The 72,089-nt window shown below is 29.3% G+C and overlaps 1 protein-coding gene across 2 annotated transcripts; it reads left to right on the top strand.

Moving 5' to 3' along the window:
- The first annotated feature begins 15,863 nt into the window (after nucleotides 1-15,863).
- On the top strand, nucleotides 15,864-69,734 carry LOC121128208 (5'-AMP-activated protein kinase subunit beta-2). Of its 2 annotated transcripts, XM_040723785.2 has the most exons (8): nucleotides 15,864-16,076; nucleotides 32,838-33,095; nucleotides 40,414-40,525; nucleotides 59,185-59,380; nucleotides 66,573-66,944; nucleotides 67,005-67,263; nucleotides 69,103-69,156; nucleotides 69,211-69,734. In XM_040723785.2, exons 2-8 carry the CDS (start codon nucleotides 32,882-32,884, stop codon nucleotides 69,333-69,335), a joined length of 1,332 nt encoding a protein of 443 aa, XP_040579719.1. In that variant the 5' UTR covers nucleotides 15,864-16,076; nucleotides 32,838-32,881; the 3' UTR covers nucleotides 69,336-69,734. The 2 variants fall into 2 exon arrangements, with proteins under 2 accessions (XP_040579719.1, XP_040579724.1); XM_040723790.2 differs by lacking the exons at nucleotides 15,864-16,076; nucleotides 32,838-33,095; nucleotides 40,414-40,525 and adding an exon at nucleotides 51,336-51,660.
- Nucleotides 69,735-72,089: the final 2,355 nt, after the last annotated feature.

Here is a 72,089-nt window from a genome sequence, read left to right as displayed (position 1 = left end):
TTTCATAGTTCATAGGGGGACTGTGGACTCGATTAAATTTCAGTTCCTAGAATAAAAGATGATTAACTAAATATTATTTTAGTGGATTCAGGAGAAAATAGGGATTAGATGAGTGGAAGAAAAAATTGCAATATAACAGGTTAAATACAACAAAAGGTGTTTTTTTGTTTCAAAGAAAAAAAAATGTACTTGCGTGCTATTGTTTTTGTTTTAAAAAGTTAAAATTGGGTAATTCACTTTCAGTGGCCTAAACGGATCATTAACAAAGAATACAACTTGTTTTTAGTTACAAAGAAATTCAATTGCGTAAATTAAAACGGACTATTCAGAGCTAAACTGATAGGAACCTAAATAAACTTTTATGAATAATAAAAAACAAAATGAAGGACTAGGTTCTCACTCTAATTTTAGACCAGTTCGAATCTTAAAAAAATATAGCAAACCCGTGAGTCTGAGACCACAGCCCTGGTTTTTTGTCCCTTTTTTATACTCCATAAACGCACTAACATCCATACACATACACAAAATGATAGGTACAAGCTTCATATTTTATACAACTCTAATTGTACCTTCTTTTCAATCAACAAGCAGTATATTTTTTTAATTTGGCTGGATAGGCCCAGTTTAGTTGTAAAAACTAAATTTGTATTTTTTGTTTTGTTCTTAGAAACTTGTATTTCATTTAAAATATATATATTGTTAAACCTTCTGTTACTGAACTGGGGTATTTTTCGTTATGCAAGATTTATAAAAATTATTCTTATTACTTTGGTTTTCGATTTTATCATTAATGCATTTCAGGATGGCCCTGAGGATGTTAAATCAGATTATATGCAATTTTATTTTACTTTGACAATGCCTTGTTTAAGATTTATTCGTAACAGTAGCAATTTATAATCAAGGTTTAGTAAATTTAATTAACTGTTTTGCTTAAAAGTTGTTCCCTTGTCTTTCCTTTTCATTTCTTGGATTCTTCTTGCGTTCAATTTAATATTTTAAAACATTATAGGAGTAACAAATTATATGGAGTAAAAACCCCAAAAGCATTGGTAGATTATTTTAAAATAAGGATTGATTTTTTCTGGATGTTTTGTATTGATTCAAATATTTTTAGTATTTTAATCGATATTTATGAGTACAAAATGGATCAAATAGCTACAAAAAAGGTGCAAATTTAAATGACGTAATTATAATAATTGTTAAATTTTTTATCATCCAATAATAATATACGTTTTAATTTGGCGTTTCTTTTTTACCAGTTTTCTAACCGAGTTATAAAAAGGTTATGTACTAACGAAGGGTTTAAAGATAATGAATTCGGATTTAAATTTTTGTTTGTTATAAAAAAAATTGACAAAAATAAACATTTTTATGGTTCTAAAATAAAATAACACGGAGTTGTAACCACTTTCAAAAAGAAACTTCTAGTTTCTTACACATATTTTCAAAACTAGTTATGAGGATGCAACAAAGCACTCTGTAATATTTTGAAAATTACATATATACTAAGGTACATTATCGTAAAAAAATATGTTTGGGAATCCGACCAACTGGGAAGTTAATATTGATTAAATAAACATTGTTCTTATAGAATAAAAAGTCAATATTTTATTTATTTATTGAGAGAATGTGACATATATATTTGGTATAAACGTCACAAAAGCTTTATATTAAGACAAAATAGAAGATGTATTCAATTTTTCTAAATTTAGGCAACCATATTTCAGGATTTCATGAAACAAATAATTAGAAGATTTTACAACTCTTAGATATATATATTTACAATCTACATGGTTTTAAAAAAAGACTAATTTTGAGATATCTGAATATCAGATGTAATTGTTCCTGGTATGATCAGAACCAAGGTTTTATTTAACCTTGTATTAGATAGTGGTTAGATATTTAAACTTTTTCTTGCCCCATAATATTTTTTTCTTAAATGTTAGAACTTGAAAAGAAATATACAAATCTGCAGTGCAATGTTTAGCAATAGTTTCTTCTTCATTATCTTTGAGACTGCTAATTATATTGTCTAATTAATTTTGCACTATTTATAACAAAAATGTCAATTAACATATTTATGGCATTTACCATGGCAATTTTATCTTTTATAATACCCATAAATATTATATAAGCACAAAACTTTGAAAAATTAAAATATACTATACTGAAAGACTTCATTTTGTTGTCTTAAAAGTACTATGATGTCATGATGCCAAATCAGAAGGAATCCAAGTTTGTATTAGAGATGCAAGATACATTCTTTTCCAATACGCCCCAAATTGAAAAGTCCAGGGGGCTGAGATCAGGGCTGAATGAGGTCTAGACTAAAGCTTACCAGAAGTCACCCATATTGTTACTGCGGAAGTTATGGTTCTTTCTTGACTATATTGGGCTCTAATGGACTCTTTGATATTTTAAACATCAAAGATGGAGATAACAACGGTTTCTACAGCCTTTCAGCACTGAAACTGGCCCGTACGAGATCGCACACAGGTTTCTTCTGCTCCGAGATTTCTCCACTTAGAGACATAGAAAAAACAAAACCTATTTATTTTTGTTTCAACTCTCGCTTGAGTACGTAATGAAACCTTCCAATTCAAAATAATTTGGATAAAAAAACTGTTTTTAAGTCCTACTGCAAGTTTTGAGTCCCCACAATATATATTTCAAAGGAGAAAAAGTTGAAATCAAAAATATGAAAAAGTACATTCTTATAATTTACCTTAACAAATAGAATAGATATACATATTTAATATTTCATGTTCATGCCTTTCCCGTATTTGTATTTTTATTTTTATTTATTTCATTTCTAAAGCTACATAGGTATATTTACGTAATTTAGCTTTCATATTACATAACAATGTACACATGCTCAGGATATACAAAATGTTAAAATTGTATGAACATTAACGCATTTATGAGAACCATTTACTAATCCACAAAATCAGTATACTTTGTGTTACAAGAATTCATCAATTATCATAGGTTTTCTAAGAATTTCTAGGCATCGTTTTAATAAATAATATTATAGTTATTATCAATAATTTGTTTCATTTTTGTACATTTCATAAATTTAAGAATACAAAGATCTTCATCATCTTCTTGCATGGCTTGGTATATCTCATATGAGAGCGATATACATCTGTTAATAAGGTGGTCTCCACTTTGAAATTCTTCCATGCAAATATTGCACATTGCTCTTATATTTTTCCATCAGTACTGATGGGCCAAAAATGGCTCATGACCTGTGTAGGCTTGAACAGGTAAGTTCATAATTTGAAGCGAAAGTTTTACACTCTTTTGTTTTGGTTTCTTTATCATGGAATTTGTATGTTTCATTATTTGATCTTCCCTGTATCTGTTGCACCAAACTTCGAACAAGAAATCACCCACCACTTTCTTTATGTAGCTTGGAGGTGCTCCAACGCACAAACGATTTTGACTTTCAGTACCACTCCTTGCAAGAGAGTCTGCAAATTCGTTTCCTGAAATATCTGAATGGTGTTTGCACCAATCGAAATACATGTTTCTTTGACATTTTAATATTTTTTTGTACTTCTTAAATATATCACTTTTGTAAACAATTTTAGAATAGCACCAATGCCGATTGAGAATCCCATCGAATTATTACGTTTTTTGATAGCTTGTCTTAGTTAAGAATTTTTTTTTATCTAATTCCACCTCTGAGTCGAGTTTACCGAGTGTAGGGCTACTTATTTTGTACTTTTTTAAATTGAATTGAATTTAGATTTGCATTTAAACAAAATATTTCAAAATTCTATTTTAAATTACTTTTAAATATATCAGGTATATTAATTTAATACATATATCATTGAATTGATGCAACCAGGCTCTAGACAGATGAAAGATTACAACAAGACTTCGTTTTTTCTTCTTTTCGTTATCCAAATGCAAAAAAAAAAAAAAAAATCTTGGATGAATACATTTTGTCTAGTCATAGCTAACAAAATGAAGATTGACTATTACCTACCTATTTGAGGCTGGTCAAAAAAGTTTCTTCCCTCAAGGTGTCCCCGTATATAAAAGCTAGTCACATATATCTAGCATCTGTTACTCAAAAAAGTTTTAGTTATTTTGTATGTGAAGGTCGTTTGAGTGAGTTGATGTGAGGGTTACTGTGAAAATGGACAAATCGAGCTATCATAAAATACTGGTTTTTGGAAGGCAATACCCTTACGGAAATCGAAGATGAGTTGGATTCAGCTCCCAAAATTTCACTGTGGTAAAAGATTCCAACTCATGTTTGATTTCCATAGGCGTATTGTTTTTCAAAAACAAATATTTAGTAACTCACTCAAACGACTGTTACATTATAATTGTGCACCCAAAATGGCTGAAAATTTGGAGAGTAACTGTCAACAGATGCTAGAGACATGTGACTAGCTTTTAATTAAGTGTGCTCACTTTGAGGTCCGATACTTTTCAGACTGAATGAGATAATAACAGGAAATAATTCAGAGATACAATATGTATCCCTGAATACACAAATATTATGAAAGTTAACACTTGAAAAGTACTCTTAGTTGTACAAACATATTTAGTTGTTCAAATATGCTTCTGAACTAATCAATCATTGCATGCTCCAAGTCACTAATACACCCTTTTTGCGTGTGTGTTTCCTAAGAGTTCAAGGTCGAACTCTTATTCATCAAGAATATGCAGAAAGTAACCTTAGAGACATACGTAATATCATATGATAACATTGCACATAAATTTCCAATTTCTCACCATAGCTCCATGCATCTCAATGAAAATTTTTATTCTTAATTAATAACATTTTATCATGTCATGTAGTTAGTATATTTGTACATATTTTAAACAATTAATTGAATAAGAATAATATGGCTAATTAATTAATTTTGTATTATATTTCTTAGCTTAATTTCCTTAAAACATAATATGTATCAAGTGAAGTCATACTAAGAAACAAGATAGGCTTAAAATGAATTTAAATAAAATTAGTGATGTCTCACGAGCAAAGCTCGTCAATTGGGAATCCAGTTTTATGAATTAAAGAAAAAAAGTGGCCAGGGGTTTTGCATGTTTCTGGAATTATACGTCAGACTCTGTGGAAAGAACCCTAGTTCTCCTCTTACTCGTTAAAGTATCCCAATTTTTCAAGCCATTATGTGAAAATGAGAAAGATTTGAATGAAAATGAATAAACACATCAAATATCTATATTATTCTCTTAACTTTTTTTTCAATCACCGGCAATTTGATGATTGTATCTCTAAAATTGAAACATTTATAAGTTTGTATTAAGGTGTTTACGTTTATTCATTATTGACAGTTATAAAAGTATTTTTCGTACAAAGATATCATTAAATAAAGATGTGAGTTTCTTCATAAAATACGTAGAGCAACAATGAAATTTTCTTTGCTTTATAAAGCAGATTTATATTATAATTTTTCTGTTTGTTGACGAGGTGTCTAGGGTATGCTGGCAACTAAACGAGTAATAACTAAAATTACTAAAGATATTCATTACACCATTAATTAGAGTCAATTCCCTTTTCAATTTCTTAACTATTTTACAAATAGCAAAAAGAAAAATCACCCGTAGTTGGTCCAAAAACAGGAAAGGAAAAAAGGTGTACATGTTCCATGTATTGTATGTGTCCTCAATAAATGAAAATCACTTAATATTGGAGGCATATTGATTAAAAAAATGGAAAATCTAAAAAAAACTTTCATTTAAATTAAACCATTAGGTGGTCTGGTAGATATTTAAAAGGGATATATTTTTGGTTTATGTATAAAAAAGGTATTATATATAAATATATATAGCTTATCAACACAAAAGTAAGCTAGAATGATTGTTCTCAAGTTTGAGTGTGGATTACATTTGTATTTTTCCATGAATTATAGTCAATTTATATCAACAAAATATTCTAATTTAACTTTAAGGTGTTTCGCAAATTGCACTTAAAGTACCCTGAAATTGATCGTTACAATAAAAGAATGGGAAGTTGATAAATTATGTTTGAAAGGTCATAGTTTTTTAAAACAAATGAAGGTATGAAACTTTGACTAAAATTCGAGGGCATCTCATCCCACAAACATGAATAAAAAACATAAATAGTACTCAAATATATGAATGAAATATTGGGATGTGTACATATATAACATATATACTTGTATATGAAAAAGAAGAGTAAATTGGGATTTTCTCATTTGTCTGATTTTCGCTCAAAATTATTTTCCATACCTTACTCATATTCGCCATATGTATATTCCGTTTTCAAAAATTAATAGGGTTTTTATTCATAAAACTCTTCTCTTTTTTTTTGTTGGTAGATTATGTCTCTTATAGCGTTAGCCAATTTACAGAATGATTACGTCACGTGAAAAAACTTTACTTTTAAATCAATGGGAATTAATACAACCTCAATGTATCTATTTGATATAGAAGAAGAATAATGATCATCGAAAAATCAATATTGTCCTCTATTCTTCGTCATGTTTTTGTTTACTCAAATATTAATTTTAGTTTTCACAATAAGAAGACAATGTAGACAGAATAATAATTTCATGACAAAAAAAAAATTAATTTACTTCATTTGATATATAACTTTGATGACGTTTCTCTTCAACATGACGAATTTTCCTTAGAAGTGGGTGACGTAAAGATGTGTGTCTCTTGAGATTGATAAAAAATTAATGAATTACGCACAAACTTACTATTGAGGGGTTCAATCACTTTCAGATTACCTTTTCAAATATTATTATTTGTAACTTTAAAAAACTACTTTATTACATCTCATGGATTTTTTTAGCATGACTGGGTTTGGGCCCTTTTTTTTAATTAAAAATATTTTCCTTTTTTTAGCAGGCCCTCTCTTTCCTTTTTTAAATGACCTTTTTTGGGAAGAAAAATAATATTTTTGAGTAGTTTTTTGGTTAAATTTATTAATTATATTAACCAAATGACTTTCTTTAAAAATCATTATTTTATTTTTCATAAACTCTTGACCATTTAAAAAAAAATATGGCCAAATTTCATTTAATGACGATTTTTTTCTATTTTAAAATGACCTTTTCTTTTTTAAAGTTGAATTATTTTTCTATTATTATAGTCTTTTATGAAACATTTCTTCTTAGTGTATATACATGTAAGGTTTTTTTCAAAGAGGCTCTATCTTGAGAAGTTTTTTTATCGAGCTTCTATTTAGCTATGACTTTTCTGCGACGTTTTAATAATTGATATTATAATGGTGATGGCACGGAACATTTCCAATTGATTAATGATGATTGATGACGTCATTTCATCACAACTTCAAAATTATATTATTATTACATCTACGTCATATTTTATATTTTTGTTGTCGATTGTATTAATCTTTGTCATCAAATCCATATTTTAGAAAATAAGGAATTAATATGTCTGATAATATAGTCCCCCAGAGTAAATTCTCACTTTTTCATCCAAGAGCTCCAAAAACTTATCAATATTGTTTATCTATTTCAAATAATTGAAATCCTGAGTTCCTCTTTTGGTTTTCTGATTCTCCATGTGGTGTTCCAAAAAAGATTACATAATTGTAGAAATCAACTGATCGGCGAAAGAGCTTGAAAATGTAACTATTGTATTAGGAGTACAATCATACACTGAATGGTATATTTGTTAGGGATTGATTACCATATAAAAGATGTATATGCTACTAAGAAGATAATAAAATATATATACAAGATGACACTATTCTAATAGGTGCATTGATTGCTAAAACTAATCCTATGTCATATACATAAAAATAAATAAAAACAGTTTATTATGAATGAGGAAGACCAAACATTTACATCAAAAATGTTCTCAAGAATATTGCACAAAATAATTTAAAAATTTATTTTCATATTTTTTTAATAATTATTATTAATTTTGTTGTTCTATATACATATGTATATTTACAAAATAAAACTATAAATATATACTTATATGATTCTGGAACCATTTGTTGCGAGGACGCAACACACAAAATGATAGATATGCCGATGGTTGCGTTCCTGTCACATTTGTTTTTGCTATACATAACTTGCAATTATGGAAATTATAATTTATTTTTACCATTTTAGCATTCATTATGACACATTTATTGTTATTCCCGAATTTCATACCAAAATTCGAAAAAAAAAAAATATTGTGCATGTCATTACATGCATTCTAGAAATTAATTTATTTAAATATTGTTAAATACATTTTACGCCATGGCATACTTTACAAATAGCCCCATCCTTGCCCCATCATAATGTTATAGGTTACTTACACTCCGCCAGTTCAAAAGATGTAATTACAAATTAATTAAAAATATAACGGTAAAGTTCAAAATGATTACATAAAATAATCTTTACAAAAACAAAACAAAAACACCGAAAAGAACCCTAACCTCGGAGTAATTCTTTCAAATGCCCATGTTTATTTCCTTCTTCCCCTTCCCTCTCGTCAGAGCAGATTGTAGCTGATCTAATGAGACGTCATAACAGCTAAGCTGCTCTCCTCTAAAATATTTTCAAAATTGTCAGAGTTACTATCTTAATTTCCGTTTTTTTTAATTAACATGACCAAAATACACACTACCTATTTATATATTGTTACTTTTGACACATTTATATCTAGCGCCTTAGGGCCCCGATGGGAGGCGAGGCATGTCTCCCCAGTGCCTCCTCCTAAAAACGACCGACATTACAGTTTTTGTCTTTTGCCCTTCCTTAACTCATATTTTGATTATTAGTATGTGACACGTATTATTATCTTAGCAGATAATCAATAAACTATTCAGTTCCACATTATCAATGAATAGATAGACAATATGCATTATGAGTATTTTTCTTATTATGAATAAAACAGTTAACTTGTTATAACTTGGATTAAAAATATAATCCAAGTTATTTATTTGATATACATGAAAATTTTAAATTACTATAAATATTAAGTTACTAGATACAGACAAGTCAAACGAATTACAAGACGGAAATAAGAACTTTATATTGTTTGAATATACTTTTCTTATAATCCCCTTTCAAATATTTGAGTTACTCATAAAAATTAGCTCATTATATTAGTAATGAGCTATGCTAGTTTAATTAGTAGTAGATTGCATTTTAATACAAAATTGATAAAATATGAAATTTAAATTAAACAATTAACTATTGTATCATTAAATATGATCAACCTCGGTATAAATAAATGGAATTCTTCGAATTATGTTATTCTTATGAAATACATATCCTGGTTCATGGTGGTTTCAGTAGTGTTTAAGATAGTCACATTATATTATTTTTAATGAGGGAAGACATTTTGATAAAAAAAAACAGTAACTCATAAATTCCTAAAGTCAACAACGTTCAATAATCCTTCAAAACAAAATACAAATCCCAAAAACCCTGGTCAAATTCTCGTGGAAAAGCGTCTTTATATCCAAACTTTTATGTAAAAACTCCGGACAAAAAAAGGTTTCAATTCTATAATGGAGAGTCCGTATGAATGATGACTTCCTATAGTTTAGGGGCGTCTCCAGGAAATGGGCTGGAGGGGCTGTAGTCCCAAAATTAAGGATTTTTTGTTTTTTACTAGACAATTTTTTTTAAATTTTTGAAAAGCTGTGGTTTTAATAAATTTTTGGCTTTAATTTCAACAAAAAAAAAAAATTAACATCCCCCCCTCGAAAAAAAGCATATGTATAATCCTGTGAACGCCCCTGTAGTAGCACCATCTTTGGTTCTTTATAGTTATTAGTATAAGTACAATTGTATTCATGTTCCTCATAGAACAATACAGAAATTTATTTACTTATGTGCGGACAATTTACCAAATGACCACCTTCTCAAATAAAATAAACTATTCATTCTGTCAAAAAAAAGTACCAGGAATTGTTAAATAAAACACAAATTTCACAATTAATCATTAAAATTTATTTTGTCGCCTTCAAAGGAATCTTCATTGGATGCAATACCCATATGTAAACGTTTTTCCAGTCCTCAAAACATCTTTATAGGCACTTTTTGGTATGGCTTTTAGCTCCTTCCACGAATTTTGTTTTATGGATTCAATAGAATTAAAACAGGTTCCTAGGACTGGCAATTTAAGTTGTGGGAACCAAAAAAAAAAAGAAGTCAGACGTATCTATATCAGGTGAATATGGGGATTGATTGTATTTATTGTGTGTTTGAATTTGCTCACAGTCGTGACTCTGTGCGGTAGCAGGTTATGGTAGTGTAAAATCCACGAGTTATTCTTCCATAATTACCCCCGTTTTCGACAAATTTTCTCATGCAAACGCCTTAGTAAACCCAAATAGTACCCCTCATTGACCGTTTCTCCTTTCGGAACGAATTCATGATGCACCAGACCTCAGATATCCAAGGAAAAAGGAGAATCATCTTGACTTTTCAGCGACTTCTCACAGACCTCCTTGAACTTTTTGTACCACTCATATGCACGGATTTTTGATTCACTAAAAGCCTTTTCTAACATTTTCAACGCGTCACCCCATGAAATTTTGTTCACAAGAAAAAATTTAAGGCAAACTCATAGTTCAATAATTTCTTTCTTTGTAAAAATCGTCTTGCACTAGTGAGGTAGACTGACTTATCCAGCTGTTGCAAGCAAACTGGTCTAAACATCGCAATCATAATGAACCACAGTGCTGCTACCTAGAAATAAAAATGTTTTTAAATCCCTTCAGTGCAGGCAATTTAAATGAATAATTCCATGTACTTTTTTTTGACAAAAAGTAAATTGGATGATAATTCTATGTAACTATGATGCTCATTCATTTTAAAGGATAAAATATTTTAATAATTTCCAAGAATTGCAATCATTAAGTGTGCATTAATTAATAATTGATTCAGTTCATTATGGAGATGCTTCAGCGGGTAACTCAACGGCTTTTAGAACTGATGTAACCAAAATAATGACAAATATCCGATAAACATTATAAATTAAAAAGAGAAAAAATGTTTAAATAAGAGAGCCAGTCGGAAATAAATCAATCATTAATTAATGAACCCATAATGATTGCAATTCAAGGCAGAAATGTCACATTTTATCTTTTAAATTGAAGTAACATGAATGGAGATCATAATTCACTAGTACTGCGGCATGAGTCATCATCAAATATATTTGTTAGTTTATTCGGCAAAGTGTCGGTTGGCAAAACGGGATTCGGTACTGTGTCATACAACATTATTTAATTTGTAGATCATGATTATTACAATTGATCTCCAGCAGTGACAATGCATAATACACTTTTGCTTAAACATAAAAAAATTCCCTTTTTTTATTAAAAAAAAAAACAGAAACACGAATAAACAATTTTAAAGGTCATTGATATAATTTTGTCAAGAAAATGTTAGTGTGTAGCTTTTAATATTCTGGGGCCCGATTCATAAATTAATTTTTTGATTTGGTCGTTTTATAAATAAACAAATAATGATCTTTACGAATATTGATATTGCTTGCAGCTATTAGGCGTCGAACAACACCCAAACTTTGCTATAATCTGTACATATATATATATATGTAATTTGTGTCTGTGTTCAACCCCTTGGTTTGCAAATTGAAAACCCACTACAAAATTGAAAAAATAATGATATTGTTTACATGTAGCATAGCATCCATAAGAAATAAGAGTTAAATTGTGTAAAAGCAAAAAAAATAAAATACTATTTTCGATTTGAAAAACGAGGGTTTGCAATATTTTTTGGTACTATATAGGTTCCTTGGATATATTGGATACATTGGCTTTGATTTTTAGCAATCCCACAATACCCTCAGGGCCAATCTGAGGGCGGAGGGTATTCAACCACATTTTAGGAGTCCCTCCTTACCAATCCTCTCTATCCATTTCCTAGAAGATTGGATTGAATTTAAAAAATTGCAAGGAAATTGAATTTGCATTAATATTACTCAACCCTGAAGATACTCCCTTGGGGTATGGAACAAACAAATATGTTAAGATGTTTGTCATAAATGATAATAAGCGAATTTATAATGTGTTATTATTCATCATGAAGCCTGATCAAAATAAGGTCAATTTTCCTGTAACAATAATAATTTGTATTTAGAGTATTTTTTGAATAACTTTTCAATTATGTTGACAATTTTCACTGCTCTTCCTGGCTCGAGCAACACCGGGTAACCCTTTGCTAGTGATATATTCTTGCTTTTTGTCAATCACTTTAAAATCAGATTTTATTCAAGTTGAATGAGTTTTACACTCATTCAAAAATGAACCTGTGATATGAGGTTGTAAAAACATATTAACTGAAGAATAAGTATGTAGGTTTAAAATTATAGCAATTTATAATGTCCAACGAAGCACCAAAACATTTCAACTTAACTATAACGACAATCTTATAATCACATATATATAAGTGCATCATATAATGTACGCTTGATACTTGGAAATAGGAAATAAAGACTAGCTATCAACTCAAAAAACTCAAATATAATGTGTTTGGCAGGTAAATGATTTATAAACTGTACCATATTGGCACAACATAGAATTATTTGAAATATAATATGTGTTTTTATAGCAAAAATATGAAGTGGGACATTTCATATTTCTCTTATCTTATCTTTCATTCATCTCTGAGTATTTAAGTATTTTTTGTTGGGAAATTAATGCGAGGCCAGCGGGTTTAAAAAAAAACCTGTGCACAAATAATAATAATGAAACAATGAAAATGATTATAGTCCAAAGTATCTTTGTTACAGAGTCGCAGCTTTTACAGACTATATCTTCAGGGATTTTATCCCATAATGTACCAGAAGCTGCCATCTGCGCGCCCTTGGTGGATCTGGAGATAAAGTTGTTCTCCCTCTCAATTTGCCCTAACATGAAGAAGTCAAATTAGCTTAGGAGGGAATTGTATTCCTGTCCTTTTTTGAAACGGAGCGTACCTAAGTATTATATAACTTATTACTTCGTTCATTTGTCAAAAATAATAAATTATAAGATAACCATAGCCTATCCAGTCTGAGGAAAGGATCGACAGTGGAAAACAAAATAGATAGGGTATTCTTGTGTTAACGAGGTAAGACTGTATTAGAGGTGAGCATTTTGGAGAGTGTGAGGAGAAAACATTAGCAATAATACTACAGAATTAAAATCAGCTGTCTGTTAATTTGTTTTTGTTTTCTCCGATCTTCATTCGCATCGAGACATTGTAAATTGTCTTCCTCGAGACCTCAATCTTCATCCCGTTGCCCTTCTGGGATACTTCTGCCCAGAGGAGTGCTGCTTTCTAACATCTTGTTCCCGTACTATGTTTTCCTAGTGGCGACTAGGAGAATGTTTTTCTGAGCAATCCATCACTAATTATGTGTTCTACAGCATTGCACATGAGAAAATGGTAAAACAGTGACTCTAACCTTTCAAAATTTGCCTAATAGAGATGAGAAAATAATAACGGGTGGACCGGTTTATGTAAATAAGACGAGGGATAAACAATAGATTCTAATCACGTCTTTTTGCAAACAGAGCATAAGTGTTGTATAACTTATTACTTCGTGTATTTTTCAAAAAGAAGAAACTATGAAATAGTCAGAGGAGGAACTCGACATCTGACGACAAAAAACAAAGGGATTTTCTTTGTTAGCGAGGTAATGCTATGAGATATGTACTGTCCCCTTCTTTCCTTTTATAACATGCCGCGCTGAGCTATAACTACTAATAAACTTTTATTTACAGTTATAGAAAATATGTAGGTATATTTTAGAATACAAATACATACATTTTATGACTCAACTCGGACAAGTGCGTTTTTTCGTTTTTATTTCTTTAGAAATATGGTATACCAGTAAGTGATTATAAAAGTTTACGAAAAATTTGGTATGCACTAAACATCCCAAATTTCTTTACAAAAAACAGGTAACCGAGTTCCCTATACACAAAACCTCGTATGTATTAGAACGTATGATTGTATGTGTATATGTATGTAGATTGTTATATACAAGCTGTAACCTTTAGAAACAAATTCTATGTATAATTTAGGAAAGATCAATAAAATATATGAAGAATTTACATTAATTTAGATGTAAATTTTGGTTATTTTGTTAAAAATACCTAATTACAAAGTTAAATTAAGTTATATAAGTTCTAAATACATAATAACTAAAGAATTTTAATTTATTTAGTCTATGGACATAAATTTGGTAATAACTCAATATTTTAACATTGGTGTGGGCCCGGTAAATGTAAATTAAAATTTATAAAAAAAAAATATTTTGCTATACCATCATAACGGAATAAAAATGTTTTTAAAATCATGGAGGGTTTGATGCACCATAATACAAAAATGATTGTGAAGCGTTCTTTGTCATAGTAATACAACCATATAAGTTATAGTATTCTCATTTCAAAATGCTTAATGTGACACCGGTAAAATTTATTCGAATTTAAAATGATTTCATACGGTGTGTTTTTATTATAGGTAGAACTTTTTATCATACCGCCAAGGCATATTTTTTACTTGGGGGTCTATGATGTACTCTAATATTTAGCTATAAATAGTAATTACCCATGTAATACATTATTTTTGAGTTGTATTCCATAATCCATTCCATAAAACTCACAATTGTTTTAATTTATTCATGCTACTGCAAAGTCCTGGGTCCACCCCTCTGTACATAAATTAATGTATCAAGAGTCAACTGCATCTTATAACATATATGTTTTTGAACACTTATGATAGGGATATCTCCAAGTTTAGAGTCTTTTTAATGCTGTGTTGATCAATAATTATATCAAACAATGTAAGTACTTTGTATTTGTTTTCCTTTTTTAACTTTTAGATAAATTCATGAAATTACATTATTTTTTTTTAATTTGAAATAAAATAACGCAGTAAAGGGTTCAAATTAATGAATACTTTTTACCACAGAATGGAGTGTTTTCACTAGGATCACAAGTTGTATAATAATTAAAGAATACTCCCTTTTGGGGCTCAAAGTTGATATTTTTACTTTAATAAATGAACAAATTCCCAATTAATCTGTATTGTAACTCCATCCATTCGAGAATAAAAAACCCTTATTGCATACTGTTTGATGCCTATGATAAACAATGAAATATGAATTAGTTCAAAGTAAATGGTACTAAAAGTCCTATGAAATGTCTAATTAGTAAGAATTTTTATTCTTTTTTGATCGATTCAGGACAATATAAGTTGGATAATTAGATAAAAATATAATATTCACTCTGTTGGAAAAGTTAATACATTTTCTACACTAGTGAAATAAGATTGATAATGATGTAATAACATCTTTTTAATACAGCCTGATATTTATTAAAACTATGCATTAGAGGGATTTGATAGAACCTGAGATGTAAGTCCTTTTATTTGTTGATGCCATATTGATATCCAATAGTTCACTATTTTCTTTAATGTTAATGAAAAAAGATGTTTTTATTTTCCTAACCCTTGGTTGTGTAGGCCTTCAAAATGAATGACATCAGCAATGCTGACGTCACATGAAAACACTCGTTAGGAAAGTTTCAAAAACCATAACGCAGCACTTAAAGTAGAAGAAAAAGAATGGAAATGTATCTTATCATTTCAAATGTTGAGCTTCCTTCATGTGATTTATAACTTTAAAGTTCAATTTATTGATTATTTTTACTGAGGATAATAATAATTGGTACATATAGTTCTCACAAGTCGTTGCTGTTTTTTGAATTACTTACATATACTTGTCATATTTGCAAAATAGATTAAAAAAGGCCAATACATTCGCGACGTATAAGGAAGGAGATAAAGTGAGGGAATGTAAAATGTATGTAGGTAAAAAGCTGATTATATAATAAGAGAAATGCACGCAACTTCGTCCTCACTCTACTTAGTATGTGTGTAAAAAAAATTCTCTTAACGCACGCTCCACCAAGACAAAAATCTTTTAGGAAGGAAAAAAATAAAAAACAGTTCAACACAAGACTTTTTACATGTGACTGCCTTTATAGTGTACTGTTTTAATTTACTAAAAATAAAACAAGATAATTAAAAAGGTTTTTATCTCCAGAGCTTCCTAATTTGAACTTTGTTAAGGATTTGAAGGTAAGGTAATTTCTGTCATTCTCACGGCCCTTATTCATTGCAAAAAGTGCCCCAGACGTTATTTACTGGCTATAGTTATTAACAATGTGTACAATATTTGCCATCATTGTGGAGATAGTGAATAAAAAGTGGCATAAAATAAGGAATATTTTATATTAAAGTCATTGACAAGAAAAATAAACATAATTTTCTACATGTGTGGTGCGTCAACGAAAAAGCAACCTTGAACAAAAATCAATAAAACGAGAAAATCCCAATTTACTTTTTTACTTCATATATACAACAAGCCAATATCTCATAGACATTTGAGTCAATTATATGCTTTATTTTCAGAGGATACGTAATAATGCGTAATAAGATGTAAAAATGAAAAAAAGAGGCATATCTTAATTGCAAGTTATAACTTGTGTGCAGGTTACACTCAAATATATACGTATATATATTATATTTTTATTCATATCAAATTTCAAATGAGTAAAAGAAAATTCTTAGCTATTAACTCAATAAGCCTCTGAGTTTTCTTTGAACAAAAGAATAAAATTACATACATGTACCAATACATAATCTGTTCATTTATTTTACCTAATAGGTAATGAAGGGGGAAGAAATGATGTTCAACATAGTTCCAGAGTCTAACTTGTTTGAAGATAAGATTGTTGTTTTATATTTTGAAAAATATTACTATCTGCTAAGGGTTTTCTTCAGGGATTTCTCAGAGTTTACACCAAGAAGAAATTCCTAGGAAGTCTCACTTTGTATTATTTCATAACATTACCTTTCATTATATTGTAATTAATTAAATGAATAAGTGAATATATATTGAAGATTCATTTGTGGTATTATTTTTAATAATTTATGATCTGTTATATGCATCAAAATAATGCCCAACAAACCATCTATAATAAAACAAAAAATGCTTATTCTATTTTAACTTCACCTTATAATGTAGGAAATATAGATTTATATCGGACTTTTTACGAATTTATAGACAAAGGCGGTTATACCAAGAGCGAGGTCTGAGGCAAAGGCAAATTCGGGACCCTATTATTTTGCAACTTGTACATACATTGTACAATGTACAAAAACCAGTGTTTTTTTTTAAAGCTCGGATCCTGGGTTAAGTATTCCAAATTACATCCACCTCTTCGAAAACTGGCTCTGTAAGTTTAAAATTTTACTTTCTTTTTAAAATAAAAATAAAAGTAAAAATATATAGGTACTTAACAAGACGTTACCTCGCTAATACAAAAATATCCTAAGTATTTTGTTGTCAGCTGTCAATTCCCTCGGCTGACTTGATACGTCATGGTTATTTCATAATTTATTCTTATGGATAAATAAACAACATAATAATTAGTTATAATTCACATATGTTCTGTTTCGGAAAGGACAGGAATACAATTTCTTGTTGATCCTTCGTCTTATATACACATATTTGTTAGCCATTTTATTATTTATATGAAGAAATTTTGGCTATCTTATACAAATACCAATTCATAGCTACACTTTAAATCAAATATTATTCAGAAATATAATAACATAATGCAGTATTCAATAAAATACCATCTAAGATTTTAATAATATGAAAAGTATATAAAATATGTAATTCATTTGGAAAATTGTAAAGAAATCATATTACAATGATAGTTTGAAATTACTTAAGAGATAAATAACAGTTGGTATGATTGAGTCATTTGTCTAACTACCAACTGATTTTGGGGCTTTTATTATTTTTTCGGAGAGGGGAGGTTTTTTCTTCCAATCAATGAAAACAAGTCTAGTACAAAACAAAAGTTCCTTAATTTTGGAGAGGGACTACAGCCCTTCTACCCCCCTCCCCCTGTATACACGTGTTAAAGTTCAGAATAGGTATATATTACAAGTAGGAGTACCCGACATATTACCCGGTGTTGTTAGGTGTCTACTAATCGACAAACTTGGCTTTAATAATATTGAAGATGACTCCCAAACAAAAAGTATATTCGTCATTCATAAGCACACTCACATTTAGTTACTCAATAATAACTAAAAATGACTGTGCATAATCCAAGCATACATTGATATCTACAAGCAAACGTTATTCTATTAATATAGATCCACTATCTCTTCCTGGATCTCAAAACTTAAAAATTGGGTTTTTGAAATGTTGTTGAAGGACAATTTCACTGGAAATGAGAAACCCTACTATCTAATTTATAAAACTCTTGAAAAGTCTAGAGAGAGTTTACATGAACTATATGGAAGAATAAAGCATGTTTAGCTAAATTGTTTTGTTAACTAGTAAATAATAAGATTTTTGTAATATAGATTTAAATAACCCTCTCAAATGATGAAGATGATTGTTCTCAAAAAATGAGTAGATTAAATTTGTATTCATATATATGGCTATCTTCAATTTATATTGATAAATAGATAGATAGACCCAATCAATGTCCTTATTTATTTTCTAATTGATTTTCGCTTTCTTTTTTTAAACATGCCCAAAATGCAGAAGATTTTCATCACTATATAACTTATTATATTCCTCACATATGTAATTCCTTTTTTTTAATGTTTCTTTAATTGGTCAGATGGAGTTGGACTGATTAATACCCTTTTAAAATGTGTATTTTCTAAATATGACTGATTTATTTTATAAGAATGACTAAATTCATTCACTTCATAGTAAAGGCGAACACTTATTTGTATAAGAATTAGCTCTTTATTTGGTATTTATGATGTCCAAGAAATTATTTGAAATGCTAGAAAAATTTGAGATATTATTGTTTCGTTGTTGATATTAGTCAGAAGAATAACAATGTTTCCTTGATGCGTACCGATTATTGTTAAAATAAGTGTGATTTCATTAGATAATTTTTATTGTTATTTATTACAGGCTTTTGGTGGCTTGCAATATGTAAATAACACAATACTTAATAGATAATACAAAATTTGATTTTTGGACGTATAACGTTTTTCAATAAGCACAAAAATTGAAGGATTTAATTTTATTGTAGGTCAAAAATACCAGTAAAGTTTCTCCAGGAATCAAATGTCTCATCATAATTGCTAATAATGGGAAACATATTTATATAATCCCCAAAATATAATTCAATAAAGATTCAACTGAATTGGGGAACCTCCAAAATACGCATAATTGTCCTGAAATTTGAAAAAATTCCCAATACCCCCATATTATCGATTTCTCTATTTATGATTTTTGACCCCATCTCATGTACACGTTACCACATTTGTTGTGGAAAACTCATTTAAATTCTTATCATGTTTGATTATTAAGTACAACAAATATATTCGTTAGAAATAAAACAACATAGGTAATGCATCGAATTTAAATTATCACATTTATTAGTTTAACAAAGTAATGTTCTAATCAACTCAAACTGTGAATTCTAACTAAAAGTGAATAAAATAACTGCGTAAGTCTTAAAGTTTACTATATTTCATGGTCTTCCCGACATTCTTTGTATGAATATTCCTCTTTCTTCTTCAGACTTCCTAAGAACATTTTCACAAATTTTATAGCGGCTTATATTTTGGTAAATTGACGTTCTGTTGATGGACAGATTCTTGCTGATATCCATGGCTGTATTTCCGCAGGAGAACATTTCAATCACAAGTTCTCTATTATTTAGACAATGTTGGATTACTTGAATGAGGATCATGCAATTCTTGAATATTCCACGGATAATTGATAAATTAATAGTATAGTTTTTAACTATTTTAATACAAATTACTAAATTATATGTATTCTGTAGTACATTAAAAAGTTAAAGGGCCCGCAGTTGTGCTTCTCATAAATACATAATAATAATGTAATTAGAATTGATCGAAATGAAATGATAGCATAATTGTATATTTAGTAATTGGAATGACCAATGTTGTAATTAAATAATACATTTTAAGATGAAGTAATTGAAACTTGTACAAGTTTCTTATACAAATCGCAACTTGTACACAACATATATACTGTTTTCAAACAATTAAATTGGCAGTGACCATGCATGGATCCTTAATCTGTTTATTACTATTTATTTGACATTTCTAATATAACAAATTGCCTCACCCATAATCGACTTAGTATCAAAACTAAATCCAACGAATCTTTAAAATTAATTAATTTATTTTTTATGGCCCTAAACACAACTAGCAATAGGAAAAATTTACCCTATAATTTCCTTTCAGCTGTCATCATGAGTTGACACATGTGTGGTTTAAAGGAGAATACTCTATATAAATACATATTATGAACTCAAAAAGGGTATTACGTGTGATTTTGATGTACCATATATTAATTTATATTAATAAAAAACCTTCTTGTCATTTTATACTCAATTATTCCTTTTTATATTGATAAAATTATCAATTGTACGCATTTATTTATTATTATAATAAATATTTTCTGTTGGCAACAAGAAAAATACAGAAGTCTAGCAACCACATGTTTTTTCCCAAAATATACTTTCCTTTTTGACATTTTTCTTTGTGTGTGAGTAGTTAAAAGGCCAGAAATTATAAAATAGGACTTAATATATTCCTTAATTATACAAACTCAACAAAAGTAAAAGACTCCTATAAGAGTTAATTTTATTTGAAGGATCTGTTGATGATCATTTGGGTAACTAAACAGAGTATCACATTTTGTAATATAACATAATTTGTTCATCGATTTTTTTATCTACAGTTAAGAGCGATTCTTCAATTGTTAATAGATTAACATTAAACATTGATAACATGTTCTATTTTATAAAATTATGTATATAAATTTTTTTATTGCATCCAAACCACTTTAATTTTTAAATAAGTTATAATTCCATTATTGTTATTCACATTTTCCTTTTGCAGGTAAATTTCGTTCGGTTTAAAATAGGCTAGATTCATTGCGTAACAAAAATTCTGGGACATGAAGACAAGATTACCTTGTGCCCTTTTATCCATGAAAATAAAGTTATAATAGTATCTTTGATAGTGCTTCGAAAACCTGTAGCGTTGCACCTCTGACTGTCAGCCCCTAGGGCCATTGTCTAATATGAAGTGTCATATTTAATTAATAAGCATTGTTAAGTATTTTTTATATTCAAGATTAGTTATAAGACCAGATATGAAAATATCAAAGGAATTTGTTCGGAAAGAAAAATACAGAAGAAGTATTGAGATATGGGACTGAGATATTTTTGATAATATTGTGATTTACTACAGAAACTATTTTTTTTGCGCTTCAGTCGAAAAGTCGCTTGGCTATCAGTTATATAATCCAATGCTTTTATTGCACACAACGTCAAGGATTTCTAGGAAGTATAGGTCTCTATCATTAGTTTTCGCATATTATAATAAATTTTTTTTTTATTATTTTGTTAAAGATATAATTTTCTTGGATAAAAACCTGTATTGTTTTTCCTTTCTGAAAATATTGCATAAGGAAACGTACACAACTAAGAAAATGAAGCACTATAATAACTTTTTTAGACTTTCATGTGTTGAAACCACTACAGTATCATGGAATTGAATAATCCATCACCGTATTGATGGATTTCAATGCAAGACGCTTCTGAATCATAAGTGCCTTACGTTGAAATGTATCGATATATAAGTTATGAATAAAACATAGACCAATGAGAAATTTAGTGCAAGATAAGTAAAAAAAAAACTCCGGGTTTTACTATATAGCATATATAATTGTAAATCGTAGTAAATTAATCAATTATTAAATATATATTTAGGGCTATCTTATGTCCTATTAATTATTAATCATTTGTTTGTTTTCTTTAGTTATATTTAAATATTTTTTATAAAATGGCTGAAACATTGGAATGAATAATAATAAAAAAATACATATATGTATATTTAGGTACATCACACCGTTATTTATAATTATTAAACAAGAAAATAATTTAAGGCTTCAAATCATATTGATGTAGGTATCCTAAATCCTCAATAGAGTGAAATTCAAAATGGTAATAAGTTATTTAGTGATTCAGAAAAAAATTCTCGACTCAAATATTCTTGAAAAATTAACAACGAAATTCAAATTTTCCAAAATAACTATTAAAGTTATGAGACCACTTATAATTTATCAACACTTCATCATATAAGAGTTCCCATGAATTATTTTTGCATGTAATAGTGTACCTAATTGAATATTCTTTGCACCTTTGTTGATAAAAATATCTAAAAAAGAGGATTACAGAATCGTTCATATTCTAAGATCGTCTTAAATACTTTTTTTCCAATAAAAAAAAGATGCCCACAAGTAATAAGAGAATCGGAAACGAGCCTTGAAGCGTCTAGAATTACAGCAATAGCTCAGTCTTATAAATGGATTCAGTGCCATAGATATGAGTTGTTTGTTTGTTATGTACATCCATGACACTAAAGGACTCAAATGAATGAAATAGTTTTCCTAGAATAGGAGTCAAAATAGACTATACCTTTGAAGAAACAGGCTTCAAGAGTTTAAAAGTAGAAGCATTGGTGTTTTTTTCCTAACTAGGTATTTTATTCGATTTTTTCTCTTTATCGAAATTTATGCTGGCATATCACAATTCCGACTAAAGTTATCAAAAGAACTATTTTAGGGAGATACCATAAATACTACGGAAAAGAAATACACGTCAGCAATAAAATAAATTGCAGTATTAACAAAGGGATAGAAAATATATATGAAATTTGAAATTTTTTACAAAAAAATTAATTTTGTGTAAACAGGAGTGGATTTGTCAATTTTTTTTTCAAAAAATTTAACTTTTTGTGAATAACTGGTTATTTTTGAATTTTCTTTCTAAAAAAATGTAATATTTTTAATTGGATTTCTTAAATTTTTTGAGAATACCTATAGATTTTTGAATTTTTTGTGAACAGCTGTGGATTTTTTCTGAAAGATCGATCCTAAGGCTGGAATAGGCCGTATTGATAAAGACTGACACAATACTGGTTAACATTGATTTTAGTTGGCCCTCCTCAAGATTGAAAGAATGGTCTTTAGAAAAAACAAAACCACTGTTCATGTTGCAGCAACTAAAAATATCACTTACGTTTTAGATCAAATTCTTTAGGACACAATTATGTAAGTTTGCTAAAGGTCAGTTATTACCTAATCAATTTTACTTTCATCTTATTTTCTGGACCTAATATCAATGGGAGGTTCCAAAATGATTTGAAAACTTCTTCAATCATTTACTTTAAATTGATCATATGATGGTTCTTATCCAACTTTTTAGGTTTAAGGCCCAATAGAACTAAAAATAAAAATATAAGCTCAGTTTGTGTGGACTTATATGTGAATATATACTGTTTTTGACATAAGAACCATTCCTAATGGGATTACGCAATTTATTTGATGGTGAAATGAATATGTATGTATATTTAATGACTCAATCGGTCATAAAAGAAAAGATCTATGTGAGGTTGGATTTATTTTAGAGTTAACATACAATAAAATATTTCATATATAGAGATGAAAAAAAGAAAGAAAACTTAGTCCTTTGTAGCATCTCAACTCTAAAGAAAGAGTTGTTTATACTTGGATTTTTTAATGCATGATCTAAAACTAGATTTTTAAAAAATTACAAGGATTATACAAGTCAACAAAAAAGATAACGGTTCTGGCGATACATTATGTGCGAATTACGAATCAGTACAGTCCTAATAAAAAATTTCAGTTCTAGCACCGGTCCTTATCGATCTTTTTTAGAAACTATACAGTTGAAATGACGTATTAGTAGTAACTACGTCATTTGAGTCGCAAAAGTTACATCATAATTTATAAACTCCTTCTAGCTATCATTCATTATTTTCACGGTTCCTATATTCTTCAATCCTAGCTATGAGTAAAGAAAATAAAAGCTGTAGAACCTATACATCAGTCCTTAGGGCCGTTGAATTGTAAAAAATCGGACTGATGAAAAAAAGACTGAAAGGGGTGGGGGAAAAAAACTGATAATGCAATCGGTCCTATAACTGATCCAACACTAGCAGAAAGTCATCAAACCACGAACTCTTGTATTGCTTTGGAGAAACTAGAGATCTCGAGCGAGTGGTGGCCTCAAATTAAATTGCAGTGTTTCCTAACTAGAGTACCATATAATAATTTTTATCGAATGATGAGTTTTGCTCATCATGTTATAAACGAATTTGTTTCGACAAAGTTGGCCGAAAGGAAAATTAAAGATTGAGTGAGGGGAAGAGAATAAAAGAAACTATCTTTACTTGTGTGAAAGCTAGGTTTCTAGGATTTATTTGCCAAGTGTGAAATTAAAAAATTGGCTCATATCATCTCTCCTTCTTCGTTCTCTTTTCTTATTTTATCTTCATTAATAATCTATTACTTCTAGTAATTATTTAGTTATATTTTAATGCTTTAAATTGACTTTGATTGTGGGTTGTTTCTTTTTATTTTATTTACTAAGATGCAAGTAAATGCAAGATAAATAGAAATACAAGGTCAAGACAGATATATTGTGATAAAATACGGAACTCATCATATTCTATAACGTCACTATTACTAGAATTTTAATATTATGTATAGCCCCAACTGCTAGGTAAGACTGCCAGATTTAGAAAAAACACGCAACCAATCATATTTCTACGACGTCATTGTTAAAAAGTGTGGTGGAAGGCAGACATCAGTCGTACACGTGTTTTCAAGAATCAATAATAATGATTGATTCTTAAATTGAAAAGATTGGTCACTATGCTCAGAACTTTGGTACCTTAAATACTTTCACTTTTCATTTTCCCCAATGACAATATTTTATGACTGCAAAAACGATAAACATGGACAATGGCAAGAATTACTCCGATGTTGATCCCTACTTCAACTCTGAGTCTAACCATGAATTAAAGCTATAACTCCGCAACAAATCTCCAGTGTTACGATCCGTCTTTTATGAGCACAATTTTTTCGCTGACCTATTTTTTTGGAATTGATTCTTTAAATTACCAATTCCAAAAAAATAGGTCAGCGGAAAAAATTCAAATGATTAAACATTACTATTTATATATTTATCATCTTATTATTTCTATGAAAATTTTGGCTATAATATGGAAATATATATGTATAGCTACGCTTTTAATTTAATATTACTAAGTCATATTATGAAATATATATGTAAGTAATTCATTTTAAAGATTTAATGATAATCTTGGAGTAATTAAGAAATAAACAGAAGTTGGTGTTATTCAACTACCAGATCATTTTGGCCATTTTCTCTGTTACTTTTTGGGCAAAGGTTGCTTGACACTTAGAAAGTAACGACGAGGGGGACATTCCATGTGAAGTAAATAACACTCTCGCGACATCATTCTACCCCAATTTGGATGAATTTTGATCAGAGTGTTTATTTGAACAAAATTAAGCTATGCCTGAGATTTTAGGATTATGCTAACAAAAGAATTTGGCCCTTTTTGATGGATTTTTGAACTTCAATGAAACATAACTCGACTCAAAGTCCACTAATTTCAAAATTGTTTACTTTAAAATACTAACAAGAGCTGTAATATCCATTTTATTAAAAGAATAGTATTGGTACAAAAACATACTATGAAATTATTATTATGAAATATTAAAAATGGTTCCATAGCCAAGCCAAAATTTTGATTTTACCCATTTTTTGTTAGATCTTGAATCTACTTATACTTTATAAGTTTGCAAAAACTAGAATTGTGATCTCAATGGAATCACTAATTTATTTTATCCTATATTTGGATATTTTAAAATTACAGCTACACAATAACAGGCGATAAGACACTCTCGGGTCATACAATATGAAAAAAATAACAATCCTTGTAATTACTCATTTATTGTTTTATCCGATTTATTTGTTCTGATGCCAACTAATTATATATTTGAAGGACACGTTTGGAGTTATAAAAATTATCTATAACATTTTAGAATATTGTACTGATCAATACTGACACTGTAAGGTCTCCTTTAATCTGGCAGGCTGCGAAGTAGACTTAGATATTGCTGAAGTGCAGTATTTGTACGCCTACAGAAACTTAACATCAAATTTCTAAGAAAAGGTTGAGCATTGCAAACATTGCTGAGTACCTGACAATTTCATTCATAAATGCCTGAAACTGATATATTACTCAGAGTTAGTAAACAGAGAGATGCAGCCGAGTCGATAATTGAATTGATAGTTCATTTCAAGTCATTCATCTACACTGGATTACTCACAGATTGTGTAACCTTGAGATATAAAAGATAAGAAGGACTTCCTTTTATAGCCATCTGGACAGATAAAACAATGAAGTCACTCTAAATTTTATTAAACTTCGTCGTCCGTCACAGAATTATATTTTTCCTAAAAAAATGGAAATAACTATGTACTTTGGATATTTCTGACATATTTTTGTCTGTTAGTCCAGTGACGAGTTGTTGCAAGACTTTACAAAATCAGTAATAAAGACTCCAATGAATACACAAAGTGATGTTATTTACAAAGAATAAAAATGTGTAAATTAGTCCGATAAATAATTTATAGAATATTTACTTTGATATCGATATCAAATAAAAATTGATTTGTTGAAAATAGAAAAACTGATAATATAGAAAATTACTATAAAAAAGTAATAATGCAAAGACATTAACTTTTATGATCATCTCCAATATGATTGATTTAAATTTAAAAAAGGACAAAAGCAAAATAATGTAATCAAAACTTTGCATCCTATAGTAGCAGTTTTTCTTCAGTTTATAAGATCCTTAAGACCCTTCAACTTTTACAAAAAAAAAAGTAAGAAAAAAAGCTTAATCTAATACAATAAATATCATATACAAAATTTATTTAATTACATAGTTACTACTAAAATTTCAATTAGACATTTTGTTATTCTTTTGATCATTGTTAAGAATTTTGTGGGAAATAGGAAAACTGGCTAAGGGTTAGAGCTCTCCCCACGCCAAAGCATACTAAATAAATTATTATTAACGAAGAAAAATGCTTCATTTTCTGTTAGTAAATTTAAATTTATATGTAACAATTTAATAAAGTATAATACATTAAACATTGATTAAGTTGTAGTCAGAAAGCTTTATTGAATAAATCAAAATTAACTTATATTAAAATTATTATTACTCAGGGCGGCAGGAAAAATATATGTTTTCTTTGGGCCGTGATAAGTGGAGGGGAAGACAAAACATTTGCTTTTTCAACAATTGAAACTTTATAGTTGGGAATGATTGGCCAACTACTAACTAATTTTGTGCCTTTTTCCCCTGGTTTCTTTTCAGGGGGAAGGTTGCGTGATAAAATAAAAGTATCAACTTGTTTTGAATACACGCAGTGATCTAAAAAATATGTACTGCCGGTATGTAAAATGAAAAAAAAAACAGAAAATTAACCTGTTAATCATAATATTTTGAATAATTTTTACAAGAAAGCAACTTTACTGTCATAAAGTTTTTGTTACATTAGGTGCAAGTAGACTTGAGAGGAAAGGAAATATACATAGATATGTGTTAGGCATATAAATATATATATATCCTGAATTTTAATCGGAGTTTATCAAGGACTTACGTCTTACATTTATAGCTCTCAAGTAAACCCTCAGTACTACCCTCTATCATCATACATGAGCACTCCTACTACTGATTACTTTATACTTAGATGTTATTTTTTCAAGAATTAAATAATAATGATAACAGCTTTTAAAAATAAAATAAAATTGCTCAGATTGCCAATTAGAAAAAACCACTTCCACTTTCTAAAAAATGTTTTACACAACTCTAGGTTCAATACAAATTTGAATTTCAGTTATGAAACAAAGACATCTTGTGATAACAAGAAGTAAGTCATGATTTTCACAAAAATTTGACTTTTTCAAATGAAAAATGATTCAAAAACTCTTTTCACACAAACTTATCCCACTAACAGGAAAAATTAAACTGTATTTTTGTCAACTGTCGATTTTCTACTATTCTTTCATTTGATTAGTATACGGCAATTTGATTGAGGTAACTTTAATTCAATTTGATTGAACTCTAGAAAATAATCAGTCCTATATAAAATATTACTTTAATAATCTTATTTTAAGACAATAGTTCAATTATCCTATTACTTAAAAACCACTGATTCGGCTCTCTCATACTCTATGCTCCTTTTTAAATATAAAAACATTATCTAATATAATCAAAAGTGCTTTATAGGGCTGGGTCAGCAGATTATGGAGGTTGAATAATACAATGGGAAAAAAAGGGTTCAATATAGATATTTTCATAAGAAAATTGTAGGGTGTTCATTTCAAATCATATTATAAAAAAACGTATTAAAAAAAAGTTAAAACTTACATTTATTATTTTTGGAAATTGTGACATTTAAAAAAATATTTTTTATGTACTATATCTTTTCCTAGACCAACTGATCGACTTGACTTTTTTACAGATAAGTAAAAAAAAAAGGTGAAAAAAATTCCACACCCACGGCCGGAACCAATATGAGCTCTTGTTGTTAAGCTGTCAACAATATCCTCATTTAAAATAAAAACAGTAGGTAATAATTGTCTAATTTCTAGTGATGGGACGATTAATTAGAATCAGAGAATTAAGTGCTTTGACGTAAGCGGCATAGGGGAGATAATTTTTAATTCCGATTCTAATGAATTGTTATTTATTTCTAGTATTTCACTATTTATTACCTTTCTAAGTTATATATAATATTTAAAAAAAATGACCCACATTAAAAACAAAATAAAGGAATTTTTGCTTTTTACTAAAAAACTTTTTCAAAAAAGTTCATATTTGAAATTTAATAACATTTTTATTAGTTTTTTTCCAAAACATTTAATACTTGAATTTTTTTCAAAAAAATTTGTTTTAGTAATTTAATTTTTTTCAGAATAGCTGGGGATTTTTGAAATTTTTCCTTTTCACTGTGGATTTGGAAAAATTTTCTCCAAAAATTTAATTTTGGGAGAGTAGGCATATTTTTTTGAAACTTTTTTTCAAAAATATTTAATGTTTAATGAATACTCATAAATTTTTGAAAAATCAACACCCGCCCCATAAAAAAATATATATATAATTCTCTGGACGTCCCTTGATAGGGATTTCTTTAAGCTATTATTTAAAATATTAAAGAATTGGAATCGGCATCGCTAATTTTTAATGACATCGTATTTGAATAGGAATTTTTTTGGAATAGTCCCATCTCCACTAATTTCTACCATCTGATTTTTTTATCGTTCCCTTTTGTGAGGAGAAAATGTATATACATTTTGTTGAACATCTATTTTTTTTTTTGTTTATAAACTTCTATACTCAACCTCAAACTCATTTGTAAAAAGAAAAATCATGAAATGTTTTTATAAGAAGAATCATTACGTGACTCAACTCTAAAATACACATATAAATATATAACTTTTTGTGTCCTAAGCTAGAAATTATTATTCTTTTATGGCTACTATACAGCATTTATTTTACGCACTAAAAAACTATTATAATAGATATGAATTGGGCATGAACATTGTTTACTTACATTGGTGTGTTTACAAAAAATTGAGGGTGGTGCAGTCTTGCAGCAAAATAATACAACTCCCTGAATGATAGTATTATTATATATATTTATTTTTTCTATACTCAAATTCAAAATTCTATAAAGGGCACAAAAAACAAACAAGGAATATCTTTTCTTTTTAATTAATTTATTTTAGGGCCCTATACTAGATAAGGTTTATCGGCAGAGATCTCAAGATTTTAGGAATTTCACACCTAGAGGTAATTTTGTATACAAAATTTGATGCAAATTCGTTGATCCATGTTTTTCAATAGTAAAAAAAATCACCGAACACACAAAATACTTCTAACCGTTTTGCCTCTTATAAACAGACTGGTACAAATGTACTTTGACCGGAAAATTTGAAAAGTTACCTTACTTTTTGAACACACATTGTCGTATAGGCTGGAATTACTCCGATGCTGATATTCATTGTTACACTTCTCCGTCTTTCATGAGCACACATCATAGCATTAATTGCTTATATTTTCAATAATTCAATAATGATGATAAAACCTTTTAAAATAAAAAGGCTTCTTCAGATTATCAACTAAAAAAAAACCAAAAAAAAAAACCCCTAGTTTCTATGACATACTAGATACACCTCTGGAGATTACTTTAATTACTAAAGTGCTCTTTGCTCCATATTACGTATGAATTTTGAAAATAGGGATAAATAATTAATAACAACATTAATATCTCAGGGGCGTGTACAGAATTATATATATACACAATAGAACACTTTAAAAAATCTATAGTTATTCACAAAAAGTTAATTTTTTTCGAAAAAAAATAAAAAATCCATCGTTACTCTCAAAAATTAAAGGATTTTTGTAAAAAAATTTCAAAAATCCAGAGCTGTAAAGAAAAAAATGAAATTGAAAAAAAAAAAAATTCTGATATTAAATTTTCTGGAGAAAATTTTAAGAAATCCATAGCTTTAGATGGAAAATTAAGTTTTTAGAAAAAATTTGAAAAAATGTAATTAAATTTCAAATATTAAATTTTCTAGTATAAATGAAAAATTCGTTAATTTACGTGTGGGAGGGTCTACTGCCCCTCCAGTCCTCCCCTTGTGGACGCCTCTGTATCTTGGAGATTACTAACATAGACTTTTTTTAATGTATACTCAATAGGATTTCAATAGTTTTCACATTCCTATTGATAATATATGTGTAAGACTAGTTTAAAATTTATTCTTTCTACAATTAAATTTCAAATGTTAAATTTTTCGGAGAAACTTTTTTGAAAAATCCCTAGCTTTTCATGGAAAATTAAGTTTTAAAAAAAAAAATTGAAAAATGTAATTAAATTTTCTTGTATAAAGTAAAAATTCGTTAATTTGCATATGGGAGGGGCTACTTCCCTCAGTCCCCCCCTTGTAGACGCCCCTGTATTTTTGAGATTACTAACATAGACTTTTTTTAATGTATACTCAATAGGATATCAATAATTTTCATATTCCTATTGATAATATATGTGTAAGACTAGTTTAAAATTTATTCCTTCTTCTTAAAATAAAATAAAAAATACTTGAATACTATACAAAATAAATAAAAAGTTTCCCATTCTCCTATATATAGACAATTTCCCTAAAAATGAGAAATCCTAATATCTAAATTGTTTTATGCCTGTTAAAATAAAAATATTTATAATTGTATGATATTTATGGAAGCTTATATCAAACTTATCTCTATAACAACTTTTTCTTTTCATGTAAAAATTAGTTTTTTTAAAGTCAAATAGTAAACGAGTTTAATTTTCAGCTTTGCTTACTTTAAAGTTATAGCATATGTATTAGCTTCATTAGATGAATCTTTGCTCAAATGCTTTAGTTTTAATCACAACAATATTCTTAACGATTATAGGAAAATTCAGCCCCAGAAAAATTCATCACGAGGAAAATTTATCCCAAAGCAAGTTAATCACGAAGCATGTTCACCGCGAGAAATGTTCATCCTAAGACAAAATCATCTAGAGGAACTATTATATTTTTTATAATCTAAATTATAGTTATTAGAAAATGTAAAATGAGTTTGTTGTACTTTACATGTGTATTATATTTATTATAGAAAATAAAAATAACATAACGTTATGTATCAAATTTCTTGCAATCGATGGTGAAGGGGTAAATAAATTTTTTCGTTATGCTTCAGAAATTCAAGTTCTTATTTCAATTAGGAACTTATTTACTAAGATAATGATTATATTACTGAATGACTGAATCTTTGTATAAAAAGTAGAAGTAGAAAAGTACTACATCAAAGTTGACTTTTTTCTTTAAGATATATTCCGAATATATGTATTGTTGGGGGTGAATATTCCTCGGGATGAACTGGCTTTGCAATGAACTTGCTTTGGATTGAACTTTTCTCACGAATAACTTGCTTAGGAATGAACTAACTTGGGGATGAAAAGAGGGACGTGAAATTTCCAGGGGGGAAAAGAGCGCGTAATTTCCGTATACGGTACTTAGCATATTTTTTTAAATGTCTAAAGGAAATATATAAATTACAACAAATGTGTCTCAAATATCACACAAAAATGAGAAAAATATCTAAAAACCTTTTGCCTTATTAAAAAAAAATATATATATATATCTCTCTCTCTAAATATATATATATAAGATCAGTTTAAAAATAAAACAAAAAATATTTGTCTTCTAAAATTAAGTAATTAGATGAAATATTGCACAATTTAATTAACCGAGCCATAGGAAGCCTTGGGCTTTTCTTAAGAAAACACTTGGCTTTAGAAGGGGGGAGGAATAGAATATGAAGGGAGAAGGGGGGCGGAATGAAAAATATTTATGTAAAATAGGACAGTGGGATTTATGACATCTATATAAATTAAGGTTGCGTGGCTAAAATATTTTAAAAGTTCCTGCATTTTTTTTTCTTCTCATATCTTTTTAATATTTGATTCTCCTTATTACATTATTATAGTTAATATCGAATGAATTTATTACTACAACTATGTCTATTATAAATTAATATTCAAAAGCAGGTTTCCTGAGATTATCTATCGTGTTGTTTTAAATCCTTCACAATGATACAAAAGAGAAATATGGCTTCAATCACTTCTATGCCTTTTTGAGAATAAGGCATGAAATGCTTAATATTCCTTTACATATTACATAATTAAAGGATTTAAATTTATCGTGAATAAAAGAAATAAACTATTTTTAGATACTTTATACAAAACATATGTCAGAATTTAATTTTTGGGCATATATAAATATATAATTTTTTTTTTTTTTTGTTGTTTTAAGGAACGTTTACCAAATCGATTAGTGGCTGCATATGAAGAAACAGAATGGGGAATCAACAAGGCACACAGCCACTAGCTTCATATCCTGCAAATCATGTCAAAAAAAATATTCCACAATCTGTACATCCTACTGTTGTCATAAATTTCCCAAAAGACGAAACAGATGATTCAGCTCAATCCTATGTGGCCTCCAAGTCATCCCACAATTTCCTTGGAATTCATATACCCATTCGACCACGGCGGCATAGCGAAGCATCAGGTACGATTTATTCCGTTTTTTAAAAGCTTTCATTGAAAAACAAAAAAAAACCTATGTACAAGTCCAAATCATTTTAAAACTCTGTTCAAAAAAGTTGCTGTTAATGGGACTGACAAGCAACTTTCAGCTGCTTGCCGTTCCATCTATCTCTGATTTAGTCCACATTAATATTAATATAAAATTGTAAAAGGATAAATGGTTATCCTTCAATAGTAATGTAATAATTTAGCATCATAAAATCAGTAATAATATAATTCAATCCTGGAGTCTAAACAGAACACAAAGTTATATTTACGGTATCTTCTAACTACAAATACAAAATAGTTCGTGTAGGAGATTATTTGACTTTAACCAATCAACGTTCAAAACCTCTAAAATTGTGGTAGAAAAATCAACAAGTGACAAAATTACAGGGTAAATTTTGATTAAGTGACCGGAATAACGCTTTTACATAAATTCATTTACATAAAAGTTTACAATTCTATTAGTCATTTCTCATTTCATTTTCGGAAAAACATGTTACTTTTTTTCTTAATAAAAACATTAATCAACATGAAAATATTAGTATTTTCTTTATAATTTTATGCTGATTTTATATATGGGTTTATATTTTATGACAGATTACCTAACCCCGAGAAAATGCAGTTCAAAGGGCCAAAAACAATTTTTTTCATTACTTCTATTTGGAAAAGAATAAATCATTGATTTTACATTTGTTTTTTTTTTTGACCAATGAGTTCATTTGAAGGAGAAATCATTGGTCTGTCATTTGCCATGTTGTTATTTAAATTAAATTGGGCAACCTTTCCATGGAAAAAATCAGTCATGCCAACTATTTAATTAGTATTCAAATTTTTTTGGAAATTGTTCAAGCTTAACAGGAGTTGATTCAATTTCAACCAATCAACAATCAGAATACCTATTAGGCGAAAAGAAGCAAATTCCTCAACAGTTGACGACAAAATACACAGTATATTTTTGTAGGGAATTTATTTCAAAATCGAATGATTGTACAACAGAAAAGGGGAGAGCGTTTATTGAATTTGAATTAAAAAAGGGAATTCGGAAGAAGATTAGTGAGTCAGTCTTAGTATGTATCTTCATTACGGGTGAAGGAGGAACATATTCTTTAAGATTATGTTGTCTATCGACAAGTTTGACTAAATTATGGAGTTACTTTTTTTTATAAATAGAGAGAGCATTTCGCCAGCAATTATTTTTGCTTTGTTACGGAAATGATTACCAAATTTGTATTTTACTTTGGTAATTATATTTATTAAGTCTTCCACCTCCATTTACGGAGTGATATCGGCATTAAATAGAGATGGATTGCTCTCTGAAGTTATAATTAATTATCGATAAGATATGGTTTTCATGGAAATTGCTTACAAATTAAACTACTATATATAACATTTCTGACATTGCAGAGAGCCCAACCTCCTGTATTACATATTTGAAGGAGTTTAGCATAAGAAGTGTCTTGGTATTTGAAAGATAAATCGAATTGACCCTAACTATTTTGATAGCCTTTATCTATATCTCTCTTCTTGAGATTCGATGGGAACCACGGTAAACAGAATACGTTTTCCCTTTTTTCATAACCTGGATGACCCGAGGTAATACAAGGAATTGACATTCTGACAAAAGTTAAAATGTCAATCATTTGAAAAGTGAAACAGCAATTTCAAAGAAATAAAGATATTAAATAAATTTATTGTATTTTGCAACTTTTCCTCCAAAAAATAACAAACAAAACGGATGTGTAGGGTAGGATCTATGTTAGCTACTTAGCTTGTAGGTGATAACTATAATGTATCACAAACTTTACTATACCAAGGCTCCCCTACACTAATACATTTTTAGTTAAGGCTTTGTAGACTGAAACCCATCCTCAATTCCTGTGTGTCCCCTATCCTTCTCCCACGGTCCCCAATTCAAAACCCCTTGTCTTGAGCAACCTTAGTTTTAAGGGTCCCTGCTGGAACTTAGGGCACCACACACTCTACGTATGGGATAGCTGAGCCCCTGTTTGTATGGTATATATTCTTTTATAATCGAATTTTTAGGCAACGTATCTTGTTAAGTGCCTGTTACCAAACTGAGCTTTTATAAAAAGAACTAAGACCGATAGAGCTGAACCGAAACTATTGAAAAGAGAGAATCGAGATCGATAGAACCACTGTATCGTAACCAAGCACAACCTTGTATAGAATAAAAGAAGCGAATGTTATGACGACTAATGCATCAAACGTTGATAAATATTTCCTTATATTTCTATTATTCTATTTTGCAAACCATGTTCATAACATTTATAGTTCTAAATTTGAAACTTTAACTCGAGCAATTTCCACATAAAAAAAATAAAATAATATTAACCCTTCACTATTTATAAGTAACATACTCTTTTGTAAATTTACACTTCAAGTTAATCATTTTTCTCCATAAATAAATGAAAACCCCTGAGGTATTATTCTTTTTAAACGAAAATTTCAAATTTCTTGCTTTATGTAGTATTTTTTCTAATAATTGAAGGATCTCGCATGAAGAAATATGTATTTCTAGAAAAGGGTTACCTTGGATTGCTCGGGTAAGAAGGAAGAAGAAAATCACATTGACAATATTCAATGCTATTTTCCTCATCTTAAGATCCCTTCGGTGCGGTCGAACGTTAGGGTATTCTTACAGGCATTATAATATAGCACCAGTATATTAGATGAAATATATTATGATGAATGTATAAAAATGTGTTATAAACTTAAAATAACATATCAACATGAATGCATTCAAAAATTTGTGGATGAAAAATCCATACTTCATTTTATGTCAAAAAATTGACAAATAGAAATTCACAAAGAAAATTGAAAAAAGGCGTTGCACTAACTTTCCAAAAATAAGTTGTTAATAGTATTTATTGGCATTTTAAAGAGAAACACAAATATTTGGTAATTGCAAAACCAAAAAATGTCCAAAATTCATCGTTTTGTGGCATTTCTTCTTAAAAATTGACGTTTGATGAAAAAATGAGAAAAAAAAAAGGAAAAAATATTTAGAGAATGGCAGATATTTCAGTTAAATATCCATTTCTCTTTGTCAAATTTGTACACAAACGAATTTCCAGGCAAATTTCTACAAAATTATTTTTTTACTACGAGTCCAATATTTCAGTGAAAATCCATTTTTTGCACATGAAAAAACAAAAAAAAACAAAAACGAAAATGCAATTGACAATTTTTTTTTTCATAACCTATCTGATTTTGAATAAATTTGGAAGTCACTTTTTTTTTTATAATTCAACTCCCTATCTATTCTCCTTGAGCTCCAATAAACAATTTTTTTATTTTGGTTATATAATAAACACCCCATTATATACCCTCCCCCCCAAAAAAAAAAAAAAACAAACCAACTTTACCAGTCCTAGCCTGGCCAGCTTCAAAAGATGAACCTATGCAAAGTTTCAGCACTCTAAGGTCCAACGGTATGGGGACCCATAAAAGAACACAAACTTTATTGTATATATACTGATTATTACCTTTTAACAGCAATATATTTATTATTCTCTATAATATAATTTTTGAAATTATCATTAAATTTGGGAAAAAATAATCATTTTAGTCTTATGTGGATTATTTATTTTTTTCTTTGCAAAAAGTTAGCTCAAATCTATAATAAGATGACAATAATAAAAAAATTATAAATAAAAAATTCTCGAAAATCATGTTTGATGTAACAAAAAAATTATTTGAGTATCATAAGCAGGGCGTGAAAGTATTGCTATAATGATTATAAAATATTTTTTTGATGAATTGTGATATGTTCTATTAAATTAATAATAATTTCACGGCCGGAAATAATTTCCTAACTTTCATCTGTTTTATGCTTTCTCTTTTTCGACGAAAGGATTGCGAGAAAGGCAGTAAGAAATTAAGAAATTCGTGCCCTAGTCCTAAACTTTAACTTTATACTCTAAATCTAAGTAAAAAGTCATGCAACACGATTTGACAGGCTCCGCGCAACATTTTCGAAAAGGGGGGAGGTTATGAACCAAGAACTTTTAATCATTACAAATTTTTTGGGCTGGTATATGATAAATGTACATTTTAAGAAAGTGAGAAGGTCACAGTATCGCTGCAACTATATGTTGCGGTTCTGCTTGGCTCGGATTAATAAATAATATCTTGTGAACAGCTCTCTGCAATCGACGACACATGGTAGTAAATAAATCATCCTAACACATCATCAAAAAAATTGCACTCATCACTTTGGATATTGCATAATAAAACTAAAAACGAGGTTAATAAACTTGAATCTTTTTTGTCCTCAATGGCGTGTCTAAAAATAAATAAATTGCTGTAACTAAGAATTAAAATATTTAATATCAGTTTGTAATTGTTAGAAGTAATTATTTTTTACAAGATAAATATTGACATACTTATTTTAAACTTTTTGGGGGTTGGCACACCCCCCTCCACAAGGGGCTAACGACACCACTGCTTACTTATAAACTTATTTAAGACCAATTTGAACATCCAATATTGGATACTTAATCTATATATGCCGTTTCTGAACGTACAACTTGTGAACCACCTATTGTATACGTACTACAATGCAATTTTGCATTACACCATCTGAGGGTCCATTGATACAGTGATAATATGTATTATGACTTTTGGCCCTTCAAAACAAAAGCAAACTTTTCTCAAAATTGAGTATAGATTACAATTAGTATCTTAAATCAGATAAATGCTCTAAACTATGGCTAATATTCTTGGGTATCAAATTTGAATACAAAATCTATTATTGAATCAAATAAATCTATGAAAGGTGAGGACGTTTTTTTTTTACTTCATATATAGATATGAAGTTTTAAAGCAATATTTTAAATATGTATCCTTTAATAATCATTACCCCTCATATTATATTTTTCAAACTACTTCAATAATAATCATCAAATACAAATACATAATATGTAGAATCTGCAGCAACTCCAAGAAAGTTAAATTCTCAACATCATCAAAAGAGGGCGACAAATCTCATCCGTCGTCATTATCGAACGAATAGTTGCGTAGAAGCAGGTGATACTTACGTAATAAAAAACGTTTTAATTTACGAGTTAAAATAGTAGGCAGTATTTGCAAAATATAGAGAGGTTGAGTAATTGTTTGAAATCATTATTTTTATGTAAACTTGCGTAAAAGCTTAAATACAAAACATATTTCATTCAATTGCAAAAAACAAATTCATGTCTAATCATGTCATTGACTATGTAGATACAAATACTTTGGACTTGCAATGCAAATGCCAATTTTATCTAGAACGTCTGTAACCAGTAATAACAAGTAGTAGTAGAAAAGTAACTCAGTGGAGGAGGCAACTTGGGAAATTGCGTACGCGGGCTTTTTCATCGTATTTTTTTGTTATTTTTGCAACTGCTCGCTCTCGCTTTTTCTAGTAAGAAAAGTTTGTTTGTATGTCTTAGTATATCGTAGAGTTAGGTACTTTATTAGACTTTATTATATGTGTGTATAACATCTTTTTGTGAGACGGAAGAGCTTCTCTCATCATCACACTTGGTGCATTCCTATTACTTCTACTTGGTGTCTACATAATATTTATCCCTATTATAATTATCACTTATTAAAATAGTACCACAAAAGTAAGTATTGTTTACAATGAATGAGCTCATATCACGTTATATTTTTTGTCTTATTAATTAATTTATAAAATGCGTAATAAATTTGGATTTAGTGAGATCAAGTAAGTAGTCATTTGTTATTTTTTCATTTACTTATATACGTGTTTATTAATTTGATCTTAATTATATGCACAAAGCAGAAATATATAAACTTGGTTCTTGTTTTTTTTTTTTTGGAAAAAGTTTCAAAAATTCACAACTATTCTTAAAAAATAAAAATAAATGGAAATTTTCTTCTAAAATCCATTACTATCTACAAAAAAATTATTTTTTTTGTAAAAAAGAAATCAAAAATTCACAGTTCTACACAAAAAAATTTCAAATATTAATATGAAATTATTGGAAACAAGTTTCCCAAATCTATAGCTATTTAAAGAAAATTTAAATTATTTTGGAAAAATTTGAACTTTTTTTATAATATTGGGGGCTACGGCCCCTCCAGCCTAATTCTTGGTGATGCCCCTGAAAAGAGGTGGTTGAAAATCACAATTTTATAGATCAATGATGGGAAATTTATAATAATATGAAGACTATTCCTTACCAAATTTCAGAACGATAGTACGTATTTTGGAGGTTCCCCAATTCAGTTGAAACTTTATTATATGTATTTAGTGGATGTTTTATAGATTTTTTCCATTATTGTCTTGGGTCAGAAATTTGATTCTTCCATGAATTTGACTGGTATTTTTAACCTATAATAATCAAATGATATAAGTTTCGTTTTTTATTAACAAATGTTATAGGTCCTAAAAGTACAATTTTGTATTTTTTTTTAATATTGTGTTATTTTCAAAATTATGCATCAAGAGCGAAACATTCATATTTCCACTTTATCTAACATTATAATTATTAAACATAATTAATACCTCATATATAGTTAATTCCTAAAAAAAGGCCATGTAGTCTTGCCTTTATGATAAAGTAATCCTCATAAAAGAAGAAAATTATATAGACAAATATAAATTTATAATTGTATTAAGTATTTAGGGAACTCTAAAACCTAGTTTTGTGTCAGTACTTATTTAGACTGAAAACTGCACGTATAGCTCAGTCTCAGCCAAGACCCGTTCATTCCTGTTTATAAGTCTTAAAACTTATAAAGTTCAATCCATGATGACGTCACTCAACTATATTTCTTTTTTTAAATCAGTTCTAGTACAGTCCGAAGGACCGACGGTTTTAATAACTGGTCCCAAGAGCAGATCGAACCGGTCCTAAGACTAGACTGGACCGAATAAGTAAAAACTGACACAAGAGTACTAAAACCCATCCCTTCGAGTCTATATTCTATAAAAATTATTTTAATACTATTTCACAGCTTTGACGGATACCCCGTTTACAAAATTCGAAAAAGTTGATCAAATTCTTCTAAACGACTCACCCCACCAATACAATATCTCAGTCAATTTAACGTGGAAATTCTTTGTTGAATTCTATACTTATATAGTTTTGTATTTACTTCCACAGTTTTTATTTATTTCCACGGTTTTTTATTTATTTCCACAGTTGTTTATTTATTTCCACAACAGTCTCTAAACTAATGTAACTAATTTCAAATTTTAGAATTCTTCTTACGACCATTCAATGGACTCTAAATTAATTAATACTTATTTTATATCTGTTTAGCAAGTGGAATCAATGTGTCAACTTCAGACTTATACCATAACTTATCCACCAATATAAATGAAAATAAAAATAAACTCCTTCAAGTTCCTGGAATTTACAATCGACAAAGAAGGTAAGAATACTCCACATTATTCCTTAAATATTAGTAGTGAAATGAAAAAATAAAATTTTTGTTAAGGGGTTTATATTAATATTATTTTATAAAATGGTTGTCAAGTTACAAGTATTTTTGCATTAAGATCACTTTTTCTTTTGTTAATATTCTCAAGCTCAATAAAAATAGATTATTTAGCTTGATTGTGATTCTTTTTCATTACTTAGACTGTTGTCATTGTGTTGTTTTCATTTTTACATACGCAAGGTGCCACAGAATTTAAAGTTTCATGACTTTAACGTCATTCAATTAATAGTATTGTTTTTAGAGATTTCGTGACACAAGTCAGAGGTATTTATACAGAGTTTCATCATATTTTATTTTTTTTGCAAATTAAATGCAGGAATGGTACAAAGACAAATTACAGGACTTTCATCTTCCCTCTTCACCTGTTCTTAACCCACTTTACTTTATATACATTATTGGTTGAGAGAGAAGGGGCAATACAGTTCCCAGCCTCAACAAAGACTCCCTGATGGTTATTGTAGAGGCCGTGTAGGAAACATTTCCGTATAATGACTTCCGCTACAAGCTGTATGTCTCTGAGTAAGCCTCTCAGCAAGTTGTTTGGAACTTACACAAGTGCATTGAATGAGATATTAGTCAATTGTGGGACAATGTTAAACTTGTAAAAAAAATATTATTATATATTCCAATTATAGCCATAGTCGGTGAGTAATTTAATTATTTCGATAGGACTCTGCATATATGTGGTCTGTTAATAGAAATACAATATAGGGTTTACTATATTTATTTTCTTCAACAATTTGTTTCCCATTTTTCTAAACAAATTATTCTTATTAATTCTTAAAAGACGCCGTAAATTCCACTTAAAGTAACCTTTATTGATAGTCACAATAAAATACTGAGAAATTGATAGTCCAAATAAGTATCTTAAATCAAGTATAGGTTTTAGACTATAACTCAAGTCAATGAGTATCTTAACTCATCCCAAAAATTGGAAGTAGAACTTTATAATTGACTTGAATATGAATATGAAACATGTTTACATATATGCACTAAACAAATTAATCAGGATTTTCTCCTCTTCATAATTTTATTATGTTGACGCACGACATACATAGTAACAAGAAAAAATCGATTCATTTAATTGAAATTATTTGGGTGTTCCCTTTAAATTTCTGAATGCCATGAGCTCAGGGCTTTATGATTATAATATAATTAAATGCCCCTTACTTATTGTACTACCTACTTACTAACTTTCCGACTTCCCTTACCAATTAAAACTCAACATAATCATTCTGCAGTGTTTTCGCATGTACATACATTGTACACTTGTTAATGTAAGTAAAATTGACATTTTTTAATATTTATACATAGAACAGGTCCCACAATTCTACAGCATATGCACAATAAGCAAATATTTCATTTAATCAGACATTGATTGATTTGTAAAATGCACTTATATTCTGTCCTTAGCTGCAATTGATTTTGACATGTAAAGACATTTCAATAGGACATGAGCAAACAAAAAATCCATCAATATCTTATAAATTGGCGTAATTGTCGACATACCGTATATAAGTATACAACTACCAATAAACGCAAGATAATGCAACTTTCTTCAGGCACCATAACAAACTAGGAATAAGTAGAAAACAAGCACATCATCCAAGGAAAAACGAACAATCTCTTTGAATTCTGATTGGTTTTTACTAGTTTTAAATTGTATACTGCGCTAAGTTCATTTTTTGTCACGTGTCGTTGTTGGGGATATAATTTTTGGGTAAAAAAATTACAGATTTATACTCCTTGAGCTATACAAAAGTCCATTCACTACGTTTTTTTTTTGTTCGAAGTTTCCGTGACTAGAATAACTTAATTTATATACATCTTTATTCAGTTATTTATTATTTCAACTGGCTTGTCGCTTCTTTACTTTAAGTATATTTATATCTACTTATCTAAGTAACATTGATAAATAGTAAATAATAGTTAAATAGATTTCAACTTATTTTGGCGTTGGGTCCTTATTTTTTGGAACTATTCTAGGGGTTTTATTAGAAGGTGATTAAAAAATCTTCTTTTTTTTTTTAGAAAGATACAGTTTTTGTCAGGAAAAAACTTAATTATTTACGTATGTAAATGATCAAATTTTTTGGAACAGCTGTTGATTTTTGAAATAATATTTTGATAATATTATAATTTTTTTTGTTCAAAAAAATTTATTTTTGTGAATAGCTATGAATATCTTCAATTTAATTTTTCAATTTTTTTCCAAGTAATTTAATTTTTGTGAAGAGCCATTGGAATTATTTATTTCAAAAAAATTCCAAAAACCAAACCCCTCTCAAAATATAATCCTGGAGACGCCCCTGAAAACGTCAGATTCATTTGATGAGACAAACTGGAATGACATCAAAATAAAGAATTCTTCGACTAGGCTATCACATTTATAAATATAGAATTGATAGGGAGGCTACATTTTGACACACCGTACACCCCATATTTTTCATTTGTTTAATATGAAAAATATGTTTTAAATTTGTTCTTTTTACTCTATTTCTTTTTCGTCAATATAACTATTTATTTTTATTGAAGCCATATTAACTTTATTTAATTGCACTTTAAAAGTTTCAAGTATTAGTCTCATAAAAATAATAAAGTAAAATACATTTTTACTTATTATCTGTTCAGCCCCTGTTTTTGCAAACTATTCCTGTGCAAAAAAGACTAACCACACAAACAAAAAAGTGTGTATGGTTTCTTCACTGCATAGTAACAGTTAGGATTTAGGATCATTTAAATAAATAAAATAGAGGGAATAGCTACTCCAAATATAATTGACAGTCATATGAAAAACATAATTTTATTGCATCAAAAAGAAAGAAGTCTCTATCCCACATTACTCTAATTTTAGAGACAACTGCAGGGAATGGACTGGAGGTTCTGCAAACCACAACCAAATCAAGGAATAGCTAGTTTTTTACTAGCTTTAGACTTTTGATACTTTTTACCAAAAAATTTAATTTCTGGAGAATAACTGGATTTTGAAATTTTTTTCCAAAAAGTTTAATTAACAAAAAATATTGTTCGAAATTTTTTTTTGAAAAAATTTAGATTTAGACCGAACTATTCCTTTGGACCGATTTAGACCGAACTATTCCTTTGGGCCAATTTAGACCGAAATATTCCTTTGGACCAATTTAGACCGAACTATTCCTGTGGACCGATTTAGACCGAACTATTCCTTTGGATCGATTTAGACCGAAACCCAACACTAATGTATATATAATCCTGCAGACGCCCTCGAATTTGATATAATATTTTTTTTTTGATCCCTCTCGTTTTGGGACATTTGATTCTTGAGTTTCACGTCATTTTCAAATCCAATTTTTTTATGAATTTATTTCACACTGATTCCGTAGGATCTCATTAAATATTTAGTACAAATAACCGGCTTCAGATTAAATATTTTAATCCTTATTACATCTCTCAATCTTTCCTCCAAGAAGCCTCCTAATAGCCATTAACTATGACAATATTCAGTATTAAATAGTACCAACGGTATATGAACCCTAGAAGCAGAGGCTGAGGCCCCTCATTATTAAAACTATCGGCTCAAATATCTTTCGACTTCCTCCCCCTTAAAGAAATTGTTGGATTCATTTACCTCAAAATCGATTATTTCCAGTATTTACTGATACCTCATCAGTCAAGTTTTAAGCTCTATCTGATTAAATATTATCTGATATAAAGGTAAATACTAGAAATAATTGGTTTTGAGATAGTGTTCTAAATGCTGTTAGGAATTCAACAATCTACCTAAATTGAAAATAGTTGTTATTTTTAAATTATGTATTTTCATTTTTATCTTAAAGTAAACAAAGACTATTCTTTTATAATTAATTCATCAAAATAATCAAATTTATGTCATTTCTCGTATAACTCGCAAAAATAAGGTATCACAATTGTAATTTCTTGATTGTTTTTGAACAACTAATTGCAATATTTATAAACACAACAATTAGTGGGAAAAACTTAATAAAATTTTATTTTTCTTTCAATTAGATGTTATAAGATTTTTTCATGGACTTATAATTTGAAATTACATTTTCATTTCTTAGTAGGGTTAAGGATTTTTCCCGCTTTTTAATTATTATGCTATATAATAGAATACATTTTAAAACTAAGTAAAAATATAATTTCTTCTTTTAATATTCTATTTTAATGAAAAAATTAAGTTGTAAGATACGAGTATGTGCAAGGTTTTAATATTATATATTATGTATCTTATGTGGCTTAATAAGTGAGACTTTGAAATTGATTTTTTTATTGTCGACTGAGTTGCATAGTTGAAAAGTGTATCCTTAGTGACGGTTAAGGAATTGCCACTATCAAAATCTTTATGTGTGGTCTATGTACAACATGTTTGCATAAAAGTCAGATGACTGATAAGAGGAATCTAAGACATTTACTTTATTTGATACTTAATTACTTTATTTTAACTTGCAAATGTTTATACATGCTTTGACTAGATAATAGTGATATGTTTATAACTTAAATATGAATATTTCACTCGTATTTTCTCTAAATAAATACTTTTATTTTCTTAACAAACTATTTCATAGTGTCATGTCTTCACATCATAAACATTTTTGGTTTGATATAAAAAAAAATTGTGGCAACGTTTATTTTTGAAGTTAAAAAAGCCTGCTTGTATGGAACCTTAAAAGCAAAATTCCCATATGGAGTTTTCAAATGTTATATTTATTATATGTTTAGTGATTGATTAATAGGCTATAAAGCATACAAGTATTTTAATTACTTGACTATATACATACTTAGACTTTTTTGATTATATATTATGATCTATTTATACACATATGTATAGGGTAAGGTAGCCCCAACTTTGTCTAAATAGCTTAATTTTCTGTTGGCTCTACTGTGTTTGATTCTAATGAACCTAATTCCATTGACATATATCAACAATGTTATTTTGAAAACAAAATCAAGGATTTTTTTAAAAATAATTTGAGAAAAATATACAAAATCTCAGTTTCAGGTTTTTAAATATTCCTTAAGCTAACAAAATAATATGTAAATTTGATATTTATATGATTTTGAAACTTATTCGTTTAAAATCTATAAAATATACTTATAACTAGTTTTATTGAACTTTAGATATATTCATATCTTAGTTAGACTATGAGAACATCAATTTATTTGATTGCCCCATCCACTTAGCCGTAGACTCCCAGGATGCATACTTCAGGCATAATGAACCAGAAAATGGCTTTTTCTTGTCATTTTATTTCAGCCATCTATATTTTTTTACTAAATTTTATTTAAGAAAATATATAAAATCCGCCTGTAAAATATGATATGGTACATAAATACCTACATTTTTAAAACTCTCTGGCGATATTTTGATAATGAATAGTTGGATTTCGAACAAGTGATACAAATATTTATTTTCTAATCATTGTATCGTTATATGAAAGATATACAAAAATGTTGGGGATGTTCAAAAACTCAAAAAGTGATTAATATATTTTTGATTCCCTTTTCATTGGCTCTCGGCTCAAGTTAAATATAATTATATTTCTATGATATTTTATGAATATATTTAATATGTCTATACGCAGTACCAAAAGAAGGTTGATCGTTATCCGTCAAAATTTAGAAAATTGTTGGGTATCCACCTCTCCTACTAGTGTTGTTATAAGATCCTGTAATAACCTAAAATAATTTACGTGTATATTCATATATATTCGAAATCAAATATATTTTTCGTCAAAGTATCACTATGAAATATAAATGTATAAAATATGTTTAATAAATTTTGACTATTCTTATACCCTATTCTATTACTTATCTGCAATTGTATATATACATAATCAATATATTCATATTTATAATTTAAAAAGACTGTATCAGAGATAAAACTTGATAAAAGTTCCTCCTATTGTTTTTTTTTTTTTTTTTTTTTTTAAGCCATTGCACAACCATTCACTTTCCATCCTTCAATAAATGTCTAAAAATAACTATATTTGGATACGAAGGATTGCAAGGATATTATTTATAAATAGTACAATGGTCAATATAAAGATTTTAAATATATACTAAATCCACAACGGAAAGATTTCTGTCCAATCTACAGGGTAGGGTAGCAAAACGTGGACTGTTAATTAATGTTTATTTTCTCATTACTATGAAAAGGTTTAGTTATTATTTTTTGATATTATGTTTCTGCCATGTTTTTTACATAAACAAAATATACTAATCATTTAGTCATTTCATCGTCATGAGCGAGCAACAAGCAAAAAGCCATCTCATATCAGATGTATTTAATGCTAGAGTTGATTTGATAAAGATTGCAGAAATTGTTAAGTTTTCTAGGAGCCTGGTTTTTTAGTTGGTGAAAATAAAAATATATTGAGAAGATCTATCTAAAATGTCAGAAAGTGGAGGGCATCATTTAAAGAGGGATACGAAGTTCTTGTTAAGTTTGTATAAGAATATAAAGGAGGATCCTACTAATTCTTTGAATTGCATCGCCAACGACTTCTCTGTGGCTCCTTGGACCATTAGGAGGGATGTAAAGTACAATTTTGGATTGTTTTATTTGGCAATAATCCAACGCCAACTTCTGACGGAGGGCATGAAATCCAGGAGGCTCGAGAGGTACAAGAAAATCCTCGCATGGATAGAGGCAAATGGGTCTGTGAAAATTTTTTCGGACAAGAAGATTTTCACAGTTGATCAGTTCCACAACCGTTGGAACGACCGCTGTCCAAGGGATTTACCGCACCAAATATCCGGCCCTAAGAATGGTCCTCGGCGTTGTGGCCTCTGATGGAAAGATGATCCCTCCGGTTTTTTTTAAAGCCTGGACAGAAGATCGGTCAGGAGGCCTACTATAAGGTGCTGAGGTACGCCATCTCGACATTGCTGAAGACCAACTATCCGTAGAGTAAATAAGTTTGTAATCAGGAAGGCTCCTCCTCTCACACGCCCGCTAAGTGGCAAAAGTTATGTGCAGATAACATGGCTCGATGCTTGGCCAAATAAATATGGTCGCCTTCCTCACCAGATTTGAACCCACTGACTTCTCTATTTGGGGCACTTTAAAGAGAGAAACCAACAGGACCTCACAGAAGTACTTCATAGTAGCTGCACGCGACAACTTGTCAGAGGAGTTTTTCACCAACTCCTGCATGATACTTGAGATACATGAGACTTGAAGCAATACTTCAAGCTTTAACCCCTACTCATATTGTATCAGGCTTTAGAAACACGGGTATATTTCCCTTAAACTATTTCTATTAAACTTTTTGAAGAATCGGATTACGTCGGATTACGTAGCTTCTGAAGTTACTAAATGTGAAATACCAACCAGGAGTAAAGCCTCTTTACCGGCCATCTCTTCAGAAAATTCTTGTAGTTCAATACAAGATGGCCAATCGTCAACAATAAGTGAAGTTTCTCCTTAAGTATTATGCCCACTACCTATAGCCCAACAATGACCATCCAAAAATAGATGTTGCAAATTATCATCTTCTATTCTCACAAAAACATTACCAAAATGTGAATAAACAGGATTATTAATTATTTAAATTATGATTATTATCTATGAGCAAATTGAAATATCTGTGTACTTGGAAATTAATATGAATAAAATGATTATTGTCTTCATAAAACCATGATAGTGTATTTATTGACAAGGGTGTGATGTATATCTAATTATGGAATAAATCTGTATAGACTTGATAATTTTCATATCATCAATATGGCGATTTTTCTTAATTGTTTCTTATCTTAATCAATTATTCAATTACATGTATCAACTTGCCCCATGACACTTACCCCTACCCTGAGGTAAGCTGTTACATTTGCCAATTTTTATATTATTGAAATATTGGAAAAAATAAGAATGAATATCATATATATATAATTACATTTTGTTAGGTAACCCTGTTGGCTACCTGGTTGCAAAATATTAGCCAAAATAAATGGTTCTGAAATTTTCGAGGACGTAAAAACCAAAACGTGTATCAACTTACCTCACCTTCCCCTACTGCATCTTATACGAATTTAGTATAATACTGTTTTAAGTGCGTGAATACCCCGGCACCGCTATTATACCGGGATTCCGAACAACATTACACACTAGCTTTTTATTAGTCCAAGGTAATTCCCGATACATTGAGGTTGAAACCAACTACAGTCGACTCCATACTCGCTCACTTCGTGTCCGAGCTGATTCTGACTCGCAATTACGAATCCCCAGGTCTGGATTACACTGCTAAACAAGAATAAGTTGACTTTTATAGTTACACCTAAACTAGCCCCAAGTTGAAGAACCGTATGTCTTTATAAATAGCCAGTAAAAAATGAGTAAACGGAATAAAAACAGAAATTTGGTAAAAAATTTCATATTAATTCTGGTTTATCAGAATGGCTGATTTAAACCTACTTTTGAGTAAGAAATAAATAACTAAACACGTTGAACATTATCAATTGTCTGGAAAAATCTTATTCTATTTTCAAATATGGATTTATTTTGTGTAGAATTGTTCAATTTTGAGAAATTGAAATTTAAAGGTAAAAAACCCATCTTTTTAAGGGTTTTTGTTTAAAAATGAATATTGCTTTGTTTTTTCACTTATTTTTAATCCAAAGAATTAATTAAAACCCTAAATAATTATAATAGTTACACTTTTTAAATCAATTTTTTATATGTAGTAAAATAAATTTTTTAATTTTTACTCACTTTTGGTATTTTTAAGGCTTTAAAATGGTTAATGGATGGATACAAAATTGTAGAACTTTATTGGCCATTACTTTGAAGCATTAAACTTTACTGTGAGTAAAAGTTTATTATTATGCCTATAAATTTAGTCCAGAAATTGGAGCTTCAATAAAGGTACCAATAACATGTCATTCACATGCTAAAAATATACAATATATGGTGTTTCCCTCTCCGTGAGTAGTTTCAGAATTAATTGATATAGAGTACTTGAAGTTTGTTGAAGTGTTAGAGAAGTGGTCGTCAAATCTTCCAAAAACATTCATCATATCTAATTATAATTATAACTTACATCAAAGAGACATTAATGTCATTATTCAGAAAGGTGGATGTTGTTATGGTTAGGATGTTTTTTCTTTTTTGACAAAATTTTTAGAAAATACATTTTTTTTTTCATTCCCTTTTTTAATAAAAAACATCAAACAGAGCAAAAATGATAACAGTAATGTTGTTCTAATTGTAACTAAACAATCCAAATTTTTACAAAATACTCATAATTTTTGGTCAAATTAGACCAAAAAAGTTTAGTCAAGGAGGACATCTGAATAATTCTTGCTAATATCCTAGTTTATTTCTATCTCCTACCCAATTCCTTGTCACAGCTGATTTTAGTGGATCTAATGAGACGTCCTAACAGCTAAGCTGCTCTCCTCCAAAACATTTTTACATATTTTTTTGTTTACAATCATTTTTAACATGCCCAAAATACACACAATTTTCATCATAATCTTCTAACCCCTTATAGTTATGGACCTGGTTGGACGACATCAACCCGGTTGCACCAATTCGACTGTAATTTAAGGAGGAGCTTATGATGCCATTGTGTTTAAGCGCGCTTAAATGCAAGTCGAGTTGATACAAACGTGTCTAAAGTGTCTAAGTAGCAAGTCATTTATTTGAACCTTGTTTTTCAAGGTTCAAATATTTATAAAATATCGAAATTGTAGTGTAGAAATATACTTTATATATATTCAAATATACTCCATTAAAATATGCTCAGAAAAATTAGATACAAATACTTATTGACCATTATTCCGATGTCAAGTGGACAAAAAAAATGAAACATACATAATGTTACCCGACCAATCACGAGGAAAGGACATATTTTGACGACTTGATCTAAGAAATAACAAGACTGTGATGCTATAGCTTAACGCGCCTTATTAAAAATAAGAATATAGGGGCCACATATAAACATAATTAAAGTCACTTTAGATAAGGCATAGTAACGAGCGTGTGTAAGCTCAGAAAGGAAAAGGTGAGTAATTGTATGTAGGATTGTAAATCCTACGCCATTTTTAGCGTGCGAGCTTTTATGTTGTTGGCTATCTGAACAATTTTATATTTTTATTTTCTACAGGTCCTTTCATTATTGAAGATATAACATTTAAGTTTTAAGTGATTAACTACGTGTAAATGTGCTCATGAAAAACTGAGAGTAACACTAAGGATTTCTATGGGAGTTATTCTTTATATCAATAAATCAAACAAACTTTGTCTGTTTGTCCATGAATAATTTATCTGGGCAATGCGGATTACGTCCACTAGTATATTTATAAAAGTGTCCCCTCCACCAACTTATGAATTGGGTCGGATGCCCTTATCTCCAAAAAACATTAATTTCTCATTATTCACATAGCCTAAATTAAGAGAATTATATTTTATAATTTTGGAGACATTATGGAGTTACATTCATTCATTACTCCCTCAGGATATATGTACCATTTGAGGAGGACCACCATTAACCACTTGATACTGATCTATTGGATTGTATGTATACATTTATTCGGTGTATAAGTAAATTATGTAAATCATTCTATCTATGTAGAATAAACACAATATTTTGAAAGGTGAGAAATTGAGAATGTTACAATTACATGTACATTATACATATGGTAATAGGAGTTTCATTTTTCAACAATTTTATTTGTTGAGAAACAAAAAAACAAAAAAACACACACACACAATAAAACATCTGATAACATAATAATAAGAATAGTAATGAAAAAGTCTGACTATAAGTAACAATGTCAACATAGCCATTTCACTGAATATATACATATATATTATACTCTTTAATAGAAGGAATATTTGATAACAGCTATAATATATGTATGTATGTTCACACCACTGTCGGTATTAGGGAAGAGAGCTTCGTAAATGTACATACAATCATTTGTAGTTGGCAATATTCAATCCGTGTGTGTGTGTGTGTGTGTCTTAACTATATTCAATAAGTGATCCGTCTCCTCCGTAAGACAGTGCAAGAAATAATGTTCGACTCTTTTCGTTCTATCAAATATAAGCATGACAAGCGACGGTAAGGATTCAGTCTGTCTTTTTTGGTGGTGCATATTTTGTAAGGAATAAAAAAAATACCAGGTTATACCAATGTGTGATATGTTTAAATAACATATTTAAGTATATTCTGTATTCAATATATCTTCCTTTACAAGCATTTACTGCCTCGACACGCCGGGTAATGGATTGGTAGCTCTTGACGATAAAGCCCGTGTTCTTGGGGGTACCAAACTGTTATCATGACAGCTCGGAGCAAATCCAAAACTAAATTGGAAATTCTAGGTCAAGGCCACAGAGAGGCAGACCAGAAGTCAGCCGTATTGTTGCTGCAGAAGTGATGACTCTTATGGTCTATGTGGCGCTCTAATGGACTTCTTGATAAAGTAGGCAGTTCAGATGGAAATGCTAAAGGTCTCTGCAGTTTTCTCGGCACTGATACCGGCGCGGAAGGGATCGAACACGTGTTGCTTTTTTTGTTATTTACACTTAGAGACATGAGATAAAACAAAACTTGCTTATTTTTGTTTCAGCTGTAGTTGAGTTAGGTAATAAACTTTGTAATTAAAGTTAAAGGGGATGAAATCATAATAAAACGATAGTGCAAGTTTTGAGTCTGTTAGAATTAGATTCAACCAAAAATTGAAGTTTTCTTGAAAGAACGAAAAGTTGTCCATCAAAATACATAATAATGTGTACATTATCATTTGAAGACGCAGTTTCAGATACTTTCATTAAATCAAATAGCTATTATTACGTAATCTGTACCTAACATATAATATGCTGGATTATATACACGTTTATTCCAATAGCTAGATAATTTATAAATCTGTCTCTCTCTCTCTCTCTCATCATTAAAGTAAAAATGATGCGTAAAGAATTATTCAAATCACTAATAATTAGTGATAGCACTTAAATAGTCTACTTAAATACTAGATGATCCATCAAAATTTACTTCCTTTGTGATTGCCTTTTTTTAGCATGAATGATCCCTATCACATATTTTATTAATATGCCCTCCGTTTTTCCAATTTCATATTACTGAATTAAGGTAGTAGATGTGTGTCCGTTATCAAGGCAGAAAGGCTGCTTGAAATATGATATTTTCCAAGTTGGTTTTTAGTTTTGCAACTAATATGAGGTATTCAAGCTTGGACACTAAGTGCAAAAACGAACGGCGTTCCCACTTTCCCTTCATTTTTTGAACGACGAACGGGGAAAAAAATATGAACGGCGTTTATTTTGACGTTCACCTTCTTATTGTTTATGAGGGATCCCTTTTGACTATTTTTTCCGAAGATACTATATCTTTTTTCTTGATTATGGGTATAATTATAATTATTATCTTTGATGGTAGCTAAAATATACTTTTATATGTATATTGAAAAATTATAGATCTGATTTTGTGTTTAAAACTTTCAATATCACTGTAATTTGATTACTTGTAATATCTAACAACACAATTTATAGTTTAATAACCAGTTGTCGTAGCAGGATCATTATTATTGTCCAAGTTGGACGGAGAACCTTGTATTTGGTTACAGAAATCATTTGCAGGGATGACAATATGAATAAGTAAAAGAAACGAACTAATAAAAATTGTCTGAAGTTATTGGTAGTTAAATGGAAAGGGAAATGAATTCATTAGGATTTGAAGACGCTTATATTTATTCACTGAAATGATTACAAAAATAGGATAAGCAGATCTGTACTTATGGCACCTGTGTACATTATGAATCTTTAGTAATGATTAATGTTTAAATAGTGCCTCTAAACTTAGTTGTATTTCAAAAAAATATTGTTATTAAACTAAGCTTGGCGCCACCAGACACTCCTGTGACCTCCCATTCACGTTGTGAGAACAAGATACATATATCTGGTAGGCCTGGTAGCATACAAAGCTTGATGAATGGGCCTAAAAAGCCCAAGAAGGATTTATTATTATAATATCAAATTTAAATCATTATTCATATTCTATAATTTAGATTTGTGAGTCCTGGAAAACATAATTCTCATCGATTTTTATCTTCGAGTTAGTTAGATTTTTTTCAGGCAAAATATTTATACAACAAGAAACACTTGTAAAATCAATACATTTAACGTTTACTCAACTCCCCCACTCTGTGACGTCTAGTATAATTCTGAGGCACACAAATCAGACATTTATGAGTATCAAGGACTTCTAAGGAGATGACCTGGGGGCATAATTGGGTTAGTTGTTGTATCAGGATGAAATTCAATTCCATTGAAAATACATCTTTTATTTTTCCCTGAATGTGCAGAAAGATTAAATTAATAAATAAATAATTCAAAAATGAACGATTGAACGGAAAAATGAACGAATGAACGATGAACGGAAAGTTTTTACACAATGAACGATTGAACGGGAAAAGAGTGAATGGGTACAAGCCTGGATTTAATGGAGGCTTTATACTCGTATATTCTTCTATTTTTTTTGTTTTTAAGGGGGGGGTATGGATGTTCGAATGTCGTATATAGTTTTAAGGATTGTCTTAGCTTTTAACTTATACATAACTGATTGCACCCCTTTAAAAATCCCACTTAAAAACGTAAGATGAGGATTGGAATAGAAAAGATTACTATGATATCTAATTATTGTCTGAGCTCTTTTACTATACCTATAATTCTTTTCAACTTTTCTATGTATTTTAAGGGAGTTGATGTAATATCTCTTGTCTTTTTTGCCCCTGATGCTTGATATATCCATTCATTTTTGTAAGAATTTTTCTTTGAAGTCGTAGAAGCTATGTTTATATAATGTAGTATAGGATTGGACTATTAAACGACCTCGAAAAAAAAAACTTGAATAGAAAATTTTCTGTTAATTACTCTAACGTAATAATTAAAAAAAATTGAATTCACGTGAACTTAAATAATCAAAAGTAGAATGAATCAAGTTTTAATTAGTCGAAATACTATTACTCAATAGGATAGTAAAAAAAACTATATTATCCCATCTGATTAAAAGGGAGAGTTGATCTATTAAAAAGGAAAATTCATGTTACATATATGTAGAAATTCTAAAAAATCGAACTTGGTCGAACTCCAAAATTGGTATATTGCCTTAACATGAACTAAACTAAAGACTCAACTCAAAAACTAAAAAATTTGGACTCCAATCCAACGCTTTCTATAATTTACCTACATCATGTCATTATAGAGACCTGAAATATTTAGAAAGGGTTGTTGTTCCCACATGAGTGAATATAGAAAGAGTGACTGGTTGAAAAAAGAGTCAACTTAATTTTTACTCAATTCCTTCATTAAGGTAAATAAAGAAAAAAAGCGTGATTATTCCATGTGTTTAGTGTTCGATATACTTTCAAGATATTACGTAACAAACAAAAACTATTTCTAAATATTTCTTTCGTTAAAAATAGTTGTTTTTGTTGTTGTTGTATTTTACGGAAGATTTGGATACATATTATATTACATTTTGATTGAGGTATACCTATCTAATAAATAGATTCATTTATGTTTAAAAAGCTCCAAATACCCCGAGCTATATCAAAAAGGAATTGCAAATTTATATCTCAAAATTGCATCTGAATTAATTTTGTATTCTTCGAAAAATTATCCTCAATTCGTATCATTAAGGATTATTTGGATTAACCCTTTGGAAGTGCCTCAAATTGCACTTAAAGAAGCCAACATTGATTGTCACAATAAAGTAATGATACAGGAATGGTTTATTTTGAAAGTCCATATCGGAGCCAAATTAAGCCTCTCAAATTAAATAAAGCCTTAAAACTATAGATAAAATTCTTGAGTATCTTAACACATCCCACATTTTGAATATAGTACATATAATTAACCCAAATATGTTTATAGAATTATGACCTGTATGTGTATATATTAGGTCGGCCGAAAAGTTCGTATGCTGACCCATAGATGGCGCCCCAAAAATCATAATTTTAGTTAATATCAACTTTCAAACTACACATTCACAATTTTTTTAGTTGTCTGACGTAGAATTGTAAGTGAGCAACTTTTGTTATTCAAAAAACAAAATCGTCTGTTAATAAAACATTTATTTTGGTGAAAAAAAGTACTTTTAAAGCCGAGGCATGGCTTGATAAACATTATTCGGACGCTGCACCCGCCAAGTTAATCGTTGTCAAATGGTTTGCGAAATTTAAAAAGTTGAAATGAGTGTCGAAGACGATGTAAGCAATGGACATCGGAAAGAGGCAGAAAAAAGTCATCAAAATAATTTTGTTTGATCGTTAAGTGAAGTACTTGGGACTCAACATATAGCAAAGGAACGTGTCTGACAAATCGTTCAAGAATATTGCAGTAATTATTAAATGGCATTGTTTGAGGGTTTGAATGATGAAATCACGGAAAAACGGTGCATGCAATTTAAAGAAAAAAAAGTGATCTTTCATCGAGACAATGCACGTGTCACAAATCCCGGGAAACTATACCAAAATTGCATGGATTAGAGTGCAAATTGCTTACTCATCTAATATATTCTCCATATCTGGCCCTAGTGACTTTTTTATGTTAACAAACCTCAAAAGAATGTTTTCTGACAAAAAAAAAAAGTCAGATGTAATCGCCGAAACTCATACCTTTTTTTAGAATAAAGAGAAATCATACTAAGAAAATGGCATTGATAAATTGTATAATACATATAATTGTCAGCTGACTCCTTATTTGAAGTAAAAAGTTAATTGGGATTTTCTCTTTTTCTTTATTATTGTGCAAGATTGTTTTTGTTCTTCAGACTTGTTGTTTTATCAGACGTATTTTGTCAATTATAAATATTTGTAAGATTATTATGCATATTTCTAACTTTTATGCTGAGTTGTCATCTATCAAGGGTTCTCAACCCTTAGAATTCTTTTTACTTGTCTGACTTGATCAGAGTTGATTAGTGTCTCTATAGATGACTCGTAATTAGTAGGCAGATAAATAATACGAATGGAAAAATTATTGGGAGCCTTATTCCCCAATGATTACAGGCATGAATAACGTACTGATATTTCCTTTATTTATTAAAGGCGTTCATCTGAAGCGTGATCTAAAATGAATTTTGTAGAAGTGTATTTGCTTCTAGAAGGTCTAGTTCAAATGCATACTATATTACTTTAATTTCAATATAATTATTTACCGTATTAAAAATTGATATTTTATAAAAATATGTATTATACCTCAATCACATAACTTTTTCTTGCTATTGCTTTTCAAAAAGTGATTGTCATCCCGCCTGACCCTTAAGATTTATATGTAAACATATATATATATATAACATTAACATTAGTACCCGCGGTTGCCCGAAGTAATTAAGGTTCGGCTAAATGACAAATTTTTCTTTAATAATATAGAAGATAACGTAACTACTCAATACTTGTATCAATTCATATAACATTTTCTCTCTTCAAGAATGAAAGAGTATTAAAAAGAGTTTGAGAAGAAAAAAGTTAAGACAATGGGATGAGGAGAAGGCGGGATCAATAGATATTGTACTACGGAATCAAAATCCTCAGTTAATTTATCTTATATGATTTTGGGCGATAAAGAGCAGGCCATTCTACATTTAAAATAGCCTTAGTGGAGGAAAAATATTATTATTATATTTAAAATTATACATTTATATTTTATTATACATTTTTAAAACTATTTACATCAAATCATTTATGTGATTTAAATCAGCTCAGTATACATATTCCATACCATTTGCAGACCTCTGCAATATTTTATTAATACTACTAGATTTTTATTTCATAAATCAAAATATGTTTAATATATATATATATATCATGGACTAGTATATACTTTTCTCCCGGTGAATGTTTTTCATAGAGTCAGACAACCTTTACTTCATTAATTAGATATATATGTTATACCTAATATGCATATATATCTAAATAAAAATTGCCCCTCCTAGTTGAAATTTCGAACTCCGTCTATGCACTCCTTCCAAGTTCCAATCTCACTGTCTAGTTACTAGACCGAGATATTACTCTTATATCAGAATCTATATTTATTTTCACCCTAATTTATCCGTCTTAATTATTTATCAGTTATTTCATCGAATTGTATATTTGTTATTTTGCTAGTGATGACTATTTAAGCTTAGATTCATACTCCTTTCTCAAACAGCTTTGCTTAAGAACAATCCTATCCTATCCTTTCCCAAAACTATGAGTAATATATATTTTTATCGTTTATTAATCATTCTGTCCTTTGTTCTTAGTAGAGTTCAATGGGCCAGCGCTAAGGGGGGCATGAAGTATTAAAGTTGGAAAAAATGGGATTTATGTCGGAATTTTGGGATTGCTTACCTTCTAACTTTTAAAATAACTGAAATGAGGGTCTTTTCGAAAAATAAAATATACTTGTTTATATAAAAAAAAAAACTTCTTAGAAATAAAGGAAAAAAATTACTAAAAAAAAGGTTCTTCATTATTTTTTGGGACCAAACAAGGTAAGGCCCATAATAGAACTCATATTCGAAGCAGAAGAAAATGAAATGTCGCTCAAATAAATTGAAAAAAAAATTGCATCCATGATCTACTTCATTCTAAGGATATAATATCTACCAATAAATGATTGATAATTGAAAAATTGGAGAGAGTGGCGTACAGATTTCAGGTCTTTTTTTTTTTGACGAAAGATTGAGAGATATAATGAAGGTCGCTATGTCATAGACTTTTTTTTAATCAGCTGTTTTATTGTTATCATTAGCTATTTTTTGTCTTTCTCTTCGCCGACTCTCAAATATTTTAAATAATGTAACAAAAAAATATTTTAAACATATTTAATATGCATTCCTATACTTAATTCAGGGGCGTCCGCATGATTATATTTTGCGAATGGGCTACATCCCCCTGCGGACGCCTCTGTAATTACACTTCATAGTGAAACATGGTTTTACAAAATAAATGGCTTAAGTTCTTTTTTTCCTCTCTCTCTCTTTTTATCCATGTCATGACGTAAATAGTAGCAAAGTCATTTAATGAATTACAGCCAAGTCAATTTATTATCTAATTAATTTGCTGCTGGCAATGAATCAACTCCATACCTTTATATATATATATATATATAATAAGTAATTTAAGCTTGTCAGTGAGCGGAAAATTTGTCTACAACCATTTTAGTTTGTATTCATAAAATGGACAAGTTAGAACTAGAGATGCTTTGGAAAAAACTCATGCAATTATATAAATTGTAAGGATCTACCTTCTTTATTTAACAATGTTTTTTTGTTTTTTTGGATTTGAGAAGGGGAGAGGTGTGGAAAACAGGATGAGACTATTTCGTTCCGTATAAATATATATGTATTGACAAAATAAGTGACGAAACAATTTATTAGCCTTATAATTGATTGCTTTTATAGTACATTTGCGTTACTTTGATTGATAAACTGGTTTTGGTAGGTCTACGAGTATGTACCTATTAGAAATTCCTTTATTATGTAGATATTGGGCATGACTTGATGAGAGTTATGCATTTATTTGCACGAAATCTTATTTTTAGTTCATTTATACGTTACATAATACTTTCTTTGTATTTACAGAAAGTCTGTGGATAATTCGGTTATCTCCACCTCTGGAGGCAACCCTATAAGCGGTGGTGGTGGAGCATCTATCAAGTTTCATAAACCTTCTATAGAATCTATTTTCGGTAAAGGAAGACGTTCAAGAAGATCAAGCATGGTGGATCAGGAGCCGATACAAATCAAAGCGCCAAATACGAATGCTGAAGCCATAGAAGTAAGTAATTGCTTACGTTTATATATATATGTTGAAGGCGGTTGATGAGTAGCAAGGTTGAAATAAGTAAATCGATATTATCCGTTTAATCTAGATTTGATCAGTAAAAGTTTTTTAACCCTAGTTTTCTATTTTAAAATCCTTTCACTAATAAAATACAACTTTTACATGTATAAAGGATGAAAAATTTAGTTTGTAGTAAAAGATCTTGCATGGGAAGAGCGAGCAAGATCTTAAAGACGAGGGAACTTGTCTTTTCTGATTAGTTTTAAATTATCATCTGCAAGAATTTCCTCTTTATTCAAATATATGCTCCGTAGTCCTCATATAAAACAGGACTTTTTCAATATTAATTTGTACTTCAGAGTCGTCATTTTTGATTATATCCGAAGTTACGAACAGAGAGCTATATAAAAAAGTTGAGCTTGCAAAAATGGAACAATGCATGAAATTGTTGAAAATATGTTTTAATTTGATGAATACGCTATAACTAAAATCTATTATTACCTTAAATAATATATATTTAATGGATAGCCTAGTAATTCAAGTTATCTTCCTAGGCTACATTAAGGAATATAGATAGATTTGGCCGTAAATATTTAATATACATATATTTTGCGTGCAAGTTACGATTTTGTACAAGTTGCAACAAAAATAAGAGAATTGAGAGTACTTATGATAAGGGTAATGCTATAATTGAATATTCCATGAATATTTCTATCCAGTTCAGTTAAAGTCAATAAAAGCTACTTTAAAGAGTACCTTCTATCCAATAAAAAGTTGAAATACTTACGTGTTCAAGTCCCCACATCTGGTGACTGATTTGTCTTTAAGGCCTTGAAGTAGAATAATTATATAATATGAATATACCTCCAGCCTTTCAAGAAGCATTCTAAACAAGAGTGGCAAAACAGAGCCCTGACAAAAGTATATACAATACATACGTGTTTATTTTTGCATAGAAGAAAGAAAACATTGGATACATATAATTCATATTATCTATTAATGCATATCGTATGTTAGTAGTACATTAAACCTTTTCCTATCTATTTATAAAATTAATGGTTCTATAAATAGATTTGCTTCTACAAATGTAATAAATGTCTTCCTCTCCTATGGAATGACTGTCCTTATGTCCTAGACTTTTAGAAGAATATTAACATATCACAATATTTGTTTCGAATTTATTTGTACCTACAAATGTTGTAATTCTTCTACACTTTCTTTGATTTGTTTTGTTCGTTTTTTGGACAAAGTGGTTCATGTGTACTCTAATGTATGCTATATTCTACCCTAATTCATTGAAAATGTAATTAGATATGTTTATTTGAAGCACATAGTGCTTCTTATGCGCTTATATCTCTATATATTACTTATAAGCAGCATAATAATCCTATGTAATGTACTATTACATTGGTTCTTAAAGTATTGGTGTATATTTTGTACGGTGATAAAGATATTGAAGTCTGTGCAATTTTGTGCATTTTCTATATGCAAATGTATACTATATTTTTTTGTAAAAAATGAGGAGCCAACTATGCAATTGGTTCTCATTCATTTGTTACTTAGTGTTTGTGTATATCCCATAAAGTATATCTGTATATTTGTGAGTGGGTCTTGACGTATTTGTACTTATTATGTAAGTCAGTACTAAATAAATCGATGATTGGTAGGGGGGGGGGGAGGTTATTGGGAAATTTTTGAAACTATGAAAGACTATTCCATGCCAATTTTAAGGACGACTGAACGTATTTTGAAGGTTCCCTAGCTTTGGTTACTTACATTAGTTATATTTACAAAAGGATCGATAGTGACAATGTGTTGCAGCAAAATAATGCAAGTCACGCATATTGATTTTATTAAATATGTTTATTATGCCTTTATTGTGTTACGCAACCTTTCCTCGAAAAGAAATAGAAAAAAGATTCGAAATCATCTGGTAGTTAACCAAATAAGTCAATCAGACCAACTGATATGTATCTCTTACGTACTCCTCGACTATCATTGTCATATTATCTTTCCACTATTTTTAATTGAATTACGTACCTATTTATTTATAAAATAATATTATACTCCTACATAGTATTTTATTCAATACTGTAATATAAAATTGATTAATAATATTTTATTAATGGCGTACCTCTGCATTTCTATATGATAGTCAAAAAAAAATCATAAAAATTATACAATAGCCAATATACTAGTGATCATCAAAAAGTTGTACTCCTGTCATTTTGGAAACAGAGCACATGTACCCAATAACTTATTACTTTGTTTATTTATCAAAACAAAAAAAAATTGAAATACCCATGATGTATCAACTGAATTGACAGTTGACAACAAAATAAATAGGTTTTTTTGGTGCTAGCTAGGTGACACTGTGTTGTAAATTCAAATTATACATGATATTTGAGACTCAAGAAAAATAAGTTAAAACAGAATTGTATCTCTTTCAATTTATTTATGTTGCGCCCCACACTACATACTGTCACACCATCTCGTGGGTAATATATTTTTTTAGTTGTTCATGCCCCATTCTGTTGAGACTTTATTTATTCATATTTTGTAGGTTATATAAATAATTTTCCCATTATTAGCAATTAGGTTCTGAAATTGGATTCCTCGAGAAATTTTACAAGTATTTTTAACATATAATAATCAAATATATATATTAGTATATATTATGTTTTTTTCTACTTTATCCATCAAGAGTAAAACAACAATGTTTTTTTGAAACATTGTCTATGCTAGAGTAGGAGATTAAGAAATTAAAATCAATTCCGCATCATATAAAACAAAAAAGAAAGACCACACTTTTTTTTAAAGGGTTAGAGAAGATAAAATATTCAAGTTGAACTGTGATTCTCTCAACTTTCATATTATCGTCGCCTTATTCTCTTTTCCTTTTTTTCTTCCCTAAACTTCATAACCCCCCTTTTTTTTAAATGTACAAAGACAACATGCAGTGATAATAGTTTTTAGAAATTTAAGGTCTTTATTTTTCTCTAATATGAAATAGTTGTCTGTAGTCAAGAAGTTCGTTTTTAGAGGAATGCTAATTTAAGGACCCCTTTTGAAGGCTTTAAAAATTGTTACTTCAGCCATCTGTTGTTCCTTAGAACTTACATAAAATATTTCACAAAAAAGGTTATTACAACTTTCCTAAAAACGTAGGTTCGGCCTTTATAACCTTTTTAAATGAATCAAATTTTTAGAGTATGTATATAGTAAAAAAGTTCCAAAATTAAATTTATATTTGTTGGTTGCGTGCAAAATATTCCAAAATTAAATATAATTAAGTCGATTATTTGACTAAATAATTAGTAATAAATATTAATCAAATACATTTGATATTAATCATATTTAAACTGGAAATAATCCTTTTGCTTCTAAAATATTAATTACTTTTCACATTCAATCAAATAATCGACTGAATCATATTTAATTTTGGAACATTTTGCACACAACCTTATAGTGCTTATTTATTAAATATTTTAATAGAAATTTTAAAGTTACACTAAAAAGATCTATCAAAATTTACCTTTTTTAGGGCAAATTTATTTCAGTTTTCAAAAAATATTTATTCTTTAGTTTTAGGTAGCAATTGAAAAAAATATAAAATAAACTATTCGCTTCCAATCAAAATCCTTTCTTTGCATTCCATTTTTTTTTTTTTTTTTTTTTACGATTAGACACATTATTTAGAAATGGTACTCATGATAACATAATAGATCATTAACTTTCCATATGCTGCAATGTTTTGATTACTTGATATAACTTTTATTTTCATTTCAAGGGTTTTTTCACATGGGAAAATTTTCTAAATTGAGTAAAACGTGATATAAAAAAAGGCTCTAAAGGTCAAATCTACGTTTGTTGAAGATTAATGGTCATTTCTGTGTTTTATGACTTAAATAACAATAATAAATGTGGGCTTTAGAAGGTGGGCAAAAATGTTGTTGCTTAGGTTTTTTCCTCATTTTTGCATTTTGTCATCTTGAAGTTAGATAATTATAATTTCATAGCATTATTTGATAGCAAGGAATGATGAATGAACAATATGGGGACCATGTACGTAGACAAGTTTTTGGAATTTTTTCTCCTTGTCCAGCCCCTATATTCGCATTTGGTACACATTTCTTTATCCCATATAAAGTACGCACATTATACTTAAGCCTTCGTACCTGCGTTGATACTTTGTACATGCCCCATAATGAAGATTATGTGTGACTTATGTAGCTTTGTTACGTAAATTAGCAGTCAAAATCAACGATAAAATCACATTTTTCCCAGAGCTTTATGTAAATATGTGATTAAGCTCGTAATACTCAATCACAGGGTTAAGCATCAACATTTTATTTTTTTCTCATCAATTCGGCTTGGTAGTTTGGCTTTCAAGGAGTGTCATATTCAAGGCAAGGCATTTATAAAAATTCCTGTCAATTAAAAAATAAAGTTCAGAAAAGGGTTTTTTTTTTCAAATGCACGAATTAGGATTAAAAATGTATAAATCATGATAACAAGGTTTGGTAGCCGAATTTAAAAATTTATAATTGTTATCCCTTATTTTATCCCCTTTGAATATATTGACCACAATGACCGTCCTCTACACCGTCGTAACTGAACCTATAACTTTAGTTATCCTGTACTAACTTAACTAATTAATTAAGGTTGTATTTTCTTCACCAATCTGTCCTTTAACGAGGCTTATATTCAAAATTATAGGAGGGCTCAATTCAAAAATATACAATTGTTCAGAGCAAGGATCTAGAATGTGACCGGAATGATTAATAGATTACTTTAATCACTTTTCAATTTTAATGTGATGCATTTTCAATTATGGGTAAATATCTATTTGAGTTGGAAAGCAAGGCCTCCATGTGCCCCCCCCCTTCCTCTCCATAGTAACGACAATTCATTTAATAATGCAATATGCATGACCTTTTTAAGATCATCACACTCTGTCGAAGGAGTCGTCACAGAAATGGACCTTGATATTATTTCACCAAACACAAGATGAAAAACTAATTTAAAAATTTCCTATTTTATGAAACTAGTAACTTCGTCTAGACAAGCGAAGATCAGAGGCTTCCTGCTGAAAATAATATCAGAGGCTTCCTACTCTGAAAATAATATCAAAATAGAGCAAATATTAGAGGACTGATAGTTACTGGCCCCAAAGGCCTGCAATAAAGATAACTAAATCTAGTTGGGCTTATATGACCAGTTGGATATGACAAAATTATAAATTTAACTACAAGGATTTTTTTAAGTTTTAGATATTCTCATAAAAAAAAATGATGATTTGTAATTAAGAAAATATATATGCATATTTTGTCTTTAATAATAATTTTTGATTGTTGAATAATGCAATATTTTTACCATAATGTTAGATATTTTGTCTTTAATAATAATTTTTGATTGTTGCCAGCCAGCAATACAGGATTTCAAGTAAGTGAAATATCATGCGTAGTTCTTCTTAAAAGTAGTTTAGATATTTAAAATCAGAACAATTCATAATGGATTTTAATCACAATATATTTAAATTAGAAAATAATGTCTTATAAGTAACAGAAGACAAGCACATGTTGGGCACTTTTCCTACTTTAAATAACGATACATGGTTTCTGTTTATTTTCAATATGTATTTTGAACTTTATTTCAAAATAACCATTAATTATTTTCTTTGATTCTTTCCATTAAAAAAAAGTCGAGGCTTGATGAAAGTTGGAGCTTTAGATAAATACATTTATACAGAATTTTTCAGATTTTTCTTTTATTTAATTAAACTTTTTCACAAATTTCTCTTGAGTTATTTTTTGTTTTTATAGCTAACGAGGTAAATGTCTCAAATTTGGGAGATTAAAAGAATTATTAGTAAGCTGTGTCTTTGTTTGTAAAATAAAACTTGTACTCATTTATCAATGTAATAAAAGGAACAAAATGATGATAAATAATATCTTTATTTACTTTGGTTCGACTCTTGTTTATTTATTACTATCAAGTAACTTTTATTTTTACCCAACAATTCAAACTATTTTCCATAAAAGCGTCGTCAGGGAATTACATATTTTTTTTTTTTAAATACTTTAGTGTATCATTTTCAATGTAACATTTTTTTATAATACATGAACAAGGATGAATTGATAGATTAAACAAAATTGGATTCATTTAAAAAGATAGAACAACTTGTACCATTTAAACAACTGTCAAATCAACACTAATTGAAATGTCTACATTAAATTTTCTGCAAGTCTCATCTAAACAATGTCGTATCCTAACATGTTAGCTTCCATGTTCTAGTATTATTGCTTCATTAAATTTTGCCTGACTTATCAATCCATCCACGCAGTCTATGTTTTGTTTATTAAATACTATTAAAATTTAAGAGTGTAAAAGCTTAGCAAGTAGTTTATTGATTTAAAAATGAATATCTGATTTACTTTATTGTACATAATAAAATTATTTAAGTATATTAAGTTTTAGTGTATATGTAATATCAATCATGATTTTGATTTACATAAAAGTCAGTAGTATTTAATGAATTACTATAATAAAAAATTCTACATTGGTATATGCCTATAACTTCAAGGATATTAGAAAGCCCCCATTCAATGTATGTATGACTAATTAATTTTAATCTTCCAACTTGAAGAAAAATGATATTTTATCATTTATAAATCTACATATTTCAACATTCTACTCTATATTTAATACATAACTATACCAGGCATTTTTTATGGACTCCACAATTGTGATAAAATAATAATAGTTACTTGCAAATTTTATTCATAAAAGCTCGGTCAAAATTTCACACTTGTAACTCTACTCCTTAATTTCTATTCTAAATTTATTATACTTGTTCAGATTTTGGTTACGCACACTGTGCAATCCACTTGAAGGAGATATCAATCCATATACTGGGTAGTCAAACGAATTGCTTTTTTATTCCTTCGTTGGTTGTCATAAAACAAACTAATTTGATAATTAAATTAGTCTTTTTGCTCAATTTCCAAAGTTCTGTGTACCAGCTGTAAGTTTGGTCCTTTTGATTTAAGTTTAAAAAGTTCTCTCTTTTGTATGAATAATTTCCCATTTCCCATCAGCTAAGTAGATTAACTTTCGAGATTACAATCTTACAATGGATTTCATATATTTTGTGATTTTGCACAATCATTTTTTTTATTTGTAGGTACCGATTCGAGAGCGGTATTTTGAAACGATAGACAATTCACCCAAGTCAGATGAAGTTGTGGAAGATCCTGCCTGGTCTAAATTCCTTATTCCTGACATGAATACACGGAAACGTCGCACTCGTGCAGTATCCATGGTCGAACACAATCATAACCATGGGTATAGTGAGGACTCGAACGGAAACAAAATCCCAACTGTGTTCAAATATTGCGTGTCTCCGGATAAAATTGTGGAAAATGTGTTTTTGGCAGGGAATATGACCAATTGGAGCTGTGTTCAAATGTGTAGACCGAAGGGTGAAATAGATTATTATGTAATTATTGGATGCCAAACGGGAGATGCCATTTTTAAATTTTATGTTGATGGAGTGGTAAGTTCGTTACATGTATGTTTTTGTTTTGTTTTATTGATGCCACGGATTTCATCCCAGTGGACTTATAATAGGGAAGAACAAACAGTGGCTCAATCCGATAATTATTGGAATATTCTGAAGGTTCAGGAGTCAGATTGTGATGTGTTCAATGCTTTAGACTGTGATTCCTTGCTTCTTAAGGATAACCGAAAGAAACAACCCAATGATGACGACAGGAAGGAATCCAATGCTTGGGGCCAGGAAAAACCTTCGCAAGATGTTATAACTTCCTATAAAAATAAGGGCCCTCCAGGTCTTCCGCCTCATTTGCTTCAAGGTTTGCTAATCTTCTTTGACACTATCGACTTGTATTTCAAATAAAGTTAATTTCATTGACTGATATGAATCATATGATATAGCATTGGCAAGCTGTACGATTTATCAGATATTTTTGAACCTTTCATTATTATTTTAATTCCCGCGGATGACACATTAGATAAGTAAATTTGTATTGAAATTAAAAAATTAGTTTTGAAAATGTATAAATCTTTATATCAAGGCTTGATGGCCAAATTTAATAATTTCAATTATCAATATTATCGCCTATATGTATGTCATTTTATAAGTTCAATATTTAGTGTTAATACTTCAAAACAGAGAAATTCATAATGTTAAATGAAATTGTCAGATTCATTTATTGGATAAATTGGAAAACACCGTCATTCATGTTGAAAGAATGGAGATTTCAAAATTAATTATGTAAAGTAAATACTTGAGTTACGACATTTTTTCTCTCACCCTACGAAATGTACTAGTGTTGTCGGGATACTAATATTGTGTACTGGTACCGGTACACCAATTAATTAAAATATTTTGATACTTTTCGAAACTTTTATCCTGAAAATATAACAAAAAAGGTCGTGAAGAGCTATTCACATGCTCTTATAGGCTCCAGGCAAACAGGGGACAATCGAGGTAAGGAAGGTCGGATTTAGGAGTTCTCAATTCTGATTGAATAAAAATTATAATGTACTACATGTTCCTCCAGCTATGCACGCAGCCAGGGGGTGGGGGGAGTGAAGGAGCGAGTCTCCCCTAGTGAAAAGAGAACAATAAGGGGGACTACGTTAGGAAGATAGACTTCCTTGTTTTTTAGATTGAAGGGTTTATTTTTCCCTTGATCGCTCTTTCCCTAGAATCCCTTAGGTAGATGGATAGAGATGAAATATGAGTGTATTTTGGATATGTTAAAAAACAACCGATAATTAACATTGACACCTTGAGAATGTGTTTATATTACATGAGCAACAATCAGCTATGACAAGGGAGGAAGGAGAGTAGTAAATAAAAAATGTCATTGGAAAGAATGAAGGTGATGTCATTCCTCAATACTACTCTGAGTCCAACAAGGACTTACAGTTATAACTCTGCATCAAATCCGTCTTTTATAGGCACACACGAATGTTCAATCAGTTTTGAATAAAATAGAAAGTAGTAGGAAAGGAACTTCACTACACTAAATAATAATGATAACAGCTAAAGAAAAGAAAATTCATTCTTCAGATTGCCAATTTCCCAAAAAACAAGCCCACCTAAAAATTCACCGGATTTTCATCACTATTGATGGATGTGTTTATCTCAGAATTTTTTTTTTTTTAAGAACACAATTTATATTCTGGGATATTTAGAGAAAGGGTGCCTGTAAATTTGAGTGGTTACGATATCAGATAGACAAGTTTTGTATGAGTTAATGGCGCTGAAATTACCGGTTTTAATACCCATTTTGTATACATAGTATCACTTTATATGAGTATTACTTTTGTAACGGTTTACCAAACAATACTTCATCTGCTCATAACTTTTACAAATAAAAATGCCACCGCATACACATCCTATAATTTGCAATGATTCCTTACTTCCCTCTCTTGGTCTAAGGATTAAATGAATGAAATAAAACATGTTTTTGGATAAATAGCAGCTGCATTATAGGCATTAAAGCTCGACAGCATATCAGCTGATACGATGTATCTCAGAGTTGTCTTCATCTCCCTCGCTATTTTACTCACATATTGATTCACTTAGGATTTTTTCATAGTTCACTTTCTTAATCAGAAATGCAAGTCTACCTACTCCTGGTCAGTCAGTTATATTATTTTTATTTGATTTGATTTTTTAGTGCTACTAAATAGAGAAAATCCTGCTGGGAATGCAGATCCAGTTATACTTCATGGTAAGTTGATTATTTACTTGATTATTTATAATAATATTTTTTTTCTTTTTGTAGAGCCGTTACAGGTATCCTTGAACCATCTATACGCTCAATCTATTAGAGACAATATGCTGGTTTTGAGCACGACGCATAGATACAGAAAAAAATGTGTTACACTTGTGCTATACAAGCCCCTATGAACTATTACTTCCATTATCTCAATAATCCACATACATCTATCTACAATAATTATACATTCTTTTAAATGTAGAATCTTGTATTATCATTCGTCATGGAATCGTAATTAATTAATAGATAGCTATTATTTTTTTAGATATGTTTAACCAAGAAATTTTAAGCATTCCCTAATATTTTTAAAGCATATCTTTTTTTATCATTACTATTATAGCTACCAAAATATATTTATGAATTATATATATATTTTTTTTATGCCAACTTTAATCGTTTACATATTTCGTTTTTAGAGTCTCGAATATTAAAAAATATGATGACTCGTCGTCCTCTTAGATTAACAGTTATTATTTTAGCTGATACTATTATTATGTTATACATGTAATGAAATATATACCTAGAAACGATTTTATTTATTCAAACTTCTTCTCCTTTTTCTCGGTTCTGTTTCCCAAATTGGAAGCATCGATTTAAAAAAAAAAGTGGAAGTTAATGACCCTAAATTAGTCAACTCTTCATACGTTAGTAGGTATAGCTTTAAAACAAAGCAGAAAAACCTCCCGGTTAGTTTTAGTATCTTAGTGATATCTTTTTTATTATTCAAGATGCCACTTTTTTATCATTGATGACGTCACTTTATCATTTTTGTCTGTTCCACTCATACCGTTTGCGCCATTTTCTTGCATTGCAGAATTTAGGTTGTTGATTCATCTAAAAGGGTGCTTAGTTGGTTATGTCTAATATTAAACGCTCTTAGCGGACACATTAAGTGTCTCTACAACCCTGGATAAATATTGATCATTGGGTTTTTGTTTCGCCACTTCATTTATGTCTTTGATAATCTGGACATGCAAAGGTATCAACCAAGTGGCGAAACGAGGAGCAATTTCCATAAATTTGTTTAAATGAAAATATGCCATTTTTATTCAAGAAATGCTAATTTAAATCTAGCAGTCGTTTAGCATGTAGTATAGAGCGTATATAAAGGGTACACTGTATATAGTGCTCCCTGAGGTAAATAATATGCATATGTTTGATCAAAGAAATAAAATCATAGTCGTATTAAGGAAATGTCGCAGGCATTTTGTATATAGCATCAATAAAAAAAATAGGAAATAAAAAAGAATATAAGGAAGAATTACTCTGATGTCGATCCTAAATTCTACTGGGTCCAATAAAAACTTACTATTATAACTACACAACATATAATCAAGGTTACTCTACATCTTTTATGAGCACCCACGAATGCTCAATCAGATTGTGGATACAACTGAATGTAATAGAACATGAAGTCTACTACTCAGGAGTCAAATAATAATGAAAACAACTTAGGAAAAGAAAATTCATTCTTCCAGTTACCAATTCCAAAAAAAAAAAAAAAAAAAAAAGTCAGCTAAAAAAATACACAAGATTTTCATTACTACTCAAACTAACAGGCGTGTTTCGCTACTTTGTTATAAGGTTTAGGTCAATATTAACACAACGTTACCTCATTAGCAGAAAAATATATAGTGTTTTCACTGACGTCATAAATTGTATCATAATTGAAAGAGAAAACATTTTGAGGAATCAAAGTTGATAAATTTATTACATATAAATAGAGTCAACTTGACAATAAAACTTAACAAAGCTTCATCAAAAGTCTATGAGAATAAAAAAGATTTAATGCCCGCATTTAGTAATACCTCTTTTATATAAAGATATTTTTAATACATTTTAGGTTCATATACATTATAAAATGATAAAAATTTAGTAAACCTGAATTTTTAAGCCCTTTTGTTTGTTGTATCCCTTTTTTGACATCCAATAGTTAACTACTTTCCTTAATATGAATGAAAAAAGAGTTTCCTTTGTTATATAACTTTATTACTTAGCCACCGTAAAAGACTGTTAACAAAACTGCTGACGTCACGTCAAAACGCATATTTATATTTTGTTTTCTTCTGTCGAGTTTTCAGCTTATTTTCTCCTAATCAGTGTTTTGAACGTTGATTCGTTGAATTAGAATTAATTCTTGTTAAGCTATGAACAATTCCTAGAAATAAATTTTGTTACATAGTTAGAAAGCTAACTACCAATTGATTTTGTGCTCTGTTTCTGTTTCTTTTATTTGTGATGGAAAAATTGCAAGATCGAATAAAGGTAACGACGAGTTAGAAGCAAAAAAAAAGTATAATTAATCAATTTTTGAAACGCTAAGAAGGAGTAAGAGTAGTAGACAAATCGATAGCTGACAAAAAAAAAAGCATAGAGTGTGATATTCTATGATACTGTCAGCGGAATAACGCTGTTCTAATTTTCTACTAAATAATGTCTGTATTAAAATATGTACTCCTATGTAGATTGTTCAATGTCCATTTTCTGTAAAACTGTAGAAAGTTGAGTGGGATGATGTGGAGGAGTTAGATTATATGTAACTAGTAATGAGTAAAGTGCCTTCCAGTGATGTTACTGAGTCTATTCTTAACTTTGTTTTTTGTTTATATATAAAGTTACATCCTTATGTTTGAAAACCTCCAAAGGATCGTTTTAACATATATGTGAATGTTACACAAGAGAACTTCATTAATTAAATGTTTAACTGAGCATATTATGTTCAAGCCGCTTAGAAGAGATTTTGTGCTTTAGATCTATCCAGAAATAGAATTTTCATGATTTTTTTTCTTTTCAAAAGGAGAGATGTGCATCAAGGGGGATTCAGGTCTTATTTAGACAATGTTTGAATTTTTTTACAGATATGTAATATGCATGTTCGTGTAATA

This window comes from Lepeophtheirus salmonis, chromosome 1 (genome assembly GCF_016086655.4).
Source record: "Lepeophtheirus salmonis chromosome 1, UVic_Lsal_1.4, whole genome shotgun sequence".
Taxonomy (NCBI): Eukaryota; Metazoa; Arthropoda; class Copepoda; order Siphonostomatoida; family Caligidae; genus Lepeophtheirus; species Lepeophtheirus salmonis.
The sequence above is the reverse complement of the archived record's forward strand: the minus strand, read 5'-3'. Positions and strand labels throughout refer to the sequence as shown.

Coding starts and splice junctions, on each gene's coding strand:
- LOC121128208 (XM_040723785.2), top strand. CDS start 32,882: ATGGGGAATCAACAAGGCACACAGCCACTAGCTTCATATCCTGCAAAT. Junction 33,096..40,413: donor GCGGCATAGCGAAGCATCAG/GTACGATTTATT, acceptor ATATCTGTTTAG/CAAGTGGAATCAATGTGTCA. Junction 67,264..69,102: donor TCCGCCTCATTTGCTTCAAG/GTTTGCTAATCT, acceptor TTGATTTTTTAG/TGCTACTAAATAGAGAAAAT.